General features: G+C 42.7%; 3 pseudogenes; 2 read left to right on the forward strand and 1 right to left on the reverse strand.

Annotated features, from left to right (window-relative positions):
- Positions 1-30,695: 30,695 nt before the first annotated feature.
- On the reverse strand, positions 30,696-38,128 carry LOC138836177 (uveal autoantigen with coiled-coil domains and ankyrin repeats-like; annotated as a pseudogene).
- A 13,897-nt stretch (positions 38,129-52,025) lies between these two features.
- LOC138836227 (attractin-like protein 1 pseudogene) lies at positions 52,026-53,074 on the forward strand (annotated as a pseudogene).
- Positions 53,075-71,921: 18,847 nt separating this feature from the next.
- LOC138839252 (serine/threonine-protein phosphatase 2A catalytic subunit beta isoform pseudogene) overlaps positions 71,922-72,089 on the forward strand; it is a 981-nt pseudogene continuing 813 nt past the window's right edge.

The following is a 72,089-nucleotide window of genomic DNA, read 5'->3' on the forward strand; positions in this document are numbered from 1 at the left end:
TATTTTGCTGCACCCATGAAAAACATGGCCCCTTGGGTTCAGCTAAATAATAAAGGCCCATTGCCTGTTCAGGCAGAAAGTCAATCCATCCATCATGTTTCCCATGATAGATCTGCTGGCATTATCTAAGGATTCACTTGTTGGTGCTGGTCAAAATAAACCTATGGATTATATTGAAAGGGAGAATATTTACTTTCTTGTGTCTTAGTGCATTTGAAATCTCCTATTCACAGACAAAAGTCCAGCGCTGCTTGACTGAAGAATCAATTCTGGAGTAATACCTTTATTGCTTTTCTATTCACCTTCTCTCAACTTTGCATATGTCTATGTGTTCATCATTGATTGAAACTCTCATTTGTTGTTTATCTTCTTTTTCAGGTTTCTCAAATATTTGTGTTTGAGTCATATAGGGTCCAGTGACATAGAATGTGCTCTTTAGAACTTCAATTAGAGATAGCCAATGCAGAACATTAGGCATTACACTTCACTTAAATGAGGTGATACAAGTGCGAATCCAAGCCAAGTAGAATTCCAAGAGTTCCATTGGGTTTTGTTTCAAAATCAGCTCTGATCTAAAACCATGGTAAAGTTGGATGCTAGTGGCTCGTATCTGTTATCCTAGCTGTACAGAAGTTTGAGATCTGGAGGATCAGAGTTCAAAGCTAGCTGGGATGGGAGAATATGTGAAACTTTGTCTTTATAGTCAGCAAAATATAGGGGTGGAGGTGTGGCTTGAGTGGTAGACAGCCAGCTGAACAAATGACCCAAGAAAGGGTAAGGCCCTAGGATGAAACTCTGCCCCTCAGAAAGGAGGAGGGTCATTGAAGAGTTGTCAGTCTTCCACCATTACTGTGAGTAGGCCTTGGACAGAGACTTTTCCAGTGCAGGCTCATCTACTTGATCATTTTTGAGTACACTACCACTGGAATCCCTGCCAGTCCCTGAGCTGGCATTCTGTATGCATGAGTATCAATCTCACTGGTAGAATTTATAAGGCCTCTCTCTGCACATGTAACTATGTGTGACAGGCCTCAGTGGGAAATATCTAGAAGACTTTTTTCAACTTCTGGGAGTTTTATGAACAAAAACTCAGAGCAGAATAAATTTGGTTTTTGGTTGTTGTTTTGGTCAAGTATGGGCTTGAACTTAGGGCCTGGGCACTGTCCATGAGCTCTTTCATTCAAGGCTAGCACTCTACCACTTTGGGCCACAGCTCAAGTTCTTATTTTCTGTTGGTTAATTGAAGATAAGAGACTTTCTTGCCCAGGATGGCTTCAAACTGAGATTCCTCAGATTTCAGTCTCCTAAGTAGCTAAGATTACATGCATGAGCCACCATCACCTGGCTATAAATCTGCTTTGAGCAGGTAAGAATACATTATTCTGAATAGGTTCACCTGGACTATTTGCCATTCCTACAGAACTGGAATGCAAAATAGAAGCACATTCACTAAGCTCTCTCAAAATTCCCATCATCAGCATACTTGATATTCTCGATTCTCAATGTGTTCGTGTGTGTGTGTGTGTGTGTGTGTGTGTGTGTGTGTGTGTGTGTGTGTGTGTGTGTGTGTGTGTGTGTGTGTGTGTGTGTGTATACCAGTCCTAGGGTTTGAATTCAGGGCCTGGCCACTGTCCCTGAGCTTATTTGCTTAGGGCTGGCCCTCTACCACTTGAGCCACAATTCAACTTCTAGCTTTTCTTTCATAAACTTTTCTGTCTGGGCTGGTTCTGAACCATGATCCTCAGATCTCAGCCTCCTGAGTAACTAGGATTACAGATGTGAGCAACCAGCACCTGGCTTTCTCTGTTATTCATTTTTTTTGGTGGGGTGGTGGAGGAAAGAAAGACTCTATGCTTGGGACTGTGCTTTTTTTGTCTTTTGCAATAGAACTATTTCTATTATAAGTTAATTTGATGGCCTTTATGATGTTCTTAATGATTCTTTATATTTAAGGGTATGTTATTTTGTGCCAAGGTCTATCTGAATTCTTTTATCTAAGATCAGAGATTAATTTCTCTTATTTATTCAATAAATGTGACATACAGGTAATATATTAAAAGACATATGTCATAATTAGTTAAAGCTTTAATCAATTCAAAAATAACCCAAAACAGAATGCAAATACTGGGTAGCTCTTGTTTTTTGATTCAATCTGCTATTCTTCTTTTGATTGGAAAATTGAGTCCATTAATGTTGAGGGTTATTATAGAGAGATATGTCATGCTTCCTGCCATTTTCTTGATTTTTTTTGTATTTTGTTTTTTTTCCTCTTCCTGTGATTACTAAATAGATCTTCTAGTGATTTTTGTCTGATGTGTTCCTTTGATTTTGATTGTTTCTTTAGATTATATACCTCCCTTCAGAATTCCTTGTAATGCTGGTTTAGTGATCATGAATTCCTCTAATTTTTGTTTATCATGAAAGGTTTTGGTTCACCATTTAATGTAAATGATAACTTTGCTGGATAGATCAGCCTGGTTGGCGTTGTTGATCCTCAGTGCTTGGATTAAATAATTCCAGGCTCTCCTGGTGTTCATGGTTTATGTGGAGAGGTCTGCAGTGATTCTGATTTTCTTTCCATTGTAACATAGTGCTTTCTTTAATTCTGATGCATTTAAAATCAGTTCCTTACTATACATGTCTGTTTTTATTATGATGTGTCTAGAAGTTTTCTTCTTCTTTCTTCCAATCTACTGGGGGTTCTATAGGCTTCTGTTAAGCAGGTGAGAGTTTCTTTTTTTAAAAAATAAGTTTTTTATTATGAAAATACTGTACAGAGAGGTTACAATTACATGAGCAAGGTAAAGAGTATATTTCTTATCAAGCATTATTGCCTCCTCTTTGTTCTTCCCCTACCATCCCTTCCTTAGAGTTTCTTAAGAGGGGGGAAGTTCTCAGCTATTATTTTACTGAATAGATTTTCGATGCCTTTATTACTAAATTCTTCCGCAATTATGCATAGGGTTGATTTCTTAGCTGAGTCTGCCAATTCCTGGATTTCTATTTGATATGTTCTGAGTGTTTTTAAAATGCTTTTGATTTTTTTGATTTCTTGACTTCTGAAGTTTATTTTCCATTTCATTTATTCTGTTACCTATGGATTCCACTGTCATTTGCAGTGTGGAAAATGAACCTTTTATGGTTCGAGATCAGTTTGTATAGCATCCATTTCATCTTTTAATGTGTTGTATAGCATGTCTCTTGTTCTCTCTGTATCTTTCTGGGACTTGGATTTTCTTTGTCATTTCTTCTTTGGTTCTTGAAGTTGTTTTCGCATCTCCCCTTTTATTTCATTGGCCAATTCTGGTATCATTTCTTTAATAGTTCTTTTGTCTTCTATCTATTCTTCATTCTCATGGAAGTACTTCCCTTGATTGTTGTTGACTATTGAATTTGACTTTGTTGTTGGAGGAATGAAGGAAGATGGTGGCCAAACAATAGGGAATTGTTCCAGTTCTCTCTAACCAAACAGAGATTTGAGTCCCTGACATGCGCTTCTCCCCAAAAGATCAACAACACATATATAAACAATCAAGAGTGTCTTAAAATAACAAACACACAAAAAGCCCTTGTAACATAAGGAGGAAAATTCTCGAAAGCTCTCACATCCCTCTACCCAGACCCTACAGCATGTCAAAGAGGCCCTGCCTTGGACTCTAGGACCCACCAGCCGACTATAGCATTCTGACACTGAAAACTCCTACAACACCAGACCAGGCAGCACAGAGAGAGTGACCAGCAGGGAGCCACCATGACACCCAGACCTGGAAAACTCCCAAGGCGCCACTGGTCAACCCACAACCAACATGCCTAAACTGTGAGAGTGCCCTGGCAGCTGAGAGGTGGAAGCAGCCTTGTGGTGGTAACAGCCCAGTGCACATCCATCTCGAAGACTGGAATCTAACCTTTCCAGACCTGATTAAGCTCCCTCCAACTAGCTCAGGACTGAGCACACTCACAGGCAGCATTTGCTGGCCTGGGGAGCCCGTGTGGGCTAGCCTACCCAGTGTGAACTAATCCAAGCTGAGCAGGGTTGCCACCAGGATCACAGCCCCAACAATCTCTGAATCCAAATGCCTAAATCAGAGCAAAAGATTCAAAGATTCATGGACAAGCTGTCCTTAGTTAAATGCTTCTTTGAAATGGAAGATTCTGTTGGTCATCTCTATAATAATATATGCAAACTCAATTATACAAATGTATACATTTGAGTAAACTATTTATATTTCAGTTGTTGAGCCAAAGTGCCCATCTAACATGTTTCTTTTTCCTTTTTAGTCCTGGGGCTTGAACTTAGGGTCTTGGTGCTGTCCCTGACCTGGCTGGTGCTCAAGGCTAGTGTTCTACCACTTTGAGCCACAGTGCCACTTACAGTTTTTGAGTGGTTAAGTGAAGATAAGAACCTCAGGGAGACTTTTCTGCCCAGGCTTCAAATCACAATCCTCAGATCTCAGCTTCCTGAGTAGCTAAGATTACAGGCATGAGTCACAGGCACCTAGCTCATGTAACTTTTAAAATAATGTATTGAGAAGCAAAAGAAATAGAGAATTCAGTCCTCCCAGCTGGATATAATATTGGCTGCAGTATCTCTTAAGGCAGAATGTCTCATGTTTGTTCAACAAATCTGGTAAAAATCCATCCTGTGCTCTTTCTTGAAGTGAAGACACCAAACAATGCACTCTTGTGCTTTTGAATTCCTTAAGAGCTCTCCAGCCTGGCAGGTCATCATGTTCTCTAGTTCCTGTGAGCTCTGCTTCATTCATTGTGAAAGTTTTTTCCTGTTCTTACCACACCCAAATCTACCTCAGAATTGCAATCTTCAATTTTCTCCAACTCCTGGAAAATAATTACTTGTTTTAAATTCAACAAAGTGTATCTAATTCTAAAATAAAAACAGTTGAGCCAGGTGCTGATAGGTACTCAGGAGGGTGAGATCTGAATATCATAATTCAAAGCCAGTCTAGACAGGAAAGCCTATGAGACTCTTATCTCCAATAAAATGGGGTGGGGAGACTGGAAGTGGAGTTGTGGCTTAAAGTGGTAGAGCACTAGCCTGAGCAAAAAAGCTCAAGGAAAAATGAGTTAGCATCTCTGGTCTCTAGCACAAAAACCTGACTGTGATGCAATGTGATGCTAGCAAAGAGATTTTATGGGAGGAGGTTTGCTGGACTGGGAACGGACAAGAAAGGCTTCTGAGAGGAGCGGGTACTTACATTCAGCCCCTAAGGATGCTTACAGGCTGGCATTGTGAGCAAACTGGGAATAGTATGCCAGAAAGACAAATTTACAGGAGCTGAGATGGGGACAGAGAACTTGGGGACACTGTGGGAACATAGCAGTTTAATGTGCATAGCTTGTTATTTGGGAACAGGAACAGAAAAATAAAATTAGAATAAGGATGGCTCTTGCCCGCTTGACTCTCGCTTGGTTTTTCATTGGAATTTTTTGCATCTTATGTATATGGAAAGTACATTTAAATGACACAAAATATGATGTTCAGGCTATGGAGATAGTTTAAACCTAAACTAAGTTTTGAAATGTGTGTTCTTAAGGAAGAGTTGTATGAATGTGTATACACATTCATTCTAACCTTTCAAGATTTGGGGTTTTGACTATATATATATATGCATCTATATATACAGAAACCAGATATTTTATGCTACATTTATAAGAAAGATTAAGAAAATCCCATATGTTTGCTAGAATATCTATACATACATATATGTAGATATATACAGATATATGCATATAGATACATATATACATATATCTATATATAACGATATACATATATGCATATATGTATATGTGTGCGTATATATGTCTTTGAAATAAGATTACAATTCTGTCTTCTATGAGCACTCAGATCAGTGGAAGAATTTTTATTTATTACTAAGAGCATCATAAGTAAATATTTTGTTCAGGTACCATTTGTTACTTTGGCTTTCTTTCCAGTCTTTTCTAGAATTACCTTTTAGATTATTAAAATCATGGGCATCTATTATATTATATCATCTTGAGCCATGACTATTTTCATAGTTGACATTTTAATTTTATTTGTAATCTCACTTGCTGTCTTACTCGCATTTTACTTCCCCTATTATCTAACCGCCTACTTCTTATTAGCCAGTTCAGAGCCTCCTTTCTAAGGACTCATTTGCATTTTTATGTCTCCTGCACAGGCAAACTCCTATAAATAAAAAGTATTCAAAGGTGAGTTGAGCTCAATTGCTCAGTGATTTTGAGTTATAGCCCTTTTAATCTCAGGAATCTTCTGAGTTAAAAGGCAGCTTTGTAAGCAAGTGTGAATGCTTTACTGATCTTTTATTTTCCAGAAAACCCTCTACAGTAGTCACTTACAGTGAGTTTTTAAATCATAGGGGAGAGTATTGTGTTCTTTTTAGAAATTTTTCTTCATCTGAAATTTGAGGATGTCAGGAGACATTAATAAGTAGTAGGTGAATAAGAAATACACACAAATGCATTGCTAATCTACCTACCAAATTTCTCTATAATTCTTTGAAGTAGCTATTCCTCATAAATTCAAGATGCTCACCTTAAGTTAGATTATTGGTTGTTATTTGTGATTTTTTTTAATTGGGGAGGGGTGCTTGTTATTCTTGTTGTTTACCAGTCCTGGGGGTTGAACTCAGGGCCTGGGCACTGTCCCTGAGCCTGAATTACTGTCACTTCACCTAAACCATAACTAGATTGTCATTTTACCTAAAGCATAAGTAGAGTCTTCTACTTTGCTCTACACTGAGACACTTGTAGGGATGTAGGAGATGAAGACAATGATAGATTCTGGGGGTGTAGATTTGGTAGACAAGATCTTCCCAAGTGCAGGAAATTTCCCAAAAATCAGGAAATTGAGAAAATATAGGGACAACAAGGAAAAGATAAAAGCAGGGCAGGAATGTAACAGATAAAGATATATTGGGAAGACTTGGGAGATCAAATGTCCTCAGAACCATGCTTGGGGGCACTGATCGGAGCTACAGGCTTAAATAGAAGAATGAGTGAAGAGGACAAGAGTTCTGATGGTTAAACAGTCATGAGACCATCTGTGGCTTGGTTGATCTTTAGTCTTACGGAGGTTGTTACTGCTAGAGGGCACAATTTGGTTCCCTTCCCAGCTGATGGCTTCTGCTTAGAAGGGCAGCCTCAGGACCCATCGTGGGGTAATTGCTTGCATTTAGGAAAGGGATGAATTGTCATGGATGTGATCTGTCTTCAAGACTTGCTTTGCCTTGCTTGCATGTTAAGGGAAATCATTGGTGACCTCTGGGTACAGCTCTGGAGGGCTGGAAGAGCTGCTGTCAAAGTTGGTAGTTGATGAATCATGGATCATGGTGTCTCTTCAATGGTGGAAATACCTTCATTCCTCTTGCTGTCTCTACCCTTGGTGGGAGAATATTACCAGCTTTAGATGAACATGACTTAACTTACTCCTTACCAATTAGCAGAGCTGAAAAACATCCAAAGCAAAAGGGATTATTTAATTTTTTTGTTGTTGATTGTGGGGTTTTTTTGGTGGAGAATCAGTGTGTGTGTGTGTGTGTGTGTGTGTGTGTGTGTGTGTGTGTGTGTCCTGGTGCTTGAACTTGAGGCCTAGGAGCTGTCACTGAACTTTTTTTCCCCCACTCAAGGATAGCACTCTACCATTTGAATCACAGCACCACTGCCAGCTCTTTGGCAGTTTAGTGAAGACCAGAGTCTCACAGACTTTCCTGTCCTGAATGACTGAACTGCAATCCTCAGATCTCATCTTCCTGAGTAGCTAGGATTACTGGCATGAGCCACCAGCTCCTAGCCAGGCCAAAGTTTCAGGATAGCAAAGGAGCAGATACAAAATGAAGGCCAGTGAAGACAAGATTTACCTTTCTTTTTGTACACAATGAATATTTGCAAGCCCAAGTGGAGAGATGTTGGTGCTAAGGTCCTTGTTATAAATGGCTAGTTGCAACCATGGGAAATGGTTCAAGCCATCCTACTAATCAGCAATGTAAGAAAAAGAGTTTGGTGCAGAAAACTTGGAGAAATACATTTCTAAAGAGAAAGAGGCAAGTACCATTGAATTGAAATACACTGGGATGCAAACTAACCTAAAGGTGAAATAGATGATGCTATAACATTGATCAGTTTGTTTGTTTGTTTGTTTTTTAGGGTCAAGGACAAGTTCACTAAGGGAGAAAAGGCTGTTTTGATACCTAAAGCACAATTAGGGACTTGCCGGAAAGTAAATGGGTTAAGATCAAATACACCTGTGGCTTTGTGGTTCTTCACTGAAGCCTGGGAAGGCCTTAGGAGTTTGTAAGGTCCTTCCCTTAGCATTTGGCCTCTTTTTAAAAGTTTTCCCTCTGAGCCGGGCATTGGTGGCTCACGCCTGTAATCCTAGCTACTGAGAAGGCTGAGATCTGATGATCATGGTTCAAAGCTAACCCTGGCAGAAAAATATCTGTGAGCCTCTTATCTACAATTACTTGCTCAAAAACCAGAAGTGTGCTGTGGCTCATGTGGTAAAGCACTAGCCTTGAGCACCAAAGGCTCAGGGACAGAGCCCAAGCCCTGTGTTCAAGCCTCACAACCAACAACAACAACAACAAGTTTCCCTAGTGTATGTATTCTCATTAATAGACTCTTCACTCATATGTATAAGCCTGCAGGAATGTTGATAATACTATTGGTACCCACTGGGATAAAATAGGTGCTAGGTGATTCTTAACCTCTTTCAGTTTCTAGTTGAAGATTGGCGTTCCTCCCCACTCCCCACCCCATCCCCGCCCCGGGACCCCCAGATGGTACCTATTTTCTAATGTATTGTAAGATGTTCCTTTCTGTAAAACTTTGGTAGCCGTCTTCCTCTGCAGGCAGAGGAAGCCTGAAGTCCTGCTTCAATGTTTTTAATCAAGCCACTTATTTCACTTCTTTTTTATTCAATGCACCATGCTGCAGCTTTCCCATAAGATGCAAGAATTTGAAGAATGTTGTGAAGACTGCTTTACACATACTCATTATAATCACTATTGTATCTACAGCCTAGAAGATGGAGTCTTTGTCTTTTATTTGTCCCACATTTACCTCTTTCAGTTCTAAGGGTGCCCTGATAATTGGTGAAATAATGATTCGACTCAGATATTATTAATATCAATATATGCAGTTGAATGTTGTGCACTGACTCATACTGTATCTCTTGTGGTCAGACTCAACCAACTTTCACTGTTTCAGATTCATTCATCTTTGCTTGTATGACTATCCTGGAGTTTTTCTCTACAGGGAGATCCTGCCCTTCAAGTTTGGCCTTACTCGCTTCAAATTTCAGTAAATGCCAGGCATAAGTACAGGGTGTGTACCTATGTTTCTCAGATTAAACTATGTTGTCCCCGTTAAACTTAATTTTTCCTTGGTCTAATTAATACTTTATTTGTTTAATTTAACCTGGTTCCAACGTATCATTTCTCAGAAAAGGGTTTTTACCGCTTCTGTCAACTATGTTTAATTATAACCAACTGCCTGATGATTCTCAAGAATCAGTACCCATTAACTATATTTTATAGAACAACTTATGTGACAAGCACCCATGTAGTAATCTTTTCTCTCTGCCAGGTAGTGCTCTACATATTTAATATTTAAATATTAACTCATTAATGCTGTTATTAAAACGAGTAAATATGTGTATCTTGTTAGCTTGAATAGATCACTAAAAACTATCAAGTCTCTATATTACTAAAGGCAAGCAGAAAAACAGAGTGTGGCACCAACACAAATTATGTTTAAGGATGTAAGTGTTTATAGAAAATGAAATATACAACATTACATGTCAATCAGTCTGTGGAAACAGTTATCCTTCCATTTACCTCCCTGTCAGTTTATACAAAGATGAATAATTTCAAACATCTTTTCTCTTCAAAAGAGTTTTTTTTATGGTTTGCAATGCTAGGATATTTGAAAGAACTAAAAGTTTAAACAGAATGAAAATACAGTCAGAAGTTAAGCTATTTTATTTTCTTGGCTGTGATCTAAAGAGAGTCACCACAATAAAACTCTACATTTTCCTTTTCTCTCCAGACCTAAAGTAGGATTAATCATAAATCTTGTGTGTGAAAAATTCAAATATGAGTTTGTCTGGGAAGAGTTTTCTTTGTAATTTTAGGTAAACTTTTTAAAATGATTTCTTATATGTCAAGCAATAACATTTTCACTGTGAGAACTAGAATTTTCAAACATCAATATCCTCTTACCAGTATCTTGTTTTCATCGTAGGAACATGGTTTTGGTAGATGTAATGTAATAAACAAGGAGCATACAGAGTACCTACTGCCCAGGGAACACACAGTTCTCATGGATGTTTATAATTTCAACATCTCTGCTGATCCCTGAGAGTCAAGTAGTCCTTTCGGACTGCTGAGCCTACTTCAATTCTTATAAGGAATTCAACATCTGATCATTAATATGCTACCTGAAAAACTGGTGATTTTGGGAAAAGAATTTATATTTCCAAGGTTCCATTCTCCTCAATTAAAATGATCTCTTTCCATAAACGTATCTTTTCAAGGTACCTTGTCATGGAAGGCATTTTAACTTTATTTTATTTAGCACTTCATCTATCTACCTAGTCTCTGCCTTGTCATTTGAGAGAAAGTGCTTTCTTGCCCATCACTGTACATGCAGGCTCTGGACAGATGTGGCAAGAAGAAAGCATTCCACACATCTGGGCAAATGAATGAATGAGTACATGAATTTTAGTTTACCACTGACTGGCATCTTCATCAAGCCAATTGACCTTGCTCAGCAAAGATCAATAGAGGCTGATGAAATACTGATGATGCCTAACATATTTTTGATTTCTAGCATGAGTTTTGGCAGCTACTTTTCAAATGTTCAGTAATTAGAGGTAAAACCTGATTCAGGTAGAAGGCTATTCAGTGGTTATATTTTGATTCCGTTTTCTAGCATCAGAGAATGAAGTGATTTGCCATGATTTCACCTAGGAAGATTTAGTTAGTTTTTGTTTTGTCTTGTATTGTTTCTCACAAAGAAATGTCCAATATGTTTGTTTGCTTATGACTTTCACTAATACTAATTCCATTTTAACAATACTTTGTATTTTAATTGGAAAAGATGGAGACTATAAAAACCATAAGAGAATATCAACTGTATTGAAGGTCATGAATTATTATGCTTAGAAATGTAGAGGAATCATCAAATCAAATTACATATTTAAATATATAAAATGTTCACTAAAATATATTTCATGTATGGCCTTTAATTTTGGGCATATATGCCAGGAGGTTGTCACTCATGCCTGTAATCCTAACTACTCAGAAAGCTGACATCTGAGGATCACAGTTCAAAGCTAGCCTGGTTAGGAAAGTCTATGAGACTCTTATCTCTACTTAACGAACAAAAAGTCCAAAGTAGAGCTATAGCTCAATTGGTAGAGAATTAACTTAAGCACAAAAGCTCAAGGACAGCATGCATGCCCTGAGTTTGAACCCCCGGACTGGCCTACATACAAATGCACATAAATTTGGCATATAGATAGATAGATAGAAAGATAGATAGATAGATAGATAGATAGATAGATAGATAGATAGATAGATAGATAGATAGATAGATGTGTTCTGTTTGTGAACACTCTAATAGAAAGATAGATAGATAGATAGATAGATAGATAGATAGATAGATAGATAGATAGATAGATAGATAGATAGATGTGTTCTATTTGTGAACACTAATATTTCTATTCATCCTGTGCTAATGCCACACTTCTAAATTATATTTTAATCATTTTTCTACATAGTTGTTTTATTTATTTAAACTATTTTATCTACAAGTAGTTGTTCAAAGGATTACAATTTAACATGTCCATTCATTTGAGTCACCCATTTTAACATTCTCCTCGTGCCTCTTACCTACCCCTTACTCCACCATTATATCAAGTAGCTCACTTCCTTTTTCACATGCATGCATTCAATGCTGTGATTATATTCATCCACCATTCCCTTTTACATTCATCACATTCCTCCCAATAAATCTCCCCCTTTTCAAACGTGCTATATCTTAGGAAGGTTTAGTTTATTGCTTGCCAAATTCCCTGAGGATGAACAGGTAAACCAAAATGCCAATTTATTGATATGTAAGAAAAATACCTTTACCTGGAAACTCAGCTTTGCTGATGGTATGAGATTTTTCATTCTGGGAATGCAACTTCACATGAATTTTAAGTAAGAAGGCTGCATAATAAAGGCATGAAATGATTTGGGGTACTCACAAAGGTGTATTTAAGTGTTGGTAGTCAGTGGATTAACCTTCTTTAAAGGCATTTTTGTCTAAGTCATTGTTTTAGTTCTTGTTCTATGATGTTTAGGGAAGGGATTGTGGACTATAAGACATTCATGAGTGGACCACAGAAAAGTAGTTTCAAGGTTGAGTGTAAATCTGAGAAGTAGGCCAGGCATCAGTAGTTCACACCTGTAATCCTAGCTACTCAAGAGGCTGAGATCTGAGGATCATGTTTCAAAGCCAGCCTGAACAGGAAAGATTCTTTGTCTCCAATTTGGCACCAAAAAAGCAAAAAGTGGAGCTGTGGTTCAAATGGTAGAGCACTACCCCTGAGCTAAAAAGCTCAGGGATACTGCTCAGGCCCTGAGTTCAAGCCCAGGACTCACACACACACACATACACACACACACACACACACACACACACACACACACACACACACACACACACATATTCACAAATATATCTGAAAACTAGCAAACAATAGAGTGTGCTTGTAAATTTATAATTGGAAATAAGAATCCTCCCCCCAAACAGTCTGTTTTACTTAGTTTGACCTCAATTTCATCAAATCAATTTAACTGAAACAATTTTTCCTAGGCCACATGTAAATATTTACTCATTAAAATTTTATGGGACAAGATTGTGCAAGGTACTTGCCAGGTTCCTGGAGCATGCAGCTCAGAACTGCAATTTCCTAGCACTGACAAGGCCATGGGGAAATAGAGGCATTGGTAGGAGTGAGGTGGAGATTCCATGGAGGATGTAAAAAGACAAAAAGTGAATCATGATTTCTAATCTGTGCTGTACAGGGACAAAACAAGATACAAGATCCTAAGATCCTAAGTCCCAGGAAAGAACATGTATTCAATGGTAGGACAACAGATGTGTCTTGAGAAGATGAGACAGACAGCGTGGTGATTAACTGATATGAAGTCAGGAGGGTCAAGTAGAGGACTCATCTTGGTCAATAGAATGATTGAATCAACTATGGGAGTTAAGCTGTGGTTCAAGTGATAGAGTGCTAGCCTTGAGCAGTAAAGCTCAGGGACAGTAGCCAGGCCACAGGATCAGCATTTAAAAAAAGAATAAAGAAAGCAACAAAAAGGAAGGTGGAAGAAGCAATGAATAAACAATGGAAACAATCTCACTAACCATGTGTGAGTAGATATGTATGTGTGTATGTGTGTGTGTTTGTGTATTTAGATTCAAGGGTAGGGCCTACTTGTTGGCAATCCTATGGGAGAAGCATTATGTTCCAGCTTGAGAGTGGCAAAGAGATTCAGATCCCCAGCACTGTCCCCAAAATGCCATTCTTGGAAGAACATAGCATTCCTTCATCACCTCTGTTTGTCAATAAATCATAAGGCAAGCATCTTGAAACATTCCCTTGAAAAACTTGTCTTAGCTTTTATGTCTGATTTTCCTGGGCATACGTTTTCCCACAATGCAGAATGTTCCCCTGAGTTTGGGTTGCTTGGTGAATACCCTCTAGTGCTGGTATTGGTCCCCCTCCCCTCCCTTTTTTGTGCTGGTCCTGCAGCTTGAACTCAGGGCCTGGGCAATGTCCCCTGAGCTTCCTTTGCTCAAGGCTAGCACTATCACTTGAGCCACATCTCCATTTCTGGCTTGGGGTGGGGAGTAGTTTTATTAGAGCTAAGGCTTTTCATGGAGTTTCTTGCCTGAGCTGGCTTCAAATCAGTGATCATCAGATCTCAGCCTCCTGAGTAGATATTATTTTGGGTGTGAACTACCAGTACCTGGCTTGTTTACCCCATCCCCACCCCACCCCTTTAATTCTGGCAGAGTTGTTATATTCAGCCTTCACCTGGAGACAAAGCATGATGGGGAAGGAGAATGGCCTCAGGGGCTCTGAGAAAGAAGTCCCAGTAGGAACTTGCCCTTCAGCTGATGATACATTCAATCACCAACCCAGGGTCACTGTTCAACAAACATTATATTCACAATGCAGCTTACTCGCCTAAACAGCCAAATGACATTTCTGTCAGGGTGACCTGGCCTTCTTGATGAGCATTCTTTCCCTGCCAGGCAAGTGCAATCACCCTCATCTCTGACTTCCCTCTCAGACTGGAATGAAGCCCACAGCACTGATAAGAAGATGCTTCGTTTTTCCAAACAAGTTAAAAAACTTGAGTGTTCTGTGTCGCAGTCATTACAAACAGCTATGCTACCTCAACAAAAGTCATCTTTGACCTTTTTCTTTTCTTTTCTTTTTTTAAAATATTTTTATTGTAAAAATAGTGTACAGAGGGGTTACAGTTACATGAGCGAAGTAAAGAGTACATTTCCTATCGAGAATTGTTACCTCCTCCTTTGTTTTTCCCCTACCATCCCGTCCCTCCCCACCTCCCCAAGTCCTCCCTCCCTCCCCCCCACAAGTTGTAAAGTTCGTTTTCAACATAGTGTCTTCACTTTTCTTTCTTTCTTTCTTTCTTTCTTTCTTTCTTTCTTTCTTTCTTTCTTTCTTTCTTTCTTTCTTTCTTTTTTGCCTGTCGGAGTTTGAACACAGGACCTGGGCTTTTGTGTTCCAGGCTAATGTTCTACCACTTGAACTACAGTTCCACTTTTGACTTTTTTTGGTGCTTCATTGGAGATAAGGTGTCAAGATTTTCCTGCCCCAGCTGGCCTCAAACTGTGATCCTCCAACCTCAGCCTCCTCAGTAACTAAGACAGGCAAGAGCCACCAGCACCCAGCTAGAACCCCTCATTTAAATACTAAGAACATCTACATTTTTGCTTATTTTAACAGAGTGAATTTTTTTTAAAGAAACAACTAGGTCTCAGCTATGACTTTGTAGAGGAAAAAAGACTGCTGTTCTCTTTCCTGAAACTAGTGCAATTTTGTCCTAAAATAGAACTTGTCCACCCCCCTGTGGTCTTTCATGGTAAAGATACTTCTGAATTTCTGTTCAGTCAAAATGCCTAGAAACTAGAATCAGACAATGCATGAAAGTTTAAAATTAGATAAAGGTCAAAACTCAATGGATAAACATTTTGAATAAAGAAAACCTCCCTTTGAAGCACATTTAACTTAGCTTTGTTCATTCATAAAGAATCTGGAATTGAGGTACTGGGCACCTGAGAGGAGTATGGTGATGGAGATTGGGTAATGGTGACTTTGCATCACCTGACAATTACACAAAATTACCTGAGTGATATACACATTAACTGTTACATGGGAAACAATGTGTGTGTGCTCATGAAATGCTAATCATCACAGGCAATGACCTAAATTTAGGGAAAAGAACAAAAATTAGAAAGAAATTACCAAAGAATAAACATTGCCAAATATGTATCCAGAAAAAAATTAAAGTATAAGTCTGAATTTTAACTTATGGGATTTTGGTTTTTGAGCCAGTTCTGGGGCTTAAACTCAAGGCCTGAGTCTTGTCCTGAGCTTTTGTGATCAAGGCTAGCACTCCGCCATTTGAGCTACAACTTCACTTCCAGCTTTTTGGTGGTTGATTGGAGATGAGTCTCAAGAACTTTTATGTCCAGGCTGGCTTGGAACCATGATCCTCAGATCTCAGCCTCCTAAATAGCTAGCCTTACAGTCATAAACCACTAGCACTCAGCAGTTTTAGTCAATATTTTAACACTGATAGAGAAGTCCTAACATCAACTAATACACAATACTTTGAAGCCAGATGAAATAGCATATATGACAGTAAGTTTCTATCTGTGGTTTCATTGAAGTGTTGATGAATCTATTAAGGATCTCATTTTCCTCTAGTAATTTTTCAGCAGACAGGCACTAGATGGCCTTGCATGCACTCAGAAATCAGTAGGTGCATTTACAGGTTTTTCTCTGAGGAGATGAGATGATTAAATTAGAAGTATTAAAGTGAAAGATTAAAAATTGACCATTACCATTGACTTGCTAACTGCTGATTCTGCTTCTGTAAACTTGCTTACACTAGCATTGATCCTTCCCTTCCCAGAAATGAGTTAAGAAGTTTCAGGGACCAGATGCCGGCCCCAGGTCAAGGTCACTGGTCGTAGATAAAGAACAGACACTACGTGTTCCTCAGTTCCCATTTAGAAATTTCCCAGACAGGATCTTGAGATAATGACCACCTGGCAAGACCACAAACTAAGCCAAATGTCAACCAATCATGGGCCTGTAACCATGTAACCCCCCCTTAGACCAACCATGGGCCAGTCATTTTACAAAGAGTGTTACAAAATTTCCTGCGTGGCAAAGTGATTGTTGGTGTATATGGTGACCTTTAAATGGACCAATCATGGGATGCTTTGTGTTATGCATTAATCTTGTGGTTTTTGCCTTTTAAAAAGGGCTTGTAACCGCTGCTTGGGGCTCCCTGTCTGCTCGGGACAGAGAGTCCGTTTGCGCAAACGCTGAATAAATTCCTCTTGCTTATTGCATCTCCCGGCCTGGAGTCTGAGTTTCTGGGGCGCCCTCCTGTTGACGAAAGTATCCTAGGGGACTAGGGTCTTTCAAAAGGAAGAATCCAGGTCACCTGACTTTCAAATTGTTAATCAATTATGCTAGACTTCATGGGACTTGCTAAAAGTCATCTCGCTGTGCTTATAGTTTTTCTAAACAGCAATTAATGCCTATAACATAAGGAATTTGAATGAAATATTAAAACTTTCATTGTCAATGCTGTAATAGTGTTTTTCTAACATAGGCAGTAAAAATAACTTTAGTTTTGTGTTATAAACAAATGAATGAAGCTAAATGTAAAAGGAATGATGAGAGCTATCTAGAATAGAGTAGTTGAAACACCATTATCAGAAATCTCTGCTATCATATTACCCTGTAACAGAATCAACTTTCAATGGATCAAAGACCTCAATATAAGGCCAGATATCATGAAGATATTACAGGAAGGGGTAGGAGAAATATTAGGCCTTCTAGGCATGGGTTAACACTTTCTAAGTGAAGGTCCAGAATCACAACAAATCAAAGAAAGACTGGATAAAAAGAGCATCTGCATGGTAAAGGACATAGCTCACAAGATATATAGAAAGCCCACAGAATGGGGGATTTTTTAGCAGCTATGCATCGGACAAGCACCTCATATCTAAAATATACTTAGAGCTCAAAAAATTAACCACCCCAAAATAAACCCTCAAAAACAACCCAATCAGGGCTGGGAAGGTGGCTCAGTGGTAGAGTGCTTGCCTTGCATGCATGAGGCCCTGGGTTCGATTCCCAAGCACCACATAAGCAAAAAGAAAAAAAAAAAAGCCGGAAGTGGCGCTATGGCTCAAGTGGTAGAGCACTAGCTTTGAGCTGAAGAGCTGAGGGACAGTGCCCAGGCCCAGAGTTCAGGCCCCATGACCGGACCCAAAAAAAAAAAAAAAAAAAAAAAAAAAAAAAAAAAAACAACCCAATCAATAAATGGACTAAAGACGTAAAGAGAGACTTCTCTGAAGAAGAAATCAGAATGACCAATAGACACATGAAGAAGTGTTCATCTCTGGCCTTAAAAGAAATACAAATGGAAACAGCATTGTTAGAATGGCCATTATCAAGAAAATTAACAATAAATAGCAATGGGGATGTGGTCAAAAGGGAACTCTATTATACTGCTGATGGAAATGTAAACTTGCTCAACCACTCTGGAAAGCAGTATGGAGGTTCCTCAAAAGACTAAACAGAGTTTCCTTATGACCCAGCAATCCCATTCGTGGGCATTTATCCAATAGACCACAGATAAGGCCACCCTAAAGCAATCAGCACAACCATGTTCATTTCAGCATTGTTTACCAGAACCAAGATATGGAATCAACCTATACACACACACACAATGGAATTCTACTCCTCCATCAGAAAGAATGATATTGTATTATTCACAAGGAAATAAAAAGACTTAGAAAAAAATTATGTTAAGTGAAGCAAGCCAGACTCAATACAACATAGTTTGCATGGTTTCCCTCATTTGTGGTGACTAGAAGGTGCCTATAAATCTATAAGAAACATACTGAATGATTACACACACACACACACACACACACACACACACACACACACACACACACACACACACACTGAGACATGAAAAATTATATAAGATCTGTAGACATTCACACAATGAGGCCAAAGGAGGATAGGCATGGGAACATAAAGCTCCATAGCTATGTGCATATGATAATATAAAATAATATCTTATGCAGGGGCTGGGAAGGTGGCTCAGTGGTAGAGCGCTTGCCTTGCATGCATGAAGCCCTGGGTTCGATTCCTCAGTACCACATAAGCAAAAAGAAAAAGCTGCAAGTGGCGCTGTGGCTCAAGAGGTAGAGTGCTAGCCTTGAGCTGAAGAGCTGAGGGACAGTGCCTAGGCCCAGAGTTCAGGCCCCATGACCAGACCAAAAAAAAAAAAAAATCTTATGCAATGAACTCCAAGAAAAGAAAACAAGAGATTTTTTTTTTTTACTTAATCTTTATGTTTTCTTTTCCTCTTGTTTGTCTTTGGGAGGGTAAGAGGGGATTCAGAAAAGATGGAACAAAGGGTGAACAAATACTACAGTGGAACTCACTAGATACTATGTGGGAAATGAACTCTACATCTTGTGGGTGGGGACAGGAAAAACTGGGAAAGAGTGAGGGAAGGGGTGACATTTTTCAAAAAGAATTGTACTCATTATCTGACTCTGTAACTGTAATCCCTCTATATTTCACCTCTACAGTAACAATAAAACATTTTTTAAATCTCTTCTATTTTGTATGTAGCAGTAAACCTTTAGTTTCTCTGTTTTATTAGAGTTGTTAATTGATCATATTAAAGGATTCTTTCTGGAGTGTGGTTTACCATCTATCACCAAGAGTCACTAGGATTTTTTAGTCTGTATTTAAAAGCAAAGTGTCCTCTTTTATTGTAGCATTTGTTTTTCACCTCCATGATTTGAGTTAGTAGGGGATTCCTTTGTACTTTGGATTTATGAATGAGAGGGTCTCTTTCAAGGCATTTAAAGCCTGTACCCTTAAGAATGGACAATACATTGTGCTTCTAATAATCAGACCTGAATTTGAGGAACCATGGGCTATGATGAAAGGCATTACAAATGTGTTAAATTAATAAACTGCAAGAGAGATGACAGGGTGATTACTTGTATTATAACTACGTCTCTCCTGCTAAACCTATCCAAACTATGTATTTCATACCATGAAAAATTCCCAAATGAGGTGTGACAGATACTCACTAAAGCATTAATAGCAATGTCCCGAGAAAGTAAATTGATTTCCCATACATTACTGCTTTATTTTTACTTTTTAATGTATTAGCAGAAATGTGTTTATGTTCTGTGTCTAAGGGATTAGGATTTTAAACACAAGTTTGTTGTTCTGTACTACATGAAGAGGAATAAATGATCCAGTTTTCCCATCACCAGAGATTTGGGTGTGCTAAAGATAAAATGTGGGCCTTGCAGGTATAGGTAGCTCACACCTGTAATACTAGCTACTCAAGCCTACTGAGGATCAAAGTTCAAAGCTAGTCTGGGCAGGAAAGTCCATGAGATTGTTATCTCCAATTAACCACCAAAAAGCCAGAAATGGAGCTATGGCTCAAGTCGTAGAGCACTAGCTTTAAGCTAGTCCTGAGTCCAAGCCCCAAGACCAACACACACACATTCAAGCACACAAATCGGGCACTGATGGCTCACAACTATAATCCTAGCCTTACTTAAGAGGATAAATCTAAGAATCACAGTTGGAGGCCAGCCCAGGCGGGAAAGCCCATGAGACTCTTATTTCCAGTGAACCACCAAAATGCCATAAGTAGGACTGTAACTCAAGTGGTAGAGCACTATCCTTGAGCAAAAAAGCTCAGGGACAATGTCCAGGCCCTGGGTTTAAGCCCAGGACTGGCAGCTCAAAAAAAAAAAAAAATCACTGTTAACCCAACTGGAGATATGCAAATAAAGTCTGTAATTGAAACATGACCATTGATACTTGGCTAAGTATAAGATTCCTTCCTTCTTTCTTTCTTTCTTTCTTCCTTTCTTTTCTTTCTTTCTTTCCTCCTCCTCCTCCTCCTCCTCCTCCTCCTCCTCCTCCTCCTCCTCCTCCTCCTCCTCCTCCTCCTCCTCTTCTTCTTCTTCTTCTTCTTCTTCTTCTTCTTCTTCTTCTTCTTCTTCTTCTTCTTCTTCTTCTTCTTCTTCTTCTTCTTCTTCTCCTTCTTCTTCTTCTTCTTCTCCTCCTTCTCCTCCTTCTTCTCCTCCTTCTTCTCCTTCTTCTTCTTCTCTCCTCCTCCTCTCCTTCCTCCTCCTCCTTCTTCTTTTTTGTCAGTTGTGGGGCTTGAACTAAGGCCTAGGTGCTGCTCCTGAACTTTTTCTCTCAAGACTAGTGTTCTACCACTTTGAACCACAGCAACACTTCCAGCTTTCTAGTGGTTAACTGGAGATAAGAGTCACACAGATTTTCTTGCCTGGACTAGTTTTAAACTGGGATCCTCAGATCTCAGCCTCCTGAGTAGCTAGGATTATAGGCATGATCCACTGAAACCCAGCTTCTTTCATCTTGAAATAATAACTTTGTTGTTATTTTGTCTTGTGTAAGTGTTTCTACCCATAGGAAGCTGATATAACATGGATTTATTTTCCTACCCAGATGTCTATGTGACTGCGTGGTTGTAATTCTGTAGGTACCTGAGAGTCTGACTCAGCACTAATCCTACTATATTGACTTTGAAGTAAGGAGGCTAGGTCTGGCCAGAGCCATATTGGTCACATGGTGGATGTTAGGGTCTGGCATCTTGTCTTCATGCTGGGGGAAGGACCCCCCCCAACACACACACACACACACACACACACACACACACACACATCACCTGGCTCCCAGGTAATAGGCATGCCCAGATCCCTGGAGGCAGGGGCAGGCACTTGGCTGATAGGTTACTGAATCTGTCAGTCTAGTGCCTGGGACTGGGAATTTCCTGAGGATCTGCCCCCTGCACCGAGCTATTTAGGCCCTGACCAGCCTAGCCTCCAGGACTCCATGCCACATGTGTCTCTGTGATCGTGTCCTGTGTCCTGTCTCCTGGCTCATTTCCAGTCATCATGGCCTCCCAATTCTTGGAGAGCTGAAGCTTGAATTGGCTCGTTGGTATTGTTTTTGTTATTTCTTTCCTCTTTAGCATGTTTCCTAGCTGGGTTATGTGTGTTTGCGTGCTGCAGGCCTTTGTAACAGGCTGCGGCCTGCAGCTTGTTCACTGTATAATAAAGACTCCAATATTCTATATTTTGAAATGTGGCTTCTGGGATGATTTACCTTACAACAACTTCCTTCTGGAACATGATCTCCTTCTTGATCTGCAGATTAAAGTCACTATTTCTGAATTCTTGTATTTTAATTTCCTTGAGGAAAAACATAGTTTTGTTATTTTTTTAATCTATGGTTCACATCTATTATTTTTCTTTTTCATTTTGCTTTCTGTGAAGTACAGCACAGTATTCACGGCATCTTGATTGTGCCTTTTCCTCTGTGTGTGTGTGTGTACACATATGCACACACATGCTTACAAGTCATCTGCCTCTTTTGTCACTGTGTTATTTTCTCCTCCTTTGCTATTCTGAGCTGTGAACCTCCTTTTTCATCTCTTCTTATACTCTCTTTGAGCATACAAACTTGTGCAGTGACTCTGTTATTTCTTTTTAAGAAATTTCTCGGCGCTCTATTTCTTTGAAAGAATAGGAACTCTGGCCTTCCATGTTTCACTGAATAAATTTTCATTTGATTTGTCATCCTCAAATGTTTCTTTTAAATTCCCCTTATCCAGAATTTCTGCAAGGTATTTTTGTTATTGTTCTGTTTTGTTTCATGCCAGTCCTAGGGCTTAAGTTCAAGGCCTGGATAATGAGCATTTTTCTCAAAGGTGGCACTCTACCACTTGAGCCAAAGCTCTTCAGATTTTGGCTGGTTAACTGGAGAAAAGAGTCTCACAGACTTTCCTTCTCTGAGTGGCTTCAATTTTTGACCCTCAGATCCCAGTCTCCTGAGTAGCTAGGACTACAGCCATGAGCCACTGGCACCCAGCTACCAATAGTAATCTTGCTTTAATTTCTCTTTTACTTCATTTTGCAGTAGCAGATAGACTAAATCTGTAATTATACTAACATATACTGTTTTGGAAAAGCTGAACTTGATGCTAATTATACCTAATGATTATACTTCTTATATGTAATTATAGTTGAAAATCTGCACAGACAAATAGTCTTTATACATTCAGTAGGATGGATTCTTTTTACTGAAAAAAAAAGACCTAAAACTAGAGTGACACAGATGTCTCAGGCATAAATTTCATCAAATATCTGAGTAGTTTTCAGTTGAACTCTTTCAAGACTCTAATAGAAACAAAGTGGTCTTCCTGATGAGTTTTTTCTGCCTTCTGTCTCAAACTATTTTGAGTCGCTGTAACAAAATACCACAGAGTAGTTAGCCAATAAGCCACAAAAATTTATTACTCTGTTTTTGGAGTCTGGAAAAGTTAGATCAAGGTGATGTCAGATTCACTGTCTGGTGAGGACTGCTTTCTGATTTGTGGATGGCAACTTGCTATTGTCTCCTCACAAGGCAGTTCCCTGGGGCTTCCTACACAGCCCCAGCTGTCACAGTGTCTTCTTCCTGATCTCATTTTAAAACACCATCAATTTGGCATTAGGTCTCAACAGGTGAATTTAATAGGACACAAACTTCAGACAATAGAGCTTCCTCTATGTGTGTGTGTGTGTGTGTGTGTGTGTGTGTGTGTGTGTGTGTGTTCTTAGGATTTGAACTCATGATCTGGGCACTGTCCTTAAGCTGACTTTTGCTAAAGGCTAATACTTCCACTTGAGCCACAGTTCCACTTCAGCTTTATGGTCAATTAATTGGAGGTAAGAGTCTCATGGACTTTCCTGCCCCAGCTGCCTTTGAACTATGATCCTCTGATCTTCTTTATCAGTTTCTTTGTTTCTGATCAGAGAATGTTGAGAGGCAAGGAAGTTTTCAACTCTGAAATTAAGTGATCTTGAAGATTTAATATGAAAGCTACCTTTCCCAGTGACAGCACAACGCAGACCAAACTTCCAACCAAAAGAATATGTAAATATGGGGAAGGAAATGATTGAAAAATTATTGACAACATGTGGGAGAAATACATGTGTGAAGTGTAAAAATAAAACAATGAAGCCTGGTGACATTGTGTTTGGGGATGCGAAGAGGGGAACTGAGAGAGAGTGACAGAGGCAGTGGATCTGATCAAGGTAAATTGTACAACTAATTGATGATCATTAACTTTCAAAACCTATCTAAAAGTAATGAAAATAGAGCCACATGTTAGTGTCTCACACCTGTAATCCTAGCTACTCATGATGCTGAGATCTGAGGACTGCAGTTCCAAGGACTGTAGTTCCAAGTCAGCCTGAGAAGGAAAGTCTGTGAGACTCATCTCCAAAAACTCCAGAAGTGAAACTGTGGCTCAAGTAGTAGAGTACTACCCTTGAACAAAAACAAGCTAAGGAACAGCACCTACGCTGGGCATTCAAGCCCCAGGACTGCCACACATGTACACATACACACACACACACACACACACACACACCCCAAAAAATTTTAAGTATCAGAGAATAATCAGGATAGCACAGATTTAACAAGCCATAAACATGGAAGGGCAGGCGCCAGAGAGATGAAGCAGTCATTTTATAGCCTCATTTCCTCTGCATTCTTTGCAGGTGTTTCTAGGGAAGCAGCAGCTCTGTCCACCTCCTTGATCTGGATGAATAGCCACATGCATTCAAGGGCACTGAGGAAGAGAAAAGCCAAAGTCCTTGGTTTGAGGGAGTCTCAGAAGGATCTGCATTTTAGTGGTAGGGATGTAAATGAGTACCTATTTCCCTCTCAGATGGCTCAGTTTCCAATGACCTTAAGTCATGAAAATTGGCTGATGGGGCTGGGAAGGTGGCTTAGTGGTAGAGCACTTGCCTTGAATGCCTGAGGCCCTGGGTTCGATTCCTCAGCACCACATAAGCAAAAAGAAAAAAAAAGAAAATTGGCTGAGATGAGATAATGCTGTTCACTAGTGGTTTGCTAGCAGTGGAAATCGAGAGAATATTCTGTGACACAGACCTCTTCAAATTCATGTGCTTGTAAAATAATATTAAATAAGGACTCCATTGAAAGTTAAAGACATTAAAGTACTTTAAAGCATGGATAAGTGTGTTATCTCATGGAAATCCAGAGGTTGGTACCACCCCTATCCTTGCCCAATTGTAGTATGTGGCTAAAATGATATAATAAAATTCCAGGATCCTTTGGCCTATCTTTTAAGCCATTTTAATAACCAGTTTTTTCCTTAGGGAAATTGCCTCTTGGGGGTAGTAAAATAGTGTCCATGACATTCTGAGATTTCTGCTTTGTTGTTTCTTTCTTTCTTTTCTGTTTTTCTTTTTTTTTAAATCAGTTATGGAGCCTGGGCACTGTCCCTGAGCTTTTTCACTCATAGCTATCATTCTACCACGTTAAGCCACAATCGTTTTCTGGTGGTTAATTAGACATGAATTTCACAGACTTTCCTGCCTAGCCTAGCATCAAATCATGATTCTCAGATCTCAGTCTCCTGAGTAGCTAGGCTTATAGGCCTGAGCCAGCAGCACTCAGAAGATTATTCCAATTGTGAGTAATTCAAAAAGTCACAATGTAGAAGAAACCAAGCATTGTTTTGAGCAGTTAAGTTTCTGTGCTTATAGACAAGTAACAGTGAAGAAAAAAATAAGGAAACAGAATTAACTAGAATAAATGCATTTATAATACAATGCACATCTTTAAGCAGCTTTGATACTCTTTGTCAAAATGTTTGTGAGTTGTCACAAGGTAATCACAAAGATATTGGGAGAACTGTTGGTAAAGCCAGATTACAAATGTTGAAATCTCAATTCCACGAACAAATAGCTGTCTGTTAACAGGCAAAACAGAGAATCTATCTTTTCCCTAGACTCCCCTCTATAAAATGGGGTACTGTGGCTACCCACAACTAGGTACAGCATGACGGGGGCTGTACTGGGGCTAAAGAACTGAGAGAGGAGAGGAGAGGAAAGGAGGCAACAGGGGAGCCAGCACTCACCAGCTTCTGAACCCTGAGTTACCACAGCACCCTTATTGATTAAGTTCAGTAAAGGGGAGGCGACTACACGTACATGCAGAAACTTGGGTCTCAATCTATCTTGTGGTTACAACCATTAACATAGGGTATAGTTTGTATACATAGTAATATTGACTCCCTTATCTTTAGGGAGCAGAGGGGAGCGGTAAACATTCCAATTTTACACAGACATTCATGCAAGGTCTCAAACGTTTAATGTCCAAACAACTCTAACTGAAACACAATTAGGGTAGTAACTTATACCTCTGTCTTACCTTGATGAGTTGACCAAGCTTTCTGAGTGTTGAGGAGGCGGCCTTCCAGCCTCTTAACCCTTACCTGGTCTCACAGCTCAGCTCCAGAGTTCCTACAGATACTATTATTTTTCTCCTTGTAAGACTGTTGTGAAAATTAATATAAGCATGTGTGAAGTGTTTTGTATCATAGCTGGTATATTAAATGCTATTAGTATTTGCTAGGATAACTTAGTGATTGATGTTGTCACACACAATAAAGTTATTACCATACTACTCTTACAATAATCTTTGCTTACAAATAACGTGTTTGTATACATTAATTTGCAACAATAGAGTTTAACTTCTTTCATTTTTATTTTTAAAAGGTAGAAGGATCTGGATGCTGGTGGCTCATGAATGTTTTACTAGTTATTCAGGAGGCTGAGATCTGAGGATTGCAATTCAAAGCCAGCCTAATCAAGAAAGTCTGTGAAACTCTTATATCCAATCAATCATAGAAAAATATGGAAGTGAAGCTGTTCAATTGGTGCTAGCCTTGAGTAAAAAGGAGCTCAGGGACAGCACCCAGGCCCAAAGTCCAATCCATAGGACCACCAAAAAAAAGGTAGAAGGAAAGATGTGACTCAAGTGGTAGAGTGCCAGCTGTGAACACAGATGCCCAGTGACAGGTAAAGGCCTTGGTTTCAAGCCCCAATAGCAGCACAAAAGAAAAGAAAAAAGCCAAGTAGAAATCGAATTCAAAAATGGCACTGGAAAGGGAAAAAACAAGTCGTTTAAATAAGGATACAGGTGGACCCGTTGCAACAATGAGAAGTACAAGTTGTCATGTCAAAAACGAACTTTACAACGTTGGTGTGGAGGGGGAGGAATGGATGGGGGGCTGGGGCGGGGGGAGGCTGGGAAGGGATGGGAAGGGGAAACAAAGGAGGAGGCTATAATGCTTGATAAGAAATGTACTCATTATCTTGCCCATCTAATTGTAACCCCTCTGTACACTATTTTCACAATAAAAAATAAATAAAAATTTAAAAAAAGATTTAAAAAATGGCACTGGAATCACTTCACAAAAATTTATTTATTTATCTTGTTGTTACTGAGGATTGAACACAAAACAAGCACTCTTATTTCAGTCATGCCTTCAGACATTTTGCTCGTAGCTGGTTTCAATCATAAGGTCTCACACTATTCCCAGTGATTTTTCCTATTTCTGCCTCCTGAGTAGGGATTGCAGGGATATACCACTGTACATGAGTGAAACATGCTTATTTGATACATGATATAACTTTTGATGAATGAAAAGTCTCTAGTAGTTAACTCCCCTCCTCTTGGTTAAGTCTCTGCCCAGTACCTGTGTCACCTAGGTAACTGGCACACCTGGAGACAGTCACCTCCCCCTCCAGGGTCACATCCTGGGCCACACCCCTTTTGTTCTGCCTCCTGCTTAATTTTTTGTTAACTTCTGGATATACTAGAGCTTGCTTAGCTGGAATTCTATGATTTGATCTATGCTTGCAACTCAGCTCTGTGCTGCTTTACTGGAGATGGAAATGGTCAGACTTTTCTGCTTGGGTGGGTTCAAACCAAGACTTGAGTAGTGAATAGTAAAGGAATGAGCCTTGTTTTTGAGATGGGGCCTCCCTTTCTGCCTGGGGTCTGTGCCTGAACCTCAAACCTCCTTTTTATGGCTTCCCAACTTAATTAAGATTACAGATGTGCATCATCATCGTACTACCATTAGGATGGAGTCTTGTGGATTTTTCTGCCCTGTATGGGCCAGGCATTTAGAAGAGATGAAATCCTGCCCTTCTCAGCTTCCAGGCTTCTGGGATAATTCCAAATATGTATGAGAATGAAGATCTTCCTGATCATGGCTTCCCAAGTAGCTAAAAACACATGCATGAGCCATAGTGTAGGGTGCATCATTTAGAAATCTCTCTGATATGGGTAGTAGTAGAGTGCTTGCCTCTCATGCATTAGGCCCTGGGTTCCATTCTTCAGCATGACATAAGCAGAAAAAAAACGGAAGTGGCACTGTGGCTCAAGTGGTAGAGCACTAGCCTTGAGCTGAAGAGCTGAGGGACAACACCCAGGCCCAGAGTTCAGGCCCCACGACCGACAACAAAAAAAGAAAAGAAGAGAAAAGAAATCTGACAAAGAGAAAAATAAAATGTAAAGATAGTCAGTCTGTGTCAGGATGCTTCCTGTTAGAGGAACTATCCACTCATCTTCCTGATTTCCAGGTGGCCATACTGATAGCTACAAGAAGGTACTTCCCATCTGTAGCAATTGATTGAAGCCAGGACAGGCTTAACTCCAGAGAAACAACTACCAAGTGACACAGACATTAGGTGAACTTATATGAAAGATGAACTAAGTCAATCAGATTCCCTTTGATGGGGATCTGGATGGAAACATACATGGATTTTTTAAGCTGTTTACAATAGCTTACAGTTTATCCAAAGATTATATGGAGGCCATGGTGAACCGTGAGTAAGGACAGAATAGTACTGAGTGAGGAGAGGACAGTGGAACAGATTCATAGAGACAAATGAACACTTAAGGAATGTGGATAAATGAGGACAGCATAAAGCCTGCTTAGTAGCATCAGGTAAAAGCAGATTACACATACTTTCCTGCTCAAGGAATAGATAATTGCACTTGACAGAGCATAGGAGAGTCTATTTTATGTCAAGTAAACACCCCAAAACAGAGACAGAATCAGGATTGAGATCTTATTATATGCATTATTATAAAATTATATTATATATTATAGTTTACACTCAAACCCCCATTAAGAGCAAGCATTCTAGTATCACCCACTTGTGCTTAATCATCCTTTTATTAAGAGTAAGGAAAACTAATGGTATGTCTAGCCGCTAATGAAGCATATATATTTATTCACCACTTAGTGTGCGGTCAGTACACAGGTGAGCTGGGGAAGTCCTTGCAGAGAGCTGAGATGGTGGGATGCAGTTAAGTCAGAATGGGGAGAAGAGCACAAATATACTAACTGGGCACTAGAAGGCCCCTGGCAAGTTTTCAGTTCTGATTCAGTCCTGGAGTAGAATCCCAAAGAAAGGCAGGTTGGATCCAATGCCTTCTCTAAGGGAACAGAGTACACTAAGGGTGGGAGAGAAGAATGAAGAGAAAGCTAGGATGTGGACCCACTCCTGGATCCTCTAGGTAATATGACCTCCAAAGAGTGAGACAATCCATTAGGCATAGTTAAAGGTGACATTTTATTTACACTGTTTACACAAGAAAAGGTCCTGTGACTACCTTGTCCTGGGCTAGCTACCCAGAACTAAGAGCAGCCTCGACCACCAAACCTCCAAGCCTCCAATGGGTAGCCCAACCTTTATTAATTGGTCTGGAAACCTCAATGTGCAAGGCTCCAAAGGTCCAAACTCCAAAGGGGAAGGCTATTCCTTTTCCTTCCTTCCTCCTTCTCTGCAGGCCTCTCCCCAGGCCTCTCTGCACCCTGCTCTGCTCTGGTAGACACCTCTTGCTTTCTCCACACCATCTTCCCCAATCCCATTCTCTGAACACATAGCCTATAGATAGGCTGCTCCCCTCCCCCACTCCAATGGCTCTAATGGTTTCAACTGTTTCTCTCGTCGCATCCCAGGCCTCCCACTGTCCAACCACTGCTTGACACCTCTTGACAATCCCACCCATGGGGAAGTAACATCAGCCTCTTGATGCCCCACCCCCTCAGTGGGACCAGCCATGGGGCGATGATGTCAATGCAGGGCAGCCTTTGGCCTCGCTGGTTATTACATTCCCCACTGGTTTTCATGTCCAATCAAATCATTCTTTTTTTTTTTATTGTGAAAATATGGTACAGAGGGGTTACAATTACATGGGCAAGGTAATGAGTACATTTCTTATCAAGCATTGAAATAATTGATTCTTATATCCTTTGGGCCAAATCCTAAATTCCCCCCTCCCCTACCATTGAGCAGGCTTAAAATGCAAATTTAACAGATAACAAGGAGGGGTAACCATAGAAACAAACTAATACTTGTTGAGTCTTATCTTTAAGGGATGCTCTGAGTGTCTCTGAACAGTCCATCTTGCAGCTGTCTCCTGATACTGTTCCACTGCCTGTTTCACTTGAGAGTGATAGATGCAATGCTGTTTTCCTGCAACTTTAATAGCCCACAGTGTAGTTAGCACTACCAAGTAAAGGCCTTGCCAATTTGGGAGTGTGGTGCCTTTTTACCTACACCAGCTGTCCAGGTGAGAAAGAGTGGGTAGAGTTTTTCCTAGAAGGCCAGTGGGCCTCGGCTACCAAAGGATAGGCATGTAAAAGAACATGTTGCAAAGCCTGCAGGGACTGTACAAGATTGTGGTTAGACATTTCTGTTAAGATAGCTTCCCCAAGTTTACAAACTAAAGGTGGCGGTCTACCATGAATTATTTCGAAAGGAGTGAATCCTCTAACATAAGGGTTGCATCTTGCTCAGAGGAGAGCAAAGGGGAGGAGGCTTACCCAATCATGGCCAGTCTCTGTAACTTAGTTAAAGTTTCCTTTAAGGTCCTATTCATTCTTTCCACCTGCTCTGAACTCTGAGGTCTAATAGTACAATGTAACTTTCAATTTATTCCTAGGGCCTTAGCTAATAATTAAGTAACTTGGGCCTTGAAGGCCAGGCCATTATTGGATCCCACTGCAAAGTGTAAGCCAAATCAAGGAATTACCTGTTACCTGAGCAGTTTCAGTTTTTGTCCCAGGAATGCCTCAGCCCATCCTGAAAAAGTCCACTAGTACTAACAAATACCAATACCCATACTTTCCAGGCTTTACCTCTATGAAGTCCTCTTCCCAAAATTCACCAGGTGAGGTTCCTCACATACGCACTCTCTCCACATGTTCCGTCTTTCCAGTGTTTACCTGTTTGCAACTTTCTACATACATTACATAGGCTTGGCAGGCTGAAGCCCCACTGATTTTCAAGGAAGTATTAGGCAGTTGCCTGGGGTAATTTACCAGAATGACAAATAACTAGATATAAACAGAAAGAGGCTCGAGCCTGTAATCATTTTACACAAGTGCCATCTCCACATTTGCACACTTGTCACCACTGTTTTTCATGCTTCTTCCATTAATCTTAACAACTAGTGGCTCTAGAGGCTCCACTGGTTTTAGGGTGGCCTCCTGAGTTACCTCATCATTTTGGTTGTTTCCCTGAACCTCAGGGAATTTCTTTAACACCTGTTTAGTACTCTGAACCTCAGTGGGGAGCTTGGAGACTTCCATTTTATTTTGGCTTTCCTCTTTCTTTTCTCTTCAGCTCACTTTCATAATTCCAACCTCCTTCTCAAGGGCCTCCTTAACCTACAAGTGTTCTGACAGGGGCACAGAAGAGTTCCTTCAATTGTCCAACTGCCACTGCAGCTTGCTCACAGCCTGCTGCTCCTTCTCACAGCACCTTTGCTTGCTCTTCAGCTCCTCCTTTAAGTTCTCAGTGGTGCTGTTGACTTTTTCAGCACCTCCACCTGTTCCACTGGGACATGCTGCTTCTGCATTAGACTTTGTATGGTGAGGAACTTGGCAGTCTGGTCTTTTCCTCTGATAGCTTCTCTTCCTCTTTCTGCATTTCAGTGTATTTTTGTGACAGATCTTTCAACTGTTCGTTTAGCTTTTCTGTTTTTTTTGTTTGTTTGTTTTTGGGTCCGGTCGTGGGGCCTGAACTCTGGGCCTGGGCGCTGTCCCTCAGCTCTTCAGCTCAAGGCTAGCACTCTACCACTTGAGCCACAGCGCCACTTCCGGCTTTTTTCTTTTTGCTTATGTGGTGCTGAGGAATCGAACCCAGGGCCTCAGGCGTGCAAGGCAAGCGCTCTACCACTGAGCCACCTTCCCAGCCCAGCTTTTCTGGTTTTTTTGCCTAATGCTCTTTCCATTTCCTGGTCATTCCCCATCAGAGCATGTGTGTCCTTAAATTCTTTCTGAAGAGTGACAATCTCCTTCTTGAGCCTGATGTTTTCCTGTTCGCTTTTCTTGGCCTCTTCTCTGACATGGCACTTTTGCATCTGCTCCACTAACTGCTCTTTCAGTTCTTTCTCTATTGCTTTGAATTTCTGCTCACACTCTTCAAAGTTGATAATTGGCTGCACTTCAGCTTATTACATTCTTGTATGATGTCCAGCTCCTTTTTCTGGGCCTTGATTTCTGTATGCAGTGTCAGGATTGCTTCCTGGCATTGCTTGTAGTCAGCAAGGACGACAGCATTGGCATCCTGTGCCTCCTTCAGCCTCTCACCTGTGACCCCCAGCTTGGCCTTGTGCTCACCCCCTCTGATATACTTGGATTTCACTTGATTCTGAGTGTTTTCCAGGTTCATTCTAAGAATTTCATTCTCATCTTTAAGTTTTACAAGTTCCTGAGTTATGTCTTCAAGTCTTTTCTTCCCATCTGATAATTTTCCCCTACTTTTCTCCAGTGTGGTGTTCAATGAACGTTTAACCTTTTTGTGAGTTTTGACTGGCATGTACCGGAGACTCAGAGTCTTCTTCAAGCCAGTGTTTTCAGACAGAAGTGTAATATTTTTTTTTCTTAATTTTTGCAACATTTTTGGTAAGTCCAGAGAGCTGATATTTAAGCTGATTTTTAAGGTTGGATTTCAGAGCCCTGAGCTCCTTTCCATGTTTCTCAGGAGATATGAAGGTTCCAGGTGGCTAGCTTGTTTACTTAACCTATCGTTTTCCATCTTTCTCCTCCTTGGACATTGCTTTTCCCAATGTCCATTTTGCTTGCAATAAGCACATTGGTCTAGTCCTAGAGGTTCCCTATGCATTTTTGCAAATGAATTATAGTCTTTGCCAAGGGTTTCTTGATCCTTGTCCTGGTGTTGCCACCAAAACTTGAACCACCTTTGTTAATTGTAATTTCTTCTAGGATATCTCCATTATCAAATACCCACTGGGCAACTGATACCAACTCAGATAACTCCTTTGCCTCAAAACCTTCTTTTTTTGGGGGGTAGGGGTCCAGTCATGGGCCTGAATGATGGGCCTGTGTGCTGTCCCCCAGCTTTTCAGCTCAAGGCTAGCACTCTGCCACTTGAGCCACAGCACCATTTCTGGCTTTTTTTTCCTGCTTATGTGGTGCTGAGGAATTGAACCCAGGGCCACATGCATGCAAGGCAAGCACTCTACCACTGAGCCACCTTCCCAGCCCCAAAACCTTCCAACCTTTGAAGTTTTTTCTAACATCTGAGGCCAACCAAGTAATGAAGGCCATATTTAGGGCTTTTTGATTCTCTGGGGCCTCAGGATCTACGGTGTATATAGGTCCTCTAGGCCTCCAAAAACTGTTCTAGAAAAGCAGTGGGGGACTCACTGGGGACCTGCCCAATCTCACTCAACTTAGATAAAGTTGGCTTCCTGGCCACTGCCCATATCACTGCACTAATAGAGTCTGGTGATAACTGGTTAGCTCCTCCTTACCTTGATCACTATTGTAGACCCAGCTTGGGCAAGTCAGTAGAAAGACTCAATCCAAATGGACTGGGTAATCAGTGGGGGAGCCATCTAGTTAAAGGACCACCTTCAGGGCACCATACTGGATTCACTTCCTTTCCTCTGAGGTGAAAAGCACCTGTAAAAGTTGCTAGCAATCATCCCAGGTGGGCTGGTGTGTGAAAAAGACTGACTCCAATAATGAGATAAGCCCCTGGGATTTTTCAGAAGAGGATGGATTTTGTTGTTTCCAGTTATACAGGTCACTGGTTGTAAAGGGAACATACACTAGAAATGGAGCTTGCCCACCATCTCCCCATGTGTCTGTCTCAAGGATAATAAGGGGACTGTACCACCTTGTACCACCTCAGGCTGATACAAGGAACCACTTCTAGTATGGGGTGGACTTAACATCGGAGGTGCTGATGGCACAGGTAGAATACCCCAGTAGGTCTTCTTCTGTGGGATCCTGTGACACTGAGGGAGGAGATTTTTCAGTTACAGTTTTAGTTCCAAGAATTTTAAGATATTTTTTCCCATCCTGGAGAAAAAAGGAGTAAGCAGAGGTATATATAGGACACAGAACTAGTAACAAACACAGACAAGTATCCACAAACACTTAACCCACATGTCCCACGTGTCCCAGATGACCTCTTAAGGAGACCCCAGATGGCTTCTCAATGAAGACCAAGATGGCCTCTCAAGGAAGTCCCAGACAGCATCTCAATGAAGCCCCATATGGCCTCTCAAAGAGGTCCTAGATGACCTCTCGAGGAAGTCCCAGATGATCTCTTGAAGAGGTCCTGGATGGCTTCTCAATGAAGCTCCAGAAGGCACAGGAGATGTCTCATCCCAGCCTCACACTCGGGGAAGTTATGCTGCATCCAGCCTTCCACTGAGTCTCCCCAGATGCAGGATGGAAGGCTGGCTCAGATTCATCCCTGGAGGGTTTCCAAATGACTCCTGTCCACATTGGTCTTCAGGAAATAGACACTCAAGCAAAGCTCTGGGAATCCTGGGGCTGAGAAATATCTCCAAGCAGCTGTCTCCTGCAGGCTAAGTCACTCGCCTACGTGGGAGTTTCCTGGGGTCCAGGCTCCATGCTGTCCAAATGGATTATCTCACTGGGGCCTCCAAATATGCCCACAAGAGCGAGACAATCCATCGAGGCATGGTTAAAGGTGACCAAAGAATTTTATTTATACTATTTACACAAGAAAAGGGAACACTAACTATATTGTCCTGGGCTAGCCACCCAGAATCAAAAGCAGCCTTGACCACCGAACCTCCAATCGTCCAATGGGCAGCCCTAACCTTTATTAATTGATCTACAAACCTCGATGTGAAATCCTCCAAACTCCAGACCTCCAAAGCTCCAAAGCTCCAAAGGGAAAGGCTTTTCCTTCTTTCCTCCTTCTCTGTAGGTCTCTCCATGCTCCACAGGCCTCTCTGCAGGCCTCTTTGCGGCCTCTCTGCAGCCTCTTTGCAGGCCTCTCTTCAGGCCTCAGGCCTCTCCACAGTCCTGCCCTGCTCTGCTCCAGTCAGTGCCTCTTGATTTCTCCCAACCATTCCCCAACCTCCCCTCCCCCATCCTCAGAACACACAGCTTATATATAGACTTATAACCTCTGGAAAGTGAAACAATCCATTGAAGTACAGTAAGAGGTGAACAAGAGAAGTTTATTTACACTATTTACACCAGAAAGGGGACTTGAGACTACCTTGTCCTGGGATAGATACCCAGAACCAAGAGTAGCCTCAACCACCAAACCTCCATCATCCAATAGGCAGCCTGAACACCCCCCGCCGACCTTTATTAGTCGGTCTGCAAACCTCCCAACTCTGACCTCTAAAGCTCCAAAAGGGAAGGTTTTTCCCTTTCTTCCCTGTCTCCTTCTCTGCAGGCCTCTCCACTCTCCACAGGAGGACGGCGCCTCTCCACAGGCCTCTCTAGAGGAAGGTATCAAATGGCCCCTCAAGGAGGCCCCAAATGGCTTCCTCAGGAAACCCTAAATGGCCTCTCAAGGCTTGCCCTGTTCTCCACAGGCCTGTCCTGCTCTGCTCCGGCAGGCTTTCCCCTCCTGCCGCCTTTCCCTCCACTCCTACTCCTCCCCTTCCTCCACACTAACACTGTAGGAACTGTTTCTCCCTAAAGGTTCTTCCCCTAACGGTTGTCCCCTAACGGTTTTCCAACTGCCATTCAAGCTTCTACCCCTCACTTCCTGACAGCTTGCCATGTGGGCTCGACACCCCAGCCCTTTCAGTGGCATGCCCCGCCCCCATTTAGCATCATGCCCTGTGTGGTGGTGAAGTCAGCCTCTCAAAGCCCTGCTCTGTCCATGGCCCAGTCTGTGGAGCAGTGAGGTTGCCTCTTGATGCCCGCCCCCTCCAGGCCATGGGGCCACGCTATTGGGTCCTGCTGATTATGGGGGCCCCATGGGTTTATTACATTCCCCACTGGTTTTCATGTCCAATCAAATCATTGATTCCTTCTGGACCAAATCCTAAACTTTCCCTTCTCTCCCTCCATTGAACAGGCTTATAATGCAGATGTAACATACCAAGGAGCAAACCGTATAAACACACTAGTTAACAATAATTAACACTTGGTAAGGCTTATCCTTAAGGGATGCTCTGAATGTCTCTCAACAGTCCATCTTGCAGCCTTCTCTGGTTATTGTTCCACTGCCTGTTTCACTTGAGATTGATGAATCCAATGCTGTTTTTCTGCAACTTTAATTGCCAATAGTGTAGTTAGCACTACTGAGTAAGGTCCCTGCCACTTGGGTTCCAATTCAGGAGCACAATGCCTTTTTACCCACACCACACCAGCTGTCCAGGCAGGAAAGAATGGATGCAGTTTTTCTTAGGAGGCCAGAGGGTCTCAGCTACCAAAGGACAGGCAAATAAATGAACCTCTTGCAAAGCCTGCAGCGACTGTACCAGATTGTTGTTAGACAGTTCTGTTAATATAGGAACCAAAGGGGGGCGGCCTACTATAAATTATTTCGAAGGGAATGAATCCTCTAACATAAGGATAGCAAAGGGGAGGAGGCTTACCCAGTCATGGCCAGTCTCTGTAATTAATTTAGTTAAAGTTTCCTTTGAACCTATTCATTCTTTCCACCTGCCCTTAACTCTGAGGTCTATAAATACAATGTAACTTCCAATTCTTAGGGCCTTAGCTAACAATTGAGTAACTTGGGCCATGAAGGCAGGGCCATTGTTGGACCCCACTACTATGGGTAAGCCAAATCGAGGAATTATTTCATAGAGTAATTTTTTAACTGTTACCTGAGTGGTTTCAGTTTTTGTCGGGAATGCCTCAGCCCAGCCTGAAAAAGTCTCCTAGTACTAACAAATACCGATACCCATACTTTCCAGGCTTAACCTCTGTGAAGTCCACTTCCCAAAATTCTCCAGGTGAAGCCCCTTGAATACACACCCTCTCCACATGTTTCATCTTTCCAGCATTTACCTGCTGGCAACTTTCTACATACAATGGGTAGTCTTGTCAAGCTGAGGCCCCACTGGTCTTCATGGCAGTTTTAGGCAGTGGCCCTGGACAATTTACCAGGGTGACAAATAACCAGACAAAGAGACAGAAGGCAAGTGCCATCTCCACATTTGCACACTTATTATGACTTTTTTTGCTTCTTCCTTTCATCTTAACTAGTAGCTCCAGAGGCCCCACTAGTTTTAGGGTGGCCTCCTGAGCTATGTGATCAGCTCGGTTGTTTCCCTGAACCTCAGGGGTCTCTAATTTCTGTAATGCCTGTTAGTACTTTGAATCTCATTCGGGAGCTTGGAGACTTCTTCCACTGTATCCTCCTCCTTTTCTCTCAAGCTCACTTTTATGATCCCAATTTCCTTCTCAAAGTCCTTCTTAACCTGCAAGTGTTCTGCTGGGGTCACAGGAGAGTTCTTTTGACTGTCCAGCTGGACACCTTTGCTGGATCTTCAGCTCCTCCTTTAATTTCTCAATGGTGCTATTGAGAGGGTTTTCTCGCACCTCCACCTATTCCATTGGGACACACTGCTTCTGCATTACAGTTATGGTGAGGCTCTCAGCAGTCTGTTTGGCCTTTTTCTGTAGTAGCTTCTCTTTCTCATTGTTCAATTCAGTGTGTTTTTGAGACAGGTCTTTCAACTTGTCTGTTTAGCTCTTCTGTTTTTCTGCCTAATGCTCTTTCCATTTCCCGAGCATTTCCCAGCAGAGCATGTGTGTCCTTTAACTCTTTCTGAAGAGTAACAATCTCTTTCTTGAGCATGATGTTTTCCTGTTCACTTTTCTTGGCTGCTTCTTCTCTGATATGGCACTTCTGTGCCTGCTCCGCTAACTGCTCTTTCTGGGCCTTGATTTCTGCATGCAGCGTCAGGATCCCCTCCTGGCCTTGCTTATAATCAGCAAGAATGGCATCACTGGCATCCTTTTCCTCCTTCAGCCTCTGACCTGTGGCCCCAGCTTTGTCTCATGCTCACCCAGGCTGATGTACTTAGATTCCATTTGATTCTGAGTGTTTTCCCAGTTCATTTAAGGATTTTGTTCTCATCTTTGACTCTTACAAGTTCATGATTTATGCCTTCAAACCTTTTCTTCACACCCAATAATTCTTTCTTAGTTTTCTCCAGTTTGCTGTTCAATGCACTTTTAACCTTTCTGTGGGTTTTGACTGGCACATGCTGGAGATTCAGAGTCTTTTTCAAACCAGTGTCACCACATTTTTTGTTGAACACAGTTTCCAGGCGATTAACTTGCTTACTTAATCTGTCATTTTCCATGTTTCTCCTCCTTGGACATTCCTTTTTCCAATGTCCATTTTGCTTGCAATAAGCACATTGATCTAGTTCAGTACCTACTGCCATTTGCAAATGAATGATACTGTCTTCACCAAGGGTTTCTTGATCCTGTTCTGGTGCTGCTACCAAAATTCGAACCCACTTTCTTTGTTTTTCTTCCAGGGTTTCTCTGTTGTCAAACAACCGCTGGGCAACCACTACCAACTCAGATAACATGTTTCCCTGACAAACTTTCTAACTTTGAAGCTTTCTTCTAATATCTGGGGCCAACTGGGTAACAGAGGCCACATTTAGGGCTCTTTGATTCTCCGGGCCTCAGGATCTACGGGTGTATAGGTTCCATAGGCCTCCAAGAGACATTCTAGAAAAGCAGCAGAGGACTCACTGGGGAGCTGTACAGTCGCACTCACCTCAGATAAATTAGTTGGCTTCCTAGCTGCTGCCTGTATCCCTGCTAACAGAGTCTGCCAATAATTGGTAAGCGCCTCCTTACCTCAATCGCTGTTGTAATCCCAGCTTGGGCAAGTCAGGGGAAAGACTCGCTCCAAATGGACTGGGTCATCATTGGGTAAACCATCTGATCCAAGGACCGCCTTCAAGGCACTGAGTCAGATTCGCTCCCTTTTCTCTGAGGTGAAAAGCACCTGTAAAAGTTGCTAGCAATCATCTCAGGTAGGCTGGTGTGTGAAAAATACTGTGTCTAATAAAGAGATGAGCCCCTGAGGTTTTACAGAAAAGAATGGATTTTGTTGTTTCCAGTTATACAGGTCACTGGTTGTAAAGGGAACATACACTAGAAACGGGGTTTGCCCACCATCTCCCCATGTGTCTGTCTCAAGGGTAATAAGGGGACTGTACCACCTTGTACCACCTCAGGCGGGTACAAGGAACCACTTCTAGTATTACAGGGACTTAATATTTGAGGTGCTGATGACACAGAATAGGGGGGAGAGCACACCAGTGTGTCTTCCTCTGGAGATCCTGTAACACTGGGGGAGAAGATTTTTCAGTTACAGTTTCACTTACGAGAACTTTAGGACATTGTTCTCCTATCCTAGAAGAAAAGAGTAAGCAGAGGTGTATACAAGACACGGATAGAATTATCAGCAAACACACACAAACAAATAGCAACAGACACTTAACTTACATGTCCCACATCTCCCAGATGACCTCTCTAGAAGGTCTCAGATGGCCTCGTGAAGAAGTCCCCAATGACCTCCAGAAGAAGTCCCAAATGGCCTCTGCAAGGAGACCCAAATGACCTCCCAAGGATGTCCCAGATGGCTTTTCAAGGAAGCCCCAGATGAGCTCCAGAGGAGTTCCCAGATGGCCTCTTGAGGACACCCCAGATGACCTCTCAAGGTCCCAGATGGCCTCTCAAGGAAGCCCCAGATGACCTCTGCAGGAGGTCCCAGATGACCCCCCAGGGAGGTCATAGATGGCCTGTCAAGGAGGCCTCAGATGATCCTGGAGGAAGTCACAGATAGCCTCTGAAAAGCCCCAAATGACCTCCAGAAGAACTCCCAAATGGCCTCTCAAGAAGGCCCCAGATGGCTTCTCAAGGAAGCCCCAGATGACCTCTGGAGGAAGTCCCAGATGGCCTCTTGAGGAGGCCCCAGATGGCTTCTCAAGGAGGTCCTAAAACCAGCCTGACAGACTTGCCCAGACTCACCCTTAAAGGGTTCCCAAATGACTCTTGTCCACATTTGTCCTCGGGAAGCAAACATTCAAGGGAGGTTCTCACCCCTGAGGGCTGAGACACTCACCTACCAGGGGGTTTCCCTGGGGCCAAGGCCTGCTGCCATCCAAATGGATTATCTCACTGGAGCCTCCAAAACTATCATCTCCAGAGAGCAAGACAATCCATCGAGGCACAGCAAGAGGTGAACAAAAGAAGTTTATTTACACTATTTACACCAGAAAGGGGACTTGAGACTACCTTGTCCTAGGATAGATACCCAGAACCAAGAGCAGCCTCAACCACCAAACCTCCAAGCCTCCAATAGGCAGTCCTGAGCCCCCCCCCCACTTTTATTAGTTGGTCTGCAAACCACCAATTAGTCACTGTGCAAACGTGCAAACTCTGACCTCCAATGCTCCAAAGCTCCAAAGCTCCAAAGGGGAAGGTTTTTCCCTCTCTTCCCTTCCTCCTCTTCTGCAGGCCTCTCCACTCTCCACAGGCCTGCCCTGCTCTGCTCCGGATGGCGCCTCTCCACAGGCCTCTCTAGAGGAAGGTCCCAATTGGCCCTTCAAGGCCCCCAATGACCTCCGGTGGAGGCCCCAAATGGCTTCCTCGAGAAGCCCCAAATGGCCTCTCAAGGCTTGCCCTGTCCTCCACAGGTCTGTCCTGTTCTGCTCCAGCAGGCTTTCCCCTCCTGCTGCCTCTCCCTCCACTCCTACTCCTCCCCTAACTCCACACTAACTCTGTAGTAACTGTTTTTCCCTATAGGTTCTTTCACTAATGATTTTCCCATAACAGTTTTCCAACTGCCATTCATGCTTCTCCCCCAAGCTGCCCACTGACTAATCACTTCCTGACAGCTTGCCCTGTAGGGCTTGACGCCCCACCCCTTCCAGCAGCATGCCCTACCCCTTTTTGCAGCATGCCCTACCCCTTCCAGCAGCATGCCCTACTCCTTTGGCAGCATGCCCTACTCCTTTGGCAGCATGCCCTACTCCTTCGGCAGCATGCCCTGCCCCTTTTTGCAGCTTGCCCTGTGTGGTGGTGACATCAGCCTCTCAAAGCCCTGCTCTGTCAGTGGCCAGGTCTGTGGAGGGGTGAGGCTCACCTCTTGATGCCCTGCCCCCTCCAGCAGGCCAGGCCATGGGGCCACACTGACTCTTGGGCCCCACTGATTATTGGGGCCCCATGGGTTATTACAATAGGTTGTGTCCCTCCCCCACTTGAACACTGGGATTCCCCTCTATAAGTTGACACCACTACAGCAGTTGAGAGAGGTAGAAGTGGTGAGTGGTGAGTGAGCGAAGCAAGGTGATTTAGGAGGTTGGAGGTAGACAGCTAGTGGTGATTGTAAGAATAGAGTTGATTTTAGAGAGCCTGGGAATGTGCCCCCCCTTCAACATCCCAGTGCTGGGATATCTGAGCGTAAAAGACAAAAAAAATTAGCAGCAGGAAAGAACAACTGCAAGAATACCAACAGAAGAATGGTCCTGCTAAGCCTGTAGATTACAAGAACAAGAAGAAAATTAAAGAGGGAGGTAACCCCAAGACAAACACTGCTGGGGACTCCTTTACTCAAGGGTGTAGCCCAAGACCATAAAACCCTGAGCCCCCCCCCCATTCCCTGGGCACTGTCAAAGCAGCCAGGGTCAAGAGTGTCACAGGTCCCAATAACACCAAGGACCTGGAGAGACACAACCAACACCTGGTGCTTGCCCTGGACTCCAGCACAATACAAAACCAGCAGAGATCAAACAACTGAAGCAGGAAATGAAAGAGCTGCAGCATAACAGAGGAAAGAGAATGAGAAGATGGCCTGTGTGCACGAAGCCCTGAAAGCAGAGCTAGAGCCACACAAGCTGTCGCTATTGATACAGCTGTTGATTTCTGAAAAATTAGATTTACAGCCTTCCCTGCCACACATGCAGCAGGTGGCCAATGAAAGAGCACTGGAGCAGGAAGGTCTTACCAACTGCCTGCAGGCTGTACACCAGCATATGACAGAGCTAGAAACAACATTGTCTGCAGTCTCCACCATGCAGAATGAGACCTAGCAGAACAACAACATAGAGCTCATGAAAGCCCTGAATTGCGTGAAGCTGCAGCTCCAGGAAAAGACAGAAGCTATGAAGACCTGGAGGATGAGAACACCGAGCTGCAGGAGAGGCTGGAAGTCCTCCTGATAAAGAAGGCCGCCATGAACATCCAAATCCACACGTTCAAAGAGGCACTAGTGGAGCAGGCAGAGTTGGAAAGACAACCATATGAAAGGGTTGGTAGCAATATTAAAGGTGGAAAGAGACACCTTTGCAGAGGACCTGAGGGTAGAGAGCTCCATGGGGAAAAAGAAGGTCCTATAAGGTCCTAGAAGATCTTAGAACAGGAGACCCAGATGAGAGAGGAGAAAGAGCAAGGGGTGAGGCAGGTGCTGGAGCTGGAGAGCAAGCTGGTGGAGCTGAGAGAGCAGCTGTCAGAGCTGCAGCCCCCACAGCCAACTGCAGGGCCAGCTCAGGCTGAGCAGCAGCTGCAGGCCCACACCCTGCAGTTGCAGAAGGAGCTCAAGACCCTGGAGGAGCAACTTCACCTCCAGGTGGAGGAGAACCAGAGCCTCAGTCTCCAGAACCTGTGGATATTGGAGTGGCTGTGGATATTGCAGAAGAAGGTTGAGGAATGGAAATAGCATGCCGAGGACCGGCACAAGATCCTCGAGAAGATGGAGAAGAAACACTAGATATTGAGATGCACACTGGTGGACTTAGTGAACTGAAAGAAGAGCTGGCGCAGCTGCAGGATGCCTTGCAGAGGCTGAGTGTTGAGAAGGAGGAGCTCGCCAGCATCCTGCACGCAGAACAGCAGAAGACAACCCAGCAGGAGAAGCTGAATTAGCTTGAAGAGAAGTTAGGAGAAAGAAAAGACTTGGCTGAGTTCAAGCGCCAATCAATTGAGGGTGTGCAGGAGCTTCATGACAAGTACCTGGCCCAGGTGCAGGAGCTGAGCGCCACCTACAAACAGCACAAGGCCACTAACCAGCAGCTGATGTCAGAGAAGGAGGCCCTGCAGCAGCACCTGCTGAATCACAGCCATCTGATGGACCAACTGAAGCAGGAGCAGGTGCAGAGTAAGTTGCTGGCCCAGGTGGAAAGGGAGAAGTTACAGGAAACTGAAGTGTCTGAAAGCAACAAGACAGGAGAATGCGCAGCTGCGGGCCCAGCTGAGCGCCCTGGCTTTCCCCAGGGAAGATGAAGGCCTGAGCCAAGAAGAAGACAAGGGTGAGGAGACGACTCCCCATGATGTGACTGTCCCAGAGGACGTAGACAACCCACAGAGCATGTGGGATTTTTACATGGACGCACTGTCCATCGCAGAAGGCAGGAAGGCGAGGATGAGCCGGCAGCTGCAGGAGCAGCAGGCCCGCTGCGGGTGCCTGAGTCAGCTGGCAGCCCAGTGCCAGAGAAAGCTGGAGAGCCAGGCCACCTTCCCCCAGTGCTGCATCCACAGGCTGTTTGGCAAGAGGAAGCAGGACACACAGGCGCCCAAGAAGCAGCTGCACATCTGCTTCCCTGAAGACCTGGCCGGCAAGGGGCACCCCCAGAGTCACATGGACGACCTCCACCATCGCTGCAGCCAGCTGTCACAAGTGAGTGCCATCGAAGAGATCATTGTGTTCTACAAAGAACAGCTAGAAGTCCTGGAGAAGCTGTGTCAGGAGAAAGACGAGTGTGTGAGGCAGCTGTCCCAGGAGAAGAGGAGGAAAAGGAAGGAACTGAAGGAGCTGCTGCTGCGCCTTACAGGGGAGAGCACAGAGTGCCAGGACATGATGCTGGCAGCCGCCCAGGCCCCTGCTGCTGAGGCCCCTCAGACCTCTGAGGCCCCCTGAGGATGGAGGTCAGGGAGGAGCAGCAAGGCTGTGAAGATGCGCATCTTCAAGAATACTTGAAGAGCCTGGGGCGCCTGGGCCCCTGGAGAGCCCCACTGCAGAGCCTCCTGTGCCGCTGCTGCCTGCCATCCAGCCCCAGCAAGAGCCCACAGACGGGGGCCAAGAGAATTCTCATTCTCAAAAAATATCATTATATAATACACACAATGGAATTCTATGCCTCCATCAGAAAAAATGGCATTGCTTCTTTTGTAAGAAATGGAAAGACGGGGCTGGGAAGGTGGCTCAGTGGTAGAGCGCTTGCCTTGCATGCCTGAGGCCCTGGGTTTGATTCCTCAGCACCACATAAGCAAAAAGAAAAAAGCCGGAAGTGGTGTTGTGGCTCAAGTGGTAGAGCAGTAGCCTTGAACTGAAGAGCCCAGAGTTCAGGCCCCACGACCAGACCCCCCCCCCCCCAAAAAAAAAGAAAGAAATGGAAAGACTTGGAAAAAATCATATTAAGTAAGCCAGGCCCAAATAAACATAGGTCCCATAGTTTCCCTTATTTACAGTGGCTAGTACATGTCTAGCACAAGCAGAGTAGGTCAAAGGCTATGTACATACAACCATATGAGAAAATGTTAAGCAAAATGTATCCCAAGACAGGGACACAAGAGGTTTTTTTTTTTCCTCTTTTTTCTAGTGCTTTTAATGTACTTACAATGCACTGTGTGATTCTTTTGTTCCTATTGTATGTTCTTCCTCCATTTTCACTGGATTTGATGCTGGTGTTCTGTACCTTGTATATATATTTTTGTAATTTGGGGAGGAGAAGGGTATTGCAGAATGCTTAAATGAGGATGCAGGCTGACCCATTGTGATGATGAGATGTACAGGACACTATATTGAAAATGAACTTTACAATGTCGGGGTTGGGGGGCAGGAGGAGTTGGGAAGGTGGGGAGGGAAGTGATGGTAGGGGGAAAATAATAAAGGAGGTAACAATGCTCACTATGAATTGTACTCTTTACCTTACTCATGTAACTGTAACCCCTCTATACAACATTTTTGCAATAAAAATAATAATAAAAATATCATTATAGAACATCTATAGAATATCATATATCTCAATATTTTTCACTGAAATGTACTGCTTCATGTGTTTTTAAAATAAAATATGAAAATTTACTTTTCCTGTTATCTTTTGCATTTCCTGATTTAAGCTATAAGAAAACTGAAAGTTATATGTAGAACATGTTTTGTGACTTACAATGTCTTTTTGTTTGGACAACTCTGGTCTTTCCTGTTGCTTCATCACACCAAAAGTTATCTATATAAATTGGTTAATAGCCTCTTGAGAGAGTTTGATGCAAATTACAAAAGAATGAAACTGATCAGGATTATCAGGATTATTTGTTTTAGACCTTTGTAAACCCTCAATTAGACAGTCACAGCAGCCTGTTGAGTTTGTTTAAAAGGACCTAGCCCCTGTAATTTTTTTGATTTAGTGGAGCCTTTGAGAGTTAATTGCTGAATTCTTGTCTTTAGTTAGACCTGGTTGAGGTAAGAATTTAGGAAAACCAATAATTATTTCCTTTTTGTGCAAGTACTCCAGCCTTTACCTTCCTAGGCCTTTTTGGTAAGGTCTGGTGCTCTACCATTTGAACCTTGCCTCTAATTCCAACTTTTTCCTGATTAATTGCAGGTAAGAGTGTCTTGGATTTTCTACCAGGGCTGGGTTTGAACTGAGATGCTCAGATCTCAATCTCCTGAGTAGCTAGGATTACAAGCATAAGCCATTGCCTCCTGGCAGCGGAAAACTAGGATTCTTGCAAGTGGCAGATTGTTAGCAAAACGAGCTCCGTTCCCATAACTTAATCTACTCCTTCCCTTCTCCACAGCTGAGCATGCTCCCTTCCTAAACAACAGTAGGCCCACTTAATAAAGGCAGTAAATAATCAGCCTCCAATCCCCTCTACCTTGGGATGACACTTCTCTGGGGCAGCTACCACCATATAAGGCAACAAAATCCCCTTAGAGTGACCTTCAGGTCTGGGCAGCTGTAGGACCCTTACTACTTGGATAGCAACCATAAATCCTAGTCCACCATGATAAAGCTCCTGGCCCACACTTTCTTACTAAGGTCTCTGCCTCCATTCTAGCCACTCCTAAACCTTCTAGGTTATACAGGTCACCTCAGACAATAGCCGGTGCTTCGTCACTTCTCCCTTATGAGGAGAGGTCTTGCTGGCCCCTTTCCCAGCAATAAACCTTTCTTTCTTCTCTGTACCTGGATGTCTCCATGGTTCTCTGGCAAACTCTAATAATCTAGCACAGATGGAAGAAAGAACAAAAGAAAAAACATATACTTCATCAGCAGTAATTTTACAGTTAAGAATCATTGTATCCAGGTGCCAGTGACTCATATCTATAACCCTACCTACTGAGGCCAAAATCTGAGCCAGCCCAGGGTCTCATAAATTTATCTGCAACCAACTATCAAAAAGCAAAAGGCAAGCTGTAGCTGAAGAGATCAAATTCTAGCCTTGAGGGGGGAAAAAAAATGTCCAGGAACTTCTCCCATGCGCGGGGTTCCAAGGATATCTTCTATGCCCTGGGTTCAAGTTCCAGAACTAGCGCACATGCACACACACACACGTGCACACACGTGCACACAAACACATACACACAGTTTTCACTTATATGTGAACCTAAGAAAGTGCAAATAATCTCAATTACATTGTTCAGTTGTTTTTAGGAAATCCAAGAACAGGCTGAGTTTTGCCCAATGTTGTACTTTTTGATTTGGAGTAATTTTTATCTTAGTGACTAAAGAAAGGGCCCACATCTAAAGACTTGCTGTCCCCATATAATTTTGGCCTCCATTAAGCTAATCATTGTAGAACACACTGATAGACATATAAAATAACACAAAAACAAATTCTATTAATCCAGAGTCCACTTCTACATAAATTATCCTTTGCCATTTTTTTTTCTTTTTAGTCAGTTACTCAGGTATAATATTGCCTAGGGGTTAAAATACAGGGATTAAGATTCTTCTTCTTGTGGTTTTGTTTTGTTTTGCATCCCTGGGTTTTGTACTCAAGGCTAGCACTCTACTACTTCAGCCACAGCACCACTTCTGGCTGTTTCTGTAATTTGGGGATAAGACTCTCACAGACTCTCCTGCTGGAATGGCTTTAAACCGAGGTCCTCAGATCTCAGCCTCCTAGTAGCTAGAATTACAGGCGTGAGCCACTGATTCCCAGCAGTGGTTTGATTCTTAATTTTCAAAAGCTTTCTCCCAAATAACCTCATTTTCAAGCCTTGCATCCTTAAATTTTTCTCTCACAAGGACAAATTTTTTTATTAATTATTTCTGCATTGTATTGACCTTCCCAATATAGAAAGAAATGGCTTAAGTTCAAATAGAAAGAGCTCAAAAACAAGGCACACACACAGGATTTCAACTTTTCTCAAGTAGGAAAGCGTGTTGAAGTGAGAAGAAAGCAAGATCCAATGGTGCACAACTGCAGAGGACTTACCAGGGATGCAAAGGGTCTCTAACTCTACTCATTTCTCTGCTTCACTGAATGGGGCAAAAAAGCAGCCAATACTTGCCCAAGTAAGAAAGACAAGGAAAAGTCACTGTAGTAAGAATTATTCTACAGCTTAAGGAAACCAATTCGTTTTACCTCTTTACCTAGGGGTAACTCATTGCAAGTGACAAAAATCTCTCCTGCATGACTCACCAAGGCTGCTACTGGCTGTTCGGACTGCACACTCCGAATCCAGGAGTTTCACATTAGACCAAGCCACAGGTCCTCATATGGCAAATAATTAGACATGGTGAAAGACAGGAGAGATGAGTTATAACCACTGGAATTATAGCACTTAAGTCCATTTTCAGCCATCCTCAGGGTCATAGGTGTGACTACAGGTTAAATATAGAGAACTAGGGGAGGAAAAAAAAGACATACATAGTTAGTCATAGCAGTCCCAAGCCATAACTGTGGCCTGATTGAACAGTCGCTCAATCTTTGACTCTAGAAGCTCTCAGGTCATCTGTACCTTTTGGCTATTCTACTGAAGATGGTGAGAAGAAGGTGTCCATCTGAGGGTCAGTTTGCTTTTTGTCCACCAAGATTCTTCATGGTGAATTCTATTTTTCCTGGAGCCCAACATGATTGTCAATGACTAGCAGTGCATGGCTCAGATCCAAAAGCACACAGGCAAAGAAGGGGCCCTGGATGGTTGGGCTTTCTGTTCATTCATGGGCCCAGCAAATTGTCTTTCACATTGTCTCTTAACAAATGTTTCCATAGCTGGTGAGGTTCAACCCCAGTCTGAGGCTATTTTCTATCATGAGAAAATGGATGATTGGTTCCCTCAGTTTCCAAATCCTACCTGAATTACAGGTCTCTGAGTTTCAGGCATGAAAAAAAAAAATTTCAGGGTATCCTACAAATAGCAGAGTGTCACCAATAAAGAGTTTTAGCATGGATTTATTTTAGTAGAATGAAATTGGCATATATTTTTTAATCAAGGAAAATTTTTTTACTCCAATTTCAGGAAATGAGAGTTAAAGATTGAAAACAGCAGCTGTTATCTACTATAATTATTCTTTCTAAGTTGGGGAAACATATATGACCTATATCCATGATCATATATACATGATCATACATACATAATCATGTCCTCTAGCAACCATTAGACAATATTTGTAAGTGGCCAGGATGGCAACTGCTCCTATTCTAAATTAGAGAGGTATCTCTGGGCTTGCCTGATTAAAGATACCCAAGGATTCTCACTATCCAAGTTCCAATGGGTCAACTCCCAATATCATATGTAGAATACCAGGTATCTCTTGACAAGGCTAAAAGATCGATTTTAATGGGTTAACATGATCCAATTTTTGGCTTTGACTGACTAGATCTTTTTCTAACTTGACCTGCACTAATAACCAGTCTTATAAAACTTAAATGATAAATATTCACTGCTCTCCTCATTGTAAAGCTATGAGAGAGCCTAGTCTTGATTCTCAAGCCTCTTGAGTTGCTGGGACTACGAGTATGTACCACCACAATGAGCATATATTTTTCTTGCTGTGTAAACAGTGGTTCCAGTCCTTTATCCCAACAGCCCTAGTCCTGCCCCTGCATGCAGTTACCTTCTGATCTGCTCATGCGCTGTGAGGATCAAAAATAGAATGCAGCCCTACCCAACAGCTCCCTGCCTTGCCAGATGCCCTCTGGAGCAAAGGGCCCAGCAAGGTCTCATGCCTGCTTGGCCTTGTGAGGTGGTGCTTCCTCCCGGTTACTGTGTGGAACAGTTCGTTACTGTGCTATGGCTTCCTCTACTGGGCACACTATGCGCAAGTGTCCCAGGCCATGCCTTGGGAGAAGACAGGCACCTGATTTCCCAGCCATTGTGTCAACTGTACCTGCCTCTGCCACCCATGCTGGGTGGGGGACAAGTGCCAGCACTGCCAGGGCAGGTTCAAGTTCACAGAACCCTCTACATTTTTAACAATCACTATAAAACTAAATGTACATGACTAATTGAAGGCTATCCAAATACACTGTTAAGATTTAATCATTTTGCTACAGAATGCTGCTTGGATCATATGGTGGAGAGTCAACATATGCACCTTTAATAGCTGTGCTTAGTGGACTGATAGTCCCTGAAATAAGGGGAAATGAAACTGTTCCAGAAGTTCTTACAGCATCTGGCTGTGCATTGCTAAACTGTTGGTGCCTATAACCTAACTGGTTTCCATGGGTTTCCTTCAATCACTTCTTGCCCCAGCAATTGCTCTGGTAATGTGAAGTGTACCACTGGGACCTTTGTTAAAAGTCAAGTATATTAGGAGTGTGCTCCATACTGGAAGAATGAAGCATGTAATATTCCAATGGCAGCAGCCCAGATCATGTCCATTGTGATCTAACCTGAGAAAAGTGTGTGTCTGCAATGATCCTTGGCAATGTCCCCATTCCTTTTTGAATGTCCCTTCCACAGAGTCTCACTGGATTTTGCCAAATGTTAAACGTTTGTTCAGCCCTTCTGTAGCTCATGCTTCACATAAAGCAGTTTTGCATGGGAAATTTATGTGGGTAATCGGTTGATATACTCGTAACTATGGTTCTTTTCAAGTGGACTTGAATTGCAATTTAGAAAGCAGCATATGTAATATCAGAACTCTAGAAGGGGTTCTCTCTAGAAACAAGAACACTCTCTGGCCTTGTAGGGAAACATCTTTAATATGTGGATGCAGAATTGAAACAAATGATGGCAATATCACAGATGAATTATGGGCTTTTAAGATATGTAAATTAGTCTTGGGGCACAACTCCTACTGTTCTTGGACATGGTCGGCAGTATGCGATGGAGAGACATTCAGTACATATTATGGAGCTGAATGGGAGAGATGTACTGGTCACAATATTTGGATATTCTGCAATGTATGTGTCTACGAGCAGCAGGCAGGAATATCATGTATCATCCAACACCTAGCTTTGTCCAAAAATGAAAGGAACTACTGTACCAGGTGGATGCAGCCACATGAGTGTGTAGGATGAAATACCAAAGTCCATTTATGTTCATGGGGGCTGTAAAGCATTACCAGGCCATGGGGATGGATTGACATATGATCTTGATATGTATGAAGTTACCACTAAGACTCAGACTATTTTGAAAGAATGTGAAAACAGGGGTTATACCATGGAGGAGGGACATACAAAACAACAAAACAATCACCTTATAAATATGTTAGAAACAATAGCAAGGAAGAAAAAACCACTTGTGTACTTATCATGGGGTTCATTTCGCCTAACATCATCTTATCTGACCTTTTCCAAATGTCTTAGACATATACTAGTTATTGCAAATAAGGGAAATCATGGGACCTATGTTTCTTTGGGCCTGGCTTACTTCACTTAATATAATTGTTGGTATTATTTGGGGAGGGGAAGGGAAAAAAAACAAATTGTTTAAATACAAGTAGCCCCATTGCAACAATGAAATGTACAAAATGCTATGTTGAAAAATGAACTTTACGGGCTCGGGAGGTGGCTCAGTGGTAGAGCACTTGCCTTGCATGCATGAGGCCCTGGGTTCGATTCCTCAGCATCACATAAGCAAAAAGAAAAAAGTTGGAAGTGGCGCTGTGGCTCAAGTGGTAGAGCGCTAGCCTTGAGCTGAAGAGCTGAGGGACAGTGCCCAGGCCCAAAGTTCAGGCCCCACGACTGGACCCCGCCTCCCCCCCCCCCTAAAAAAAAAGAAAAAAGAAAAATGAACTTTACAACTTTGGCAAGGGTGGGGGGGAGAGGCAGGGAGTGTAGTTGTGGAGATGGAAGGGCAGGGCAGGGATGGTGGGGGAAAAACAAAGGAGGAAGCAATGCTTGGTAAGAAATGTACTCATTACCTTGCTCATGTAATTTTAACCCCTCTGTACAGCATTTTCACAATAAAAAACTATTTAAAAAAAGAAAGTATGTTTTCCAGATACCTTCATTAACTGTTCTTCTCAATGGATCTATGCTTATCTTTTGAGGAAATATCCATAATGACACTTGAGTAATGGTGCAAAATGTTTTTCTGCCCATTCCCTGGCCTATGCCATAGCTTGTGATGAAGGAAAATGTTACTGTAATTAAATCTTCAGAGACCTTAACAGATTTGGACACTCTACCATAGCCACTAATGGGTCCATATATACATTTGGTGTATTTTTCTAGTGTAACCTGATGATATCCTTGTATACAAGCCTCCAAATTGCAAAGCTTTCAGAGATGAAGAACTTTGTAGAAATGCTGTATATATAAAAGATTTTTGGGATAATAATACTCACAGTGAATCTTGGGAATCTGGGAATAATATTCTTAGAGCCAAATGCTCTATAAAACAGCTGCTTCTGATGATAGATGTAATAGATAAGCAGAGAGTGCCAGCAGTGCTGCAATACAAAAGGGAGCCAATGCTGGGATGACAGGAAACGCATTTCAGCAAATGGTAACTGCAGTGCGCCTGTCAGAAAAGAGACCAAATGTCCTTTGAGAAGATTTGTAACCAACTTACAAGCTGTAAATCCACTCACTAAACTTGAATTGCCAGCGGGTTCAGTGACGAGAGCAATGCCAGGCTTGGCCAGCTCATCTTTGTTGCTATAATCTCAGTGGGAATCTTTCTTCATTAACACCTTGCAAGGAGGTAGATAAACAACAGAAATATACACAACGGAAAGTATCACCTTGGGTTGGGCTGGGCTAGATCAATATATCCCACTGGGTATGGGAAGATACATCCCCCATAACAAATGCAATAATACATTGGCTTCCTGGAGAACTAAATGATTCCGTTTTTTAGAAAGGGCTGCTGAGGCAGGCTTAAGAGCAAATCCTTCTACATCTAGGTCTGTGAAAGGCCTGTCATTAGTCCAAACCAAAATGTAAGGCCATGTCAAGATCCACAGTCTCTACAACATTATGTTCCAACTATACAAGCAGCTTGTACAATAGTATATGTGGAACAGCAGTACACACTGATGTGTTGGCTCTAATACCTATGTAATCTGGGCAATGGCTGGAGTGGCAAAAACTGTCACCCACTCTCCTCAAAATTGTTCTAAATTAAGAACCTGTGGACATTGTTTAGAACAGTCCAGATGTGGCCTGTGCATTGATCCTGGTGATGCAGTTAGAAGACACTGCATTCAATGGTCTTGGTGAAGATTAATGAGGCTTGTTGAATGCACAATGAGAAAATTCTTGACACCAATCTTTGCCCCGAAGAAAAGAACTATGAGTGGTCCCTTATCTAGTGTCCAGCTGGCCAAGGTAATGGACATAGTACTTGTATCAATAATAGTGTGTTTGAACAGTGTAAAATATCTCCCTACAGGAAAAAAAATGTCAAGATTACATGCTAGGTTATTAAGGAGGTCCAACCAATGGTGGACAATGTACAGCTTGTACATGTAGTGACCATACAATTATTTCTCATGTGCACACAGCAGAATGTTTCTGTACATCCAGAGGAATAAAAGGTTATTTATGCCAATTATGGGATTCTAAAATCATTATGTTGACGATTGACTTAGAGAAACAAGTTACTGCAGCCTTTTGATGGACTATCAGTTTACCTTCAGCTTGTTGTAGGAAGATGATTGCCATCACCCTGCCAGAAACTTCATAGCAAGCCCAGAAGAAGCACACCAAAATGTGGATATTTCAATTAACACATCGAACAACTTTCATCTCAACAGCACAAGATCAATGGGTTCAGCAGGTGGAACAATAACTGGTGAAGAGACTCCTAGAGTTTCCAAGACTAATAGAAAGGATTACAGAAATAGATTTTCCTATAAAAAGTTTAACTTAGCAGTCCTAATATTACATTCTATGTGCATGTCAGCAACTTTTCTTGTCCTATTAAGATACAGATTGCATTCTCACAACACAAGACAATCATTGATCTTGTGCTTTTTTGTCACCTTTTAAGTAGTGTTTTATCTTTATTACTTACGGCTTCTGTGGTATGGAAGATCAAGCAAATTTGTTGTGTTCTCCATGGAGAACATGGAGAACTTCCATGGAGGTGTCCATATTATGTAAAGCAGCTGCTTTAATAGCTAGCTGTCTCTTTGCTTCTGGTGATGTAGAAACTGAAGTAAGAGCTAACCAGACTTTCTGCAAGGGCCGTTTAGATGGGGCCTCTAAAGCTGTTCTGTGGTCTCAACATTCACTTACCATCCAGAACCTAAACACAGTTCCCTCAAATTCGGCAATATCCCAAGTGGCCAAAGAATGTCAGTAGTTTTATTGAAGTACCATTACTGACGGTCATAGCTGATAAGGTCAGGTTTTCTTTTTTTTGTTGTTTGTTTGTTTTGTTTTGGTCGGTCGTGGGGCTTGAACTCTGAGCCTGGGTGCTATCCCTCTGCTCTTCAGCTCAAGGCTAGCGCTCTACCACTTGAGCTACAGCGCCACTTCCGGTTTCCTGGTGGTTTATTGGAGATAGGAGTCTCATGGTCTCTCCTGCCCGGGCTGGCTTTGAACCGCGATCCTCAGATCTCAGCCTCCTGAGTAGCTAGGATTACAGGCGTGAGCCACCAGCGCCCGGCCAAGGTCAGGTTTTCTTTACTAATTAGGATTATCATAGCTAACATTTAATTGCTCTGGGAAAAGTGGCACATTGTTTCTTAAAGCAGATGAAAAATATGTAATACCTATAAATCAGCTATGTATATTTCAAGACTTTAAAGAAAAACAATTAAAAATGCTACAATGATGAAAACTGTACAATTTTTGTCTCATTAGTAAATATAAGTCACCTGTTTATGAATAGGCAAATGTGCAGCCATGAGTTCAAATTCTAGTACTGCCAAAAAGAAAAGCTGATATTTACTTCTCATTTATATGGCAAATTATTTCCCTACATCAGACCAAAGATAGACATTTCTCTTACTATTAACTGCTGTGAATAGGATCTTCCTTAGTCCCTTTCATCCCTAAGGTAATATCATAATGACATACTTATATCCAATCAATTTAGACTGACTCAAAACTGATTAAGATAAGGCGGGGCACTAGGACTCCTCCTGTAATCCTAGTTACTCAGGAGGCTGAGCTCTGAGGATCCAGGTTCAAAGCCAGCCTGGGCAGGTAAGTCCATGAGATTCTTATCTCCAATGAACTACCAAAAAGGTGGATGTTGAGCTGTGACTCTGATAAAGAGCTGGCCTAGAACAAGAAAAGTCAGGGATGGCATTCATGCCCTGACCTTACCGCCTAGCACCTGCACACCACCACCAAAATGAGTTAACTGAAACCATTCCTTCTTTTTTTCATTTTCATAGATATTCTGTTATCTGATCAGAAGATAGAGGCATTTAGCCTTTGTGGTCCTTGGAAGAGTCGCCTCCTTTGGTTTCACTGTGGTGAGTGACTAATGTCTCCCGTCCCGGTGGGTTTTAGATCTATACAGTTCAATCTATAAGCAAGTTCACACGCTCACATGGGCAGCGCGTGTAAAATCACTTCAGTCCCCTTCGTATGTGACAGACAGACACAGGCGCCATTTTACCACATCTGTTCTTCAATACATTCATGGCGCTCCCACCCCAAGACATTGTCTCAACACCGCTTCCTACTTCCTTTCAATGAGCAGAATCTCTGACCCTGTGGGGTTTCATTCTGTAGCTGAAGGTGTGTGGGTTGGGCTTCTCTACTGTGCAGAGAACGGCCCCGTCTGTTTCGGAGGTAATGAAAGCCCGGTTCCTTTCTGCCGTGGGGATGTGTGCGTCCCTCCAAAGGCGCCAAGGGCCTGAGGCCCTCGAGGAGCGGGGGGCGGGGCTTCCGGGCAGGACTGACAGGCCAGGTTGGCTTTCCGGTCTGGCGTTGTGCTCTGCTGGCCTGGAGACTCATGGGAGCCTCCGGGGCCTGATGCTCAGGAAACGCGGCAGGAATTGGCCGCCGTGGCCGCCGTCGCCAGGTCACCCAGCGTGTGCGGACTAGACGCCATGTTGGACTCCGGCGGCTGCGGAGACTCAGCTGCCGCCTTGGTCACCACCGCCGCCCGGGCTCTCCTCTCAGTGTGGAGGACACAGACAAGGAGACCCGGAAGCCCGGCCTGAAGGGGGAGGACCACACAGGAAGACCCAAGGAAGACTCCTCTGAAGGGTGAGTGCAGTGGGCCGTGGAGGCCTGGGCTTGTCAGCTCTGCTTGGGTAGTGAACACGCCCGAACTTCCGGTCCTGCGCAGTGGCACATATCCCTGCCCATCGGACCAGATAGAAACAGCGCAGTGGTCATTGATGTCTAGTTTGAAGGGTGGCATTTTCTAAGAAATGAGAGCCCAGCAACTTATACAGACTCAAGGCTTTATTGGGCATCAGATCTGCCCGCCTGCTCCAAGCAGAAATGGAATGCTGCACGTGGGAATGGAGGCAGTAGAGCTGGACAGGTATGGACAAAATTTAAGCGAAATTCAGGGGACTGTCATGGGTCACATTACGTGGGCTATGGGAATTGGGGGAAGAGTTAAATTCGGAAAAGAGGTGTAGGAGAAGAGGTGTAGGGGTCTGATGCAACTGGGGCAGGGATTCTTGTGTCCCACTGGGAAAGTGGTATAGCATCCAGGAAATAGACACTTAGCAGGTTTTTGTAAACAGGAAGGGATGCAGGGTGAGGACTTGCCAGGATGGGCAAGCTAACTCCAAGTCCTTAGATTCCTATGCTATTTTTTTATTTTTTATTTTTTATTTTTTTTATTGTCAAAATACTGTACAGAGGAGTTACAATTACATGGGCAAGATAATGAGTACATTTCTTATCAAGCATTGTAGCCTCCTCCTTTGTTTCCCCTTCCCATCCCTTCCCATCCTCCCCCCCTCCCCCCCACCCACCACCCACCCCTGATTCCTATGCTTTTTATGCATAGGTTTAAAAGTAAGAGGCAGAGGGTGGGCAAGACATTGTCTAGCTGTTTCCTGTTGTTTTGGGGCATTAGGGTTTAAACATGGGGGGATGGGGAGGTGTCCTGAGGCTCTCCTTTTTCAGGACCTGGTATCCTGCCATGGAGAGTTCGGTGAACTTTTGGTTGGTGAAAGCTTTTGGTTGGTGAGAGCTTTTGGTTGGTGAAAGCTTCCTTTAAGAAATTTCTCATTAGATTATTTGGACTTTGCCAAAACACCACACAGACATCCAGGTACAGAGAAGAAAGAAAGGTGTATTGCATTGCCGAGAAAGGACTGACAAGACCACTTCTCACAGGGAGAAGTGAGAAGAAGCACTAGCTATTGTCTGAGGTGACCTATATAACCTAGGAAGTTTAGGAGGGGCTAGTAGGGTCTAGGAGGCAGAGACCCTGATATAGACATGTGGGCCAGGGGCTTCATCATGGCAGACTAGGATTTATGGCTGCTGTCCAAATAGTAGGTAAGGGGTCCTGCAACTGCCCAGACCTGAAGGTCACTCTAAGGGGATCTTGTTTACTTATATGGTGGTAGCTGCCCCCAGAGAAGTGCCACCCCAAGATGAAGGAGGTTAGAGGCTGAATATTTACTGCCTTTACAAAATGGGCCTAGTGTTGCCTAGGAAGGGAGCATGCTAAGCTGTGGAGAGGGAAAGGAGTGTACTAAACTATGGGAAAGGAGCTATTTCACTAACAGCTGACACACTTGAATAGACAGGATCCAAAAGGAAGAACCAGGATGAGGAGTAGAAGGGGTCCCATGAGTGGTGGGATCCACAGTAGGAGAGACTCCCACATGGAGGAGGACAGGGACTGTGATTGTAATTAATCAAGTTTTGGGGCTTGGTCTAGTAGTCTCTTGGTCCCCTCCCTCACCAGGCCAGACTTGTTATGATAAAAGCAGCATTGTTCCCAAGGGCCAGATACACACCACCTTTTTCTGCAGGTAGAGGTTCTGGAGAACCATACCTGCTAGAGAACCCAATTGGTCTTGTACCTCAGTACATTGTTGTGCAATTTCCTGAAGAGTCTCCAAGCTCAATGGAGAGGGTCTTGTAATCGGTAAGAGATGTAGCCAGACCCCTGAGCCCAATCCAGTACCTACTTTTATCCCCAAGGCAGCTAGAAGGGGCACCAGCTGGACAGCCCTGCTGGAGGGGTTGGTTTGAGAGGGATGATGGATGGGACCTGAAATGAGGCATCTGCAGGGGCCAAAAAGACAAAACAGTGAAAGATATATAAGGGCACAGGCACACATCCAGTTGGTAGGCTAGTAAAAGTAGGAGTTTGAGCCACAAAGGAAAAAGGAGCCATCTCCAGGCAATCATGAGGACATGTGAAAAGAGAACAAATGGAGCAAGGGATAGACACCTTGACATTCAGGCTCAGCCCTGCACACAGGGAATGAGGACAACAGAGCAATGCCTGGGAGAAGGGTAGTTGAGTTGGAGGCAAAAGAAGATTGGAGACTTTGCCAGCAGGACATAGTGTTACTTTGCCCAGGGAAAAGAAGGAAGGTAGGATCTGTCCACCAGCCATGAACAGTTTAGGCCAGAGGCATTAATCTTGTCAGGGGGAACTGGAGGGGGTCCTGGGAAGTAGCCGGTTTGTAAAACCTTGCCCTTGGTCTCTGGGAACACAGTTTGATCTACTTGGATATTTTGATGATGGTGGTAATGGATAGAAATGGTGCAGTTACAGGCGGCTGGCAGCAAGATTCCTACCAGGGTAGAGAGAGGGGTAGGAAGTGAGGAGAAGCAGAGGGCTGCTGGGGTAAATAAAGGAGTATTACCGGTGATGGGTCCAAAGGTGGGAGTAGAATTAGGTGCAAGTGATAGAAGGAGTCAAAGTAGGAATAGAGCAAGGTAACCTGCACTTCCCTGGGAGGAGTGTAGTATTGGAGGTATGCATTAGATTGAACAAAGAAGGAGGAGCCTTTAATCTTGGAATAAGCTAGGCAGATGTGCTGGGTAAGAAAGCCATTGAGGGGAATAGGGAGGGCAGAGTAAGCAGATGAGGAGTGAAACCAACAAATCCAGCCTCCATCTGCATATGAGAAATGTTGTGGTTTTAAGATAAAGTGAAGTTGAGGGATCTTTTCAGGCCTGTGGACTGAAGGAGAGGATTGCCTGCTACTCCCTTGAGAGGGAGGGAAGAAGAGAGAACAAGGCCAAAAAAGGGTGGCAATTGACATGGCTGGTGGGCTGTTGTTTATCCACCAAGGCTGCTGGCAGTGGGCCTGTGGGAGAAAATGGGATGAGATTGGAAAATGGGATGAGATTGGAGTCACTAGGTGACTCCAGAATAAAAGGTAGAGTAGAAGAGGAGTGTGAAATTTTAAGCTAGGTTGGGGACAGTGTGGTGGAAGAGTAGGAGAAGAGAGAGAGGGAGTGGTATGGATCAGAAAAGGGAGTGGTAGTTCATGGAAGGTCTTGACTAGAGAGAGATGATACCCCAAGGGAACTTTTCTGGAAGGTTTACAGTGGTGGGGTAATTAGGGTGACCATGTATCATGGGACCAGCCCATTTTGATTGTAGGACTTGGGAGAGTGAGTTTTGAGGAGGACCCTTTTGCCTGGGTGAACCTTAAGGTCATTTGGACTGGTAAGAACAGGTTGGGGTGAGAAGGAGTCTGCTTGTTCCTGGAGGAGTTATCTAAAGAGCAGAAAGGTAGGGATTATGAGGTTAGAGGTGAAAAGTCTGATGGCCAGGCAGAAGAAAGGAATAAAAAGAGGACGCTAGGGCTGGGAAGGTGGCTCAGTGGAAGAGTGCTTGCCTTGCATGCCTGAGGCCCTGAGTTCGATTCCTCAGCACCACATATGCAAAAAAGAAAAGCCGGAAGTGGTGCTGTGGCTCAAAATGGTAGAGTGCTAGCCTTGAGCTGAAGAGCTGAGAGACAGTGCCCAGGCCCAGAGTTCAGGCCCCACGACCAGACCCTCAAAAAAAAAAAAAAAAAGAGGAAGCTGTACATTGGCTCAAATGGGCTAAGGCCAGAGGAGTGCTGCCCTAATGCAAGTGAGGGCAAAGGGCAAGAGACAAGAGTTTAATAAGATGAGTTTTAATGATGTGGCTGGCCTTCTCAACCTTGCCAGAAGACTGAGGGCACTGGAGATGTGAAAGTTCCATTTTATGTGGAAGGCCTCAGCTGTGAGTTGGGTGAGCCGAGAAGGAAAGCCAGCCCCCGTTATCAGATTGGAGAGAAGTATGAACACCAAAATGGAAAATGATTTCCGAGGATAAAATAGAGGCAACATTGGAAGCATCCTCTGTTGTGGGGGGGAATACCTCAATCCATCCTGAGAAGGTATGTACCATTGTGCGCAGGTATTTGACTTTTTGTGTGTAGATTCATATGTGTGAAATCAGCTTGCCAGTCCTTACCTGGCACAGGGCTTTGGACTTGATGGGTAGGAAGGGGTGAACATGAAGTCCCCCTTGATTGGAGCATTTTTGACAAAGGAGACAGGCATGGGACAAGTAGCTGGGACAAGGGGATAAGTGTAAACTGTGTGACATGTGTAAAGCAGGGGTTTAAAGGCCATGTGGGAAGAGATGTGAATATCAGTAGGAAATGGGCCTGGGAGTCAGGGAGGACATATAACCCATTAAGAATGAACCAGTCCTTTGTCATAGTTGCCCCCGGTAGTGAGATCACAATGTTCCTGAGGTGAGTATGTAGAAAGAAGAGTTGGAAACGCAAGAAGCTGAGGAGCTGGAAGGGATGCAGGTGTGGGTATGGACTGGGCTGCTAGTTTAGCCATCTGGTCTGCAAAATTACTCCCCTTGGTAATGTGATCTGTGAAGGCCTGGTGTCCTTTACAAAGGAGCCTGGGAGGGGAGTTGGGCTGCCTTCAGGAGAGACTTAGTGAGGAATCCATTTTTAATGGAACCCCCTTGTGTGATCAGAAATCCTTGTTCCTGCTAGATGACTGCACAAGAGCGGAAAATGTGGAAGGCATACTTTGGGTCCGTGGACATATCCAGTTGGACAGATATGATACTGGGGCTAAGGAACCCAAAAACAGAACTCCAACAAAAAAAGCCTTATGACTGAGTCACACAGAGAATAAAGGATAATGACAGGTTAGGCAGAGCAAGGGCCAGGCCTAAGGGAAGTTCCTTTATGAGGGTGTGGGAGGGGGTTGAAATAGGTTTTGTGCAGTCTAAGGGTTCAGAAAGGTCACCACTACACGCTTCTTAGAGGGACCTGGCAAGAAGAGAAAAGTTGGAAATCCACACGCAAAGGTAATTTGCCAGCTCTAAGAAGGAAAGAAGCTCCAATTTAGAAGTTGGGGTAGGGAGGGTAGAAAGGAGGGCTTTGTGGTCTGTCCTGATAGAACAGGTGGTTGGAGTGAGACACACACACCCCCAGGAAGGTAGCTGACTGTAAAGAGATCTGGGACTTTTTGGAGAAACAGAATAGCCATAGTCAGCCAGGAAGTTAAGGAGACAAACAGTGCTGGAGTGTTAGAAAGAAAGGCTACCGAGAAGATTATCCATGTACTGGCGGAGAAAACTTGGGGACAGGGCAAGGTGGAGTGAATCAGAAACAAAAGCCTGGCCAAAGAAATGTGGACTGTCCCAAAAGCCTTGAGCGAGGATTATATAGGTGAGCTGCTGTGAATGACATGTCTGGATCTGTCCAGGTAAAGGCAAAAAGGTCCTGACATTGTGGGTATAGGGGAACAGTGAAGGAAGCATCTTTAAGGTCTAGGTTGGAAAAGTATTTGGCTTGTGGGAGATGGTGGATAAAAGGGTGTTGGGATTGGGCATGATTCGGTCAATGGGAAGGATAGCTTCATAGAGAAGGTACAGGTCCTGAACAAGGCGAAAGGAGCCATCAGTGTGATAACAGGAAGGATGGGGTGTTGCACAGAAAGTTGGTGAGTCCTGAGGTGAGAAGCCTGGTAAAAATGGGCTTACGGCCCCTAAGATGCTTAAGAGCAATAGGTGTGAGGGTGGAGGGAAGGTGAGGTAGGCCAGGAAGAGAGACCAATACCAGTTTGAGGGGAGTGGCTATAATGGAAGTCCTGATATCCCGCATGGCAGGGTTTACTTCTGAAGGGGGGAATGAAGGATGTATATCTAGGAGCAAGTCAGGGACATTATGGGTGAGGAAGAGAGTCACAGAGGGAAAGTTGTAAGCGTAGCCTTGAATCTGGAGAGAATATGGCAGTCCAAAAAGGGCATGGAGCAGTGTGAAATAACTAAAAACAAATGGGAAAACTGTGAGCCCTGAAAGGTCGAGTAGAGGGGTGTCATGCTAGGATGCTAGATGATGCCATCAATACCCACCGCCGTTACAGATAGGGCATGGTGGTTCTCAATATTCAGGCAAGGTCAAAGAGGTGGCCCCAGTATTTATTCCAAAGAAAATCAGCTTACTTGACACCAAGATCATTACCCTGGGTTCTGAGCCCCTGATGTGCTTTGGGGCTGGGGACCCTCAGCAGAGTCTTCATGGGCTGGGGAGGGGCTCCCAACCCTCTCTGGGAAATGGAGCTGCCCTCCCTAGAAGGGGTGGTGGTCTACCAGTCCTTTGACCCTTTGAGGAGTGGAAGAGTTGACCCCCCAGTGTTGTGCTTGGCAGCAGTGAGGGTGTGGCCTAGGAATCCAGGAGGTGGTCTGGGGTTTGGGGCAGGCTCAGCACAATGTCCAGACTGAGAACAGTTAAAGCAAGGCCCTGAAGGCTTTGTCCAAGGTAGACCTGGCAAGCTGGTCTTGGAAACACTTGGAGAATCCTGTAGAACATTAACCAGAAGTTGATATTTGGCCTGGTCTTGTTGGTACCGTGTCACAAACTTGCATGTACTTTGTAATTATTGAGACACTAGAAAATAAGGCTCAAATGAATCATGCAGTAATTTCAAGAATTTCAAAGAATTGCCAGTCTGGAGATTGAATTATTGCAAAAGCAATCACTTATTGATACTTTTGTCTCACAAGAGACACAACAATGGGGGGCTGGGAAGGTGTCTCAGTGGTGGAGCACTTGCCTTGCATGCTCGAGGCCCTGGGTTCGATTCCTCAGCACCACATAAGAAAAAAGCCAGAAGTGGCGCTGTGGCTCAAGTGGTAGAGTGCTAGCCTTGAGCTGAAGAGCTGAGGGACAGCTCCCAGGCCCAGAGTTCAGGCCCCACGACCGGACCCAAAAAAAAAAATAAAAGAGACACAGCAATGGAAGCATTACTTTGGTCTTATCGTGTACGTTTACATTTTGTTGAAGAAGGCTTCAGACAATAACTATATAGTTAAGTAAAATCATTATAGGTTGTAATAGTTGTAAGAAGGGAAAACAAATAGGGTACTTAAAAGAAATTTAGGGGCAGGTAGTTTAAAAATAGCATAGAGAGTTCTGTCTTATGGAACACAGATCCAAAGATGAATAATAAAAATATAAATTCCTAATAAAAACAATTAGACAAACATCAATACTTAGTACTACATGTGATTGAATTTTATCTTTGACATGTGAAAGATAAAAGTAATGCAATATTGAAGTGAATAATAATAACAGTAATTCTGACTGGAGTTATTTCACACATATTTATGGACAAAATAATATTTGCAATGGGTTTTTCAGGGTGGGTGTTTTATTGCTAACTGATAGAATTCTGAGTAAAAAGAATTTAAGAGGAATGAAAGAGAGAAATGATATTTCAGGTCCAGGCAATGATGAGTCATCTTATACCTAGAAGCAAAGGAAGACATGGATATGGAGAAAACAAAACAAGATGACCTCACAGATAGACCTAGGCCTAGCAGGACTGAAAGCAATTTTCATTTCTGTAATTGAGGAAGGGAAAAATCACTCCACCCAATTTTATGAGGAATAAGAAGGATCTCATGCAACTTTTAAAAAATGTATATTTTCTTTCTCTCAGTTCAAGTCCAAGGCCTCATCATCTCTTGCTTAGTGTTAGTATTCTTCCTATATCCTCAAAAGGTAAAGGGAAGTGCATCACACAGTAGTGTGTGTGTGTGTGTGTGTGTGTGTGTGTGTGTGTGTGTGTGTGTGTGTGTGTGTGTGTGTGTGTGTGTGTGCATGCCACTACTAGGGTTTGAACTCAGGACCTCATGCTCTTACTTGGTGTTTTTGGTCAAGGCTGGCATTCTACCATTTCAGCTGAAGCTCTACTTCCACAGGCAGGAGGTCTTTTTTGTTTTGTTTTTGTATGTGCTCTTACTCACACTTGAGCCCTAGACCACTATCCCTGAATATTTTTCCCCAAGGCTAGTGCTGTGCACTTGAGCCATAGATCCACTCCCACCTTTTTTGGTGGTTCTTGGAGATAAGAGTCTCAGAGATGTTCCTACATGATCTCCCATCAGCTCTATGGATGGGCTTCAGGGCTCATCAGAATGCCTTAAGTAAGAAACAGGATTTTATATGTGTTTGTTTTCCTTGCTGTAGTTAGATTATTGTTAAAGAGCATCAGTGTTTCTCCCAAGGGCCATTGTATACATGAGGGGGAGGCAGTGATACTAGGTCCAGGTTTTGAAGGACTCATGGCATCCTCAGAAACATGCATGTTAAAAACCCAGTGTGCCTTCTTAGTCTTTTTAACCCCCAATGTAATTTCCATATACCAGATGCTGGCTAGAGTCCTTTGGATTGAAAATCACTGAATATTACATAATCTGAAAGAAGATTTGAAAACTTCGTTTCTTAAGCTATAGTTGCTTCATTTCAGGATGATTTTTTTTTTTTGGGTCCGTTCGTGGGCCTGAACTCTGGGCCTGGGTGCTGTCCCTCAGCTCTTCAGCTCAAGGCTAGGGCTCTACCACTTGAGCCAAAGCGCCATTTCTGGCTTTTTTCTTTTTGCTTATGTGGTGCTGAGGAATCTAATCTAGGGCCTCATGCATGCAAGACAAGTATTCTACCACTGAGCCACCTTCCCAGCCCAGGATGATTCTTTTATGACTTGGAATGAACATCTTACAGAGACTGCACAGAGAGGGCTGGAAATATCACTTAGATAGATTAACATATTTTGGGGGGAACCCAGAGGAAAGAGAAACAAATACTAGATGTGTGCTGAATGACATGTATAAATCTGAGTTCAGAAGTTCAGGCAATCTTAGAGGATCATAGATTTCATGGTGGCTGTAGAAATACATGGCTTCATATGCGACGAGGAATATCTTTAGAAATGAAGAGGGTTTCTAGCCCAGTAGCCCACACCTGTAATCGCAGATTCCTGGGAGGATGAGAACAGGAAGATCATAGTTCAAGGCCAACCTGGACAGAGACATTTGAGAGAGCCTATGTCAAAAACAGAAAACAGAGCTAGAGTCATGACTCAAGTGATACAGCTTACCAGCCTAGCACATATGAGGCCTTAGTTCAAACCTCAGTATTGACAAAAGAGTGGGGGGAGGGAAAAGAATAGGTTCATCCATTAATTAAAAAGGCTGGGGATGATGTCAGGACAGGACAGTAGGAAAGTGTTGGGTCATAGAACTTTTCTACAAGTACGTCTGGGAATTGATCACCTGGTTGGTGATGAATTCATTTGCCCTGCACAATAGAACAAAAGAACAGAGAACCTGACATTGGAAAAGATATCTAGTATTCCAGTACTCGGGAAAGTGCAAAGCAAAATACAACTGAATGGCAAACGTGGCTGTATGACCTTCTAATCTCAGCTCCTTGATACATTAGACAGGAGATCAGCTGAGCTTCAGCTGATCAGCTTGGGAAATATAGTCAGACCCCATTTCAATTAACAACAACAACAATAATAATAGTTAATAATAAAATACTCTGGGGTAAATTAAGTACATGTATATCAATACATGCCTGGAAGGAATGCCATTATCTGTTGGAAAGAGACCTGAAATGTCTATGAATTACTTTTAAAGATAAAACTATCATGATGAGTAAAACGGCCTATTTCCTGAAATCAAAGTACAAGTATATAATGAGACAAAATAAATATACAAACAGTATCAAGAGGCAGGATAGTTGTTGGGACTGAAAAGAGATAAGAAATAGTGATATGCTGAGAACATAATATAAAAATTGCAATAAGTTTCAAGAATTTTTCTTTTTTGTATATATTTGTATTATAAAAATACTGTACAGAGGAATTACAGTTACATGAGTAAGATAATGAGTACATTTACCTCTTCCTTTGTTTTTCCCCTACCATCCCTTTCCTTACCTCCTCCTGAAATGCTCCCTCACCCTTCCCAGAAGTTATAAAGTTCATTTTCAACATAGTGTCTTGTACATCTCATTGTTACAATGGGCCAACCTGTATCCTTATTTCAGCATTTTGTTTTTTCCTTTCCCCTCCCCAAATTAGATCAATGTATATACAAGATTCAGGGCACCAGAATCAAATACAGTGAAAATAAGGGTAATACCATGGGGAAAGAACATACAAAAGAAATTTTTAAAATCACATGGTACATTATAAATACATTAAAAAAACAACAGCAAGAAAGATACAACCACTTGTGTCTCTATCTTGGGGTTCATTTCACTTAGCATCATCTTATATGGTCATATGTACATAGCTTTTGAGCATTTCTGCTTGTTCTAGACATATACTAGTTATTGCAAATAAGGGAAACCATGACACCTATGTTTCTTTGGGCCTGGTTTACTTCACTTAATAGAGTTTTTCCAGGTCTATCAAATTTGTTAACAAATGGGGCAATGTCATTCTTTCTGATGGAGGTGAAGAACTCCAATATATGTATATATGTACCACATTTTCTTGACCCATTCATCTACTGAGGGACATCTGGGTTGGTTCCATATCTTAGCTATGGTGAATAATGCTGTTATAAACAGAATTGTGTTGGTAGCTTTAGTATGGCCTTGTTTGTGATCATTTGGGTAAATGTCCAGAAGTGAGATTGCTGAGGGAGCTCTATGTGTAGTCTTTTGAGGAACCTCCATACTGCTTTCCAAATTGGTTGGACAAGTTTACACTCCCACCAGCAATGCAGTAGGGTTCCCTTTTGGCCACATCCCCTCCAGCATCTGTTGTTATTAGATTTCTTGATATAGTCATTCTAACTGGGGTGAGGTGGAATCTCAATGTTCTTTTGATTTGCATTTCTTTTATAGCCAGAGAAGTTGAGCATTTCTTCATGTGTCTATTGGCCATTCTTATTTCCTCTTCAGAGAAGTCTCTAAGTCTTTAGCCCACTTATTAATCAGGTGGTTGTTTCCTTGAGGATTTGTTGTTGGAGGAGTTAATTTTTTGAGTTCTAAGCATATTTTCAATGTGAGGCCCTTGTCTGTCGTATGGCTAGTGAGGGTCTTCTCCCAATCCATGAACTTTCTCTTATTGCCCGGCCATTCATGCATTTTTTACATATTACTTTGAAAAGGATATACCTCAATAATAGGGTGCTTACCATCCAGGTGCAAGTTCTTGGGTTTGTTCTCCAGTGCATGAAAATATGTATAAGATGTTAGAAGAGTGGTTTTGAAAAGAAATTGACAGCATCTAGAATTTAACAGGCATTCCCTGTCACATTTCTTGTTTCATTGCCTAAGTACTTCCTTTAAAATCATTCAGTGTTTTGATTTATTGACTCAAACTAGAGTAATACTTTACCAAACATAGCCCATCTATAGCCTGCCGCGGACCGGGTTCTGTCGGGACGACGGAGGATACCTAGGGGAGGAACCTGGAATAGGATGGGGAGATGGCAAACAGACAACTCACACACATTAAGAGTGGATGCTGAGTGCTGAGTGCGATTTAATACAGAGGATAGCAACCTTTTATAACAGAAGTCTTCATGAGAAAGGGCAAAAGGTTACACAATCTTGCTGCATGGCTTCTTTCTTGGGTGGTCACCAGCTGGGCACCTGATAGGCATTTGTCTCCGGCTTATCTCTAAGGAATACAATGGGTTTGGGTTTCGATGTTTGTCACCAATTAACCATTACCTATTTTTATAGAGGCCTTAACTTTCCCATAAGATCTTTCCTGTCTCTTCTTTAATAGTAAACTTTAAGGAGACCTAGCAATTCTCTTAGTAAATAGCAGGAAATTCTCTCTCCTAAATAATTATCTCAGCAATTGCCATACATTCTTTCTGTTTTAGCTGAGCCTATAGCTTCTTGTAAGTCCCTTACAAACAATTCCTTCTGCTGAAGTGACTTTGTGAAACCCCCAATACTTTTATATTTACTTATAACTTGTCTACTAGCCTTCATAAGAGGGGTTTCAGGATAGCACTTAACTCTGGTGAGTTAGTCATATTTTTTAAGACACTCATCAGATATTGGAGTCTTCAACACTCTTAAGAAAGAGCTTTGAATAAGGGGACATTGACAATGAGCAAGTACAAAAAGCAGTAGAAGCAGTAAAAGATTAACAGGCACTCTTATGAGGGAAAGAAAGACAGAAACACATTTTTCCCAGGGGTTTGCCAGCCTTTCCAGAGTAGGCCTCTTAGAAGCCCTATTCTCCGAGGTAGACTTCGGTGAAGTCCCAAAACTTGGAGATAGGTTTCTGTAAAGCCCCATTCTCTGAGGTAGACTTTGGTGAAGTCCCAAAACTCAGAGATAGGTCTCTGAAGCCCCTATCATGGTCTGATAGATGGTTTCCCATGCTAAGCAGACTCCACTGGAGTCGGCGTGGCAATAGCCTTTAGATATAGATACACTATTGCGGGCCCTGAAATAAAGAGAAGAGCATCAGGAAAATGGGAAGAAAGAAGACAACTATCTTTCTCTACTCAAGGTGACAAAGAATTGTTAGAGGTAGATGGTATGTGTTGCAGAACTCAGGCTACAAAGATGACTTCTTTAGGAAAAATTGTAACCATATTTCCAGGTTTTCTCCCTCCACACATTTGAGTTAATGCATTCTAGAAAGAGTGAGCTACAAACCTAGGAGTCATCAGCAAACTCCATCCCTCCCTTCCAGTTCCACAAGAACCATAAGTAGGTGGACAGGTGTGCAGTAGAGTGGCAGCCTTGACACATCATCATGCTCTGCTTGTCCAGTTGTTGCTCCAGCCAGAGGTTGCAACCCAATAAGGAATAAAGGACAACTTCATTCCAACCTGTCTTCAAGTTCCCAATTCACTTATAACCTGGTATTAAAAGGGAATTAACTTTGGAATAAAATACTTCATGGATGGTTTTAACTATATTATTTGCACATTATCTTGTACTTTATCCCTTAATATTTGTATCTGCATAGGATAGTAGCTGTATGGAGTTTTTATGAAGATGAAGTGGGCAAATACATGAAAGCTCACTGCCCACAACCTGCTCAGGAAATACTGACTGTCAGTAGTTTGGGTTTTCCATTGGTCCTAGGGTTTGAACTCAGGGTGAGCTGGGCACTCTCCCTGAACTTTTCTGGCCCATGGCTAGTGCTCCACAACTGTATTCCCAGCTTTTTGGTAGTTTACTGAAGAGACTCATGGACTTTCCTGCCTGGACTGACTTCACACCAGAATCCACAGTTCTTAGCCTCTTGAGTAGCTAGAATTAAAGGCGTGAGCCACTAATCTATGTATTTCCTGCAGTCTGCCCCTGCACCCTCTTTTAATTTTCCTCTCACTGTCTAGCTCATTTACTGTCTTTCATTCCTGGCCCTTTGGCTTCTCTAAATGACATTTCTGTGAAGAAATTGGGATTCTTTGCTGTGCTTTTTACATATAGCCACCAGAGGGCGACATAATAAGATGCAGTGCTATTCACCTAACCACACTAGACATGGGACGTAGCCCCTACTAGGTACCTGTGTGAAATCAGCCATTCAAAAATGAAGAGACCTTAGCCAGCTCCTCCACAGCTCCTTATTTTAAAAACTAGAATGCTGGACATTTCAACACATTCAAGCAAGTAGGAAACTGACATGTCCAATTTGTATAACTACTTGATTATATATATATATATATATATATATATATATATATACATAATATTTTTATGTATTAAGCAAGTAATAATGTTTTCCAACTCACCAGTTGTTCATTTTCTCCTTGTGACTTATTTCTTTAAAAACTACATAAAAACAAGTGAGTCTCCTTTCAATTTGTTGTGAATAATATAGATCAAAATAAACTCAGATACTAATTAAAACTACATACTCCCTAAATCTGAAATATCCCAAGTATGTTCTAAATATTGATTTACCTTCCATCAGTTGAAATTTGTCTATACTTAGATGTCTGACCTATTTCAAACATTCAAACAATCCCTTAACTTTAAACAACTACACATTCTAAAATAATTACAAGTTATACAAAGAAGCATTCATGCTTACATATCAGTGACCAAAAACGATAGAACAGTAAATATTTTATATGGTTCAAAATATAGATTACAAATATAAACAAATTCATTAAAAGTCTATGTGTGCTGGGCACTAGTGGCCCACGCCTATAATCCTTGCCACTCAAAAGGCTGAGATCTGAGGATTGCAGTTCAAAGCCAGCCCAGGCAGGAAAGTCTGTGAGACCCTTATGTTCAATAAACCACCAGAAAACCAGAAGTGTTGCTGTGGCTCAAGTGGTAGAGTGCTAGCCTTGACCTGAAGAGCTGAGGCACAGTTGCCAGGCCCAGAGTTCAAGCCCCACGACCAACAAAAAAATTTAAAAAGAAGTCTATGTGACAGAACACTTTATATTTATCCAGCTCCCTTTTACCCAGATTCCATCTGCCAGCAAAATGTTGTAGTAACCTCTTCCTTTTTGTTGCGTGTACTGTTGCCTCATTCTAACAGTGTTGCTGTGATCCCCTTGGGGACAGTCCCCACTCCACTGCACTGCTGTTGGTTATGACAGTGCTGTGTGTGTATCAGCTGCTCAAGGGACGATGAAGCTGCCAAGCCAACACCCTGGGTGCCAGTCTACTCTCCTGTTCAAGTTACACCTGGAGAAAAGACGTGTAAAACATTGTATAATTTTCCTATAAATCACCTTTCTTCTAATCCTGGGTTTTGAACTCAGGCTTTAAGTGCTATTTCTAATTGTTTTTGACCAAGACTAGTGCATAGCTCCACTTTCAGCTTTTGGGTGGTTACTGGGAAATAAGAGTCTCACAGACATTCCTGTCCAGGCTAACTTCACACTGTGATTGTCAGATTGCAGCCTCTTGAGTAGCTAGAATTAGAGGCTGAGCCACTGGTGCCTGGCAAAAGTGTGTGTGCATGTGTGGATTGTGTGTGTGCGTGCGTGTACATGCATGTGTATGTGCATGTGTTTGTGTGCACCCACACACTCCCCTATTCTGGTTCTTGAAGTCAAGGCCCTTTCCTTTCACTTGGACTTTTTACTCAAAACTGTCATTTTACCACTTGAGCCATATTTCCACTTCCAGCTTTTGCTGGTAAAATAAAAATGAGAATCTTTTCTGTTTGTCTGCCTGTGCTGTTTTTGTTCAGAGATCCTGAGGTCTCAGCCTTCTGAGTAGCTAGGATTACATTGTGAGCCACTATTACCCAGCATTAACCTAACACTTTATATTTATGGGACAACCCAAGTTCTGAATTTAACTGAGACTAATGGTTATGTGGGAATATTGAGAGGTACAGAAACATGGGAAGGAGAGTTTTCTGTTGCGGTTGTTCATATTTGTTTCAGAAAAAAGACCTGTAACTCTAATGTGTGCTGTGCTATTCTGAGAGAAGAGAAAGCTTGAGAAACTAATTGTAGAGAATGGGAGACTGTATGAGCTAAAGAAATAGAGTGGCATTGAGATGACTAAAATGGTCTTAAGAATTCATCTGAAGTTGATGCTCATGAAGGTAAAATGGACATTTTTCCTTGCTGAGTGGGTTTTCCAGCAGAACTAAACTACCTTTGTGCAGGGGGAAATCACAGGTGATGAGAATCAGTGATTGGTCAGTACAGTTGGGAGCAATACGACAATGTCAAAATGTTCAATAAAATTATCAGCCTGGTATGGTTGTACACAACTATCATGCCAGTATTTCAGAGGTTGAGGCAGGGAAGTTCATGAACTTGGGACCAGCCTGGTCTATGTAGTGAAACTCTGTCTTAGCAAGCAGACAACACACACATACACAGAGAGAGAGAGAGAGAGAGAGAGAGAGAGAGAGAGAGAGAGAGAGAGAGAGAGAGAGAGAGAGAGAGAGAGAGAGAGAGAGAAAGAGTCTTAGGTACTGACAAACCACAATTTTCCATCTCATTATAAAGAAAACTTCAATGGACACAGGTTTCAGAGTCCCTGAAAAATGGAAATTCCCCTGAGAAGGTAAAGGAGAAGAGGAAGGACACATGCAGACAGCATGAAGAAGTCGTAGGTCTCCAGGACCCCTGCTTTCCGTCCTCTCATGGCTAAGGCCACGACTCAGGTTACCATAGTTCTGTTTCCTCTCAAGTCCCATTCTTCTTCTTACATTAACCTTCTTTGTGAAGATTTAGGGACACGTTGAAATTGTTAAGGAACAGGGACAGTGATTTGGCTCTTTGGACCAACCCTCTTCCATGCAGCTTCCAGCTTCAGGAAACGGTAGAAACCATAGGAAAGACAGGAGAGGCATCACGCCATCTAGCATTTTAGAAATGAAAAAATACAAAAAAGAAACCTTATCTTTGTTATGTGACTCTTTTTTTTCATCTGCTAATCCTTCATTTATCAGTCAATTATTCTACCAATTATTCCACAAGTTTATATTGAGTAAATATTATTCATCAGACACTGATCTTTCTCACCCCAAAGACTTTGTATTCAGGGGGACTAGGGCCTTGCGAAGGGGGCTGGCGGGCCATGGCGGTGATGGTTGGGCGCTGGTCGTCGGGCGAGAGCCCTGCTGAAGAGTCCAGGTGCCCTCACCAACCCCCGGGGCGCACAGCCAGGAGGGGCGAGCTCTCTGGGAGACCATGCTCCTGGAACCGCCTGCTGGGCTTGAGTGGGGCACGGGGCTTGCTGCGATCTCCAGCTGGGAGCTTGAGCTGGCGCCTGGGAAGGTGAGCTGCTGCGGGGGCAGGGGCCAAGGCAGGCGGGGAGGGGGGCGGGAGGCGGCGGGGCAGGGGAGCGCACCGCCATGGACGACAAGATGTTCACCAAGGAGCTGGTGGAGCAGCTGAACGAGTGTAAACAGCTGAACGAGAACCAAGTTTGGACGCTGTGCGAGAGGGCTAAGGAAATTTTAACAAAAGAATCAAATGTGCAAGAAGTTCGTTGTCCTGTTACTGTCTGTGGAGATGTGCAT

This window comes from Dipodomys merriami, unplaced genomic scaffold (assembly GCF_024711535.1).
Source record: "Dipodomys merriami isolate MVZ:Mamm:240054 unplaced genomic scaffold, mDipMer1.0.p SCAF_10, whole genome shotgun sequence".
In the NCBI taxonomy this organism is placed as follows: domain Eukaryota; kingdom Metazoa; phylum Chordata; class Mammalia; order Rodentia; family Heteromyidae; genus Dipodomys; species Dipodomys merriami.